The 72089-nt window shown below is 46.8% G+C and overlaps 1 long non-coding RNA gene across 1 annotated transcript; it reads left to right on the forward strand.

Annotated features, from left to right (window-relative positions):
• Positions 1 to 14804: 14804 nt before the first annotated feature.
• LOC147579441 (uncharacterized) lies at positions 14805 to 51912 on the forward strand. The gene is made up of 5 exons (XR_015253948.1): positions 14805 to 15007; positions 16479 to 16663; positions 34123 to 34332; positions 41814 to 49781; positions 51362 to 51912. It is a non-coding gene; the product is annotated as an uncharacterized LOC147579441 (long non-coding RNA).
• The last annotated feature ends 20177 nt before the right edge of the window (positions 51913 to 72089 follow it).

Here is a 72089-nt window from a genome sequence, read left to right on the forward strand (position 1 = left end):
CTGGCGGCCGGGCTCCCACGGAAAACACCCCGCCATGGCTGGTGCCCTCTCAGCCAAACAAAACCCACAGAACCTTCATGTCTCTGGAAAAGTTCTACCTGACCAGAAACTCAGTCTATCCAGTCAGCTAATCCACAAACGCCAACTCTGGGCTCACTGCTCATTTCCTGTTTCTCATTCACTTTCTCTCTCTTCCTTCTTCCTTATTCTTCATCCTCTAAAAGTTTCCTGCCTTCTGCCTCGTTTTGCGGTTCTCTGGACTCTTGGGAATGGAGACTGCTCACGTCAGGAAGTGTTAAATCAGCTTTCCTCATATCACCTGAATTGTCTTCTTTAATCATTTTTTTAACAGGTCAGACTGTCACCAAGTTCTAGGTCTGAATCCTCCCAGTGAATTCTCTCTGTTGTGAACCAAGCTGGAGTTTCAGCCTCGAGCTTGCAAAGACCTCAGTGTCCACACGCTGGGGCTGCTACCCCCTACGTAGCTGTGGGGTCTTGCACAACTCAACTCTAAAACAAGTGTTACACAACCTGTCCTAAGGAGTCCATCACATAAACCGGCAATGTGAAATCCCCAGTCTGGAGAGAGATGTGATTGGGTTCACATTCCTTCGCATGCACTTCTGAGCCACCGCAAAGCTGTATGTGGAGTCCCTTCAAGGTGCAAAATGATGGCTTACGGCACCATCGGCCCCTGTGTTGTGTATGTATATTCTCCCTCCCACTGGAAAAAGCAATCAGTAGTAATAGTGTTCCCTCCTTCCTGTAAAGGAATTCCGAGGTGAATCGGGGCTTGCCCTGTAAGTTCCCTCGTATTGTTTCTTTTCTTCCTCCTTCTCCCCACCTTTGAAAAAATGATGGGTAGTGACTCATTCACTAGTAGCAGGAGGCTTGGCCCACTGCTTCATCCCCTGACAGATCTAGGAAACAACCACCGCCCAAGGGGGATGGGTCACCAGTGGCCCCTTCCAAACCTGGCTGGGAAACGCTCCCGGGCCCCGCTGTCTTCGTGGGAGCCGCACGAGGACCAGGGGAATGAACGGTCTCATGTAGACAAAACCCGAAGCCAAACAAGCGAACTGGGCCATGAACTGGGCTTTGCCCGCCCCGGAGTCACGCCCTCCAGGGTCACTAGGGCAAGTCCTTTCCGAACCCTCATTTCATCAGCAAAGCACGCCGTGTTCATCGTTGAGGCACGGATGCCAAGGCAGCGTTCCAGTTACTAATCGGCGTGAAACAGCCATTTTCTGCCTTTTGCCGATTGGGGGAGGGGAACCCAGACAGGCCCCGGCACGGCTGGCTCTTTGCTGGTCTTGGTTCCCCGGGGCCTCGGCTGGGCTGACTGAAGACACAGTAACTCAACGGGCGGGGGGCTGAGCCAGGGGCGGCCGATGGATGCGCTCCAAGATGGCTTGGTCACGGTCGTGTAAGTCTGGCACCGGGATGGGGACAGCTGGAGAGCCAGACTCAGAGGGATTTCAGCTGCGGGGGCCCAGCAGGAGATCCGGGGATGTGTGCCACACTGCCTGCCTTTTATACCCCAGCTGCTATCTGGCCTCCCTCTCGCCATGACACTGCCTGGCCTAGGTTCAAGGACAGGGGTCAAGAAATTGGGAGCCATGTTCAAAGCCACCAGGGGCCGGAGGAGGACTCCAGGAGAGTTGCTCGTGAAGGCAGGAGGGAGTCGGCAGAAGCCTGGGTTCAGGCAGTTGGTGTTCACACACAGCTGCCTCATCCCTCCCAGTACGACTCTCAAGAGACCCCTCTGCTCTCCTGCAGCCTGCCGGAGCCAAGTGCAGTGGTCTGAGGACCACGGTTCAAGGTTAGCTTCAGCTGGCCTGCATACTAAGCCTCGCAGCGCCCCGATAAGAAGCCTTACTTTCCAAAGTCGGGGAAGCCGGGTGTGGGGGAATGCAGTCAGGGCTGAGCCCAGGCAGAGAGTGACGTGGGAAAGACCAGTCCTGTCTCTCCTTCGTCCCTGACCGGCCCCCTGCTGCCCTTGGCTTTCCCCGCCCCCAAACTCCACCCATGTCTGGCCTTAACATGCATGGGCTCACAGAAGCAGCTCCAAATCTGGGACTCCCGCGGGCTCTGCCTGCCGCGTCGTCAGCCCCTGTAGCCTGCAAGCCCTTAACCGAGTCTGTACTACCCAAACGTGTTCCCTCTGGTCAGCCCCAGAATTAATGAGCTTGTGTGAAGGGCTGGGGGTGCACAGGTGATGCTCCCTGGAAGGGCGAGCCTCGTGCAGGCCTGGACAGCTACCGCCTGCCTGCGTGCAGGGGCCTTAGCGCTGAGCACCCGGTGGGCACGAGGACCGCGCTTCCATTCGCCTGGCCCCTCTGATGGGACCGGCAAGTTCACATGACGCTTTAAAAAAATTTTTTTTCAATGTTTATTTATTTTTGAGACAGAGAGAGATGGATCATGAAGGGGGGAGGGTCAGAGAGGGAGGCACAGAATCCGAAGCAGGCTCCAGGCTCCGAGCTGTCAGCACAGAGCCCGACACGGGGCTCGAACTCACAGGCCGCGAGATCATGACCTGAGCCGAAGTCAGATGCTTAACTGACTGAGTCACCCAGGCGCCCCCACGTGACACTTTAAATAGAAAAAGGAAAGAAGGGATATTGGGAACGGAAAGCAGGGGGAAAAAGAGTTACAATCAGAGCTTTGAAAAATAATAAAATCCTAGCACTGAGCAAGGGATGAAATTCTAGAGGGTTGGTGGAGATAAAAGGTGGGGGGTTATATGCGTTACCCAGAACCCGCAAAGGACACTGAGGGGCATGTGTCAGTGAACCCTGAGCCCCTTGATACCAGGGGGGCCTGGCCATCTCTCAGGGCTCTCTCCCTCCAGAGAGTGCAGTGTGCAGTCAGTCCTACGGACTACGGGTGTGTCTGTCCCCACAACCAGCATCTGGCTCTTTGCAACTCCCCTCATAAAATGAGCCTTAGTGAAAGGCCACGGCCTGGCCCTTTCCACTGACATTTCCCAGAGGCCCAATTGTGCACCAAGAAATAAACACGTGAGTATAGAACTAGGCCCAACAGGAAATTTATGTTACATAAATAAGACCCGGAGGGCTAGGGGTGCTCCCCAGGTCCCAGCCTCAATAACATCGAAGGCTCAACCTTCGAAGGCTCTAGGCTCTTCCTCCTCCACTGGGTCGCTCTGTGCAAACCGGCTGCTGAGGGCCCCAGCACGTGGCCGGGGTCTTCCACGTAGCGAAACAAAGTATATTGTCTGAGTTTTCATCCACTGCAACCTTTGAACCTGGCTTAGCTTTGCGGTCTGGCAGGGCTCAACTTGAAATCCTAGCCCGGTCCACTCAAGCTCTGAGCCCCTGTCAGCCTTCACTGCCCACCCCCACCCCAGTCAAGCGGACTCTCTCTCCAATGTCTTTGATGGGATTGACCTGAATGTTGCTGTCCTTTAAGTCTTGCTCACCCTACAGTTTGCACCCTAGGGCGAATGGGGGTGCCATCCCAATGCTTCATTTCCTTGAATCGAATTTTATCTCTATTCCCTACCATGGGAATGTAATGTGTGCACAACCAGAGTCAGCACAGTATATGTCCCTCCCCCATCAGTGCTGGGTTGGGGCAACTGACTCACTTTGGCTGATGGGATGTGAGAGAACATAATACGAGCAGGCTCTTTAAATGTGCAGGTGTGATCTGTTTTGCTCTTTTGTGCTCTGGTTCCAGAATAAAATACAGGAGGAACAGCCCAACCTTCAGGCTGGAACAGAAATGTCCCAGCCAGCCTGCAGACCCATAAACAAGAGAAGTCAACATTTGTAAGCTGTAAAGTTTAGGGATTATTTGTTACAGAGCATGCTTGAAGGAAAAGCTGATTAATGCAGACCTCATGGGGAGAAATAGACTGCACCGTAGCCAATTTCGTTATCTTTCTGAGTTTATGATTGTAACTGACGGTCTCCCATGAGAGGTCACTTACACCAGCCAGCTCAGCACCTACCTCAGCCTTCCTTCTCCAATGCTCTCCCATCCCGTGGGTTGGCTGTGGAGCCCAGCCTACCCTGTAACCTGCTCACACAGCTTTTGATAGATGAGGCTGGGGGGTTTGCAATGCAGGTCACACAACAGATCCAGAGCTAAATAAACTCTCAAAATCTCTCAAAATCTCTCAAAAATAAATAAACTTAAAAAAATTCACCGTAGAATGTATATAACATAAAGTTCATCGTTGTAGCCATTTTTGGGTGCGCAGTTCCGTGGGCGGCATTAAGAACATTCACATTGCTGAGTGGTCATCGCTGTCATCCATGTCCAGAACTTTTCATCTTCCCCAGTTGAAGCTCTGTACCCATTACACGGTAACTCCCCATTCCCTGCACCCCTGGGCACAGCCAACTGCCATTCTTTTTCTATCCCTATGAATTTGACTATTTTAGCTACCTCATATCAGTAAGATTATATGTGTCCTTCTGTGTCTGGCTCATTTCATTTAGTGTAATGTCTTCTAGGTTCATCCGTATTGTAGCACGTATCAGAATTTCCTTCCTTTTTGAGGCTGAGTGATAATCCGTTGTGTGTATACACGACATCTTGTTTTTCCATTCAATCTGTCAACGCATATTTGGGTTGCCTCTACCTTTCGGCTGTTGTGTATCCATGCTGCTACGAACATGAACGTGATGTACCAAAGGCTGGTGCTCCTTCCCCCTGGTGAGGCAGATGGCGGGCAAACACCAGAAGTTGTATCTGGGGGAAGTGCCGAAGTCAAGGCTGGGAAATGAATCCAACTATGACGTTCCCTCGAAGCCTCTCTCACTGGGCTCCAGGGAAAGAAAAGCGCCTCAACAATCCAGCAAGTTTTTCAGAAGAAACTCTCTGATTTCTGACCTCAAACATGTTAAACCCTTGGGGGGTACAGAGCTAAGGACTGCACAGAATCCATAGTCACCTGCACACAGGTAACTGTCGTGTATCATCTCCAAAGGTGGCCACCATCATTTCCTTCTCTCCCCGGACATGCATCCTGCTCCACTCACCAAGAAAGGGGAATTTATCCCCCACCCCCGTGCCTTCCAACCTGGCCTGGTCCTGATGGGCCTTGAACGTGGCGGAAGGGATTCTGTGCCGGTTTGGGGCGGAGACTTTAAAAGACCTGGCATCTTCTGCTCTATTGTTGGAATTCAGGAACCCTGTCAGAAGGCTAACTACCAGGTCCACCATGAGGAAGCCCAAGGTAGCCATGTGGAGAGAGCACACAAAAGCACTGAGGGTCCACACTAACAGACGAAGCAAGGCCCCAGTCACACGACGCCCACCGAGCCGTCTCAGCCAGCCTGACGCTGCCATTTTGGGCATGCCGGCTGAAGCCCGTCTGTCAGCGGGAGGGCAAGCCGTTCTTCCCATGCCCTGTACAAATATCCGACCCAAAGAACTTGGGGACAATAAAATTGTTGTTTTAGTGCACTGTTCACTGTTTTAGGTATGCAGCAATAGGCACCGGAAGCGGGGGTGGGGGGCCTAGCCCTCCACCTGGGAATGTGGGGACACTGAGCGTTTACTGTTTTATTCGCATTCTTTTGGAACTGCAGACAATGAGACAAGTGGAATCCTGTTTTCACAGCCTGTCCCATACATTTCAAGATATTCTGAGAAGATTTAGATGCGATGCTTTGTCAACCTTTAGCAGCCTTTCTTAAAAGATACTATCATCAGGAAGGAGCCTCTAAAAACAAAAATTCTGACAATCAGCATTGGCTGGCTCTTAACATTTCAGAGCCTGGGGGAAGAGTACAAATGGAGACCCACATACCATATGTCTAGATACCTAAAGACAATAAATCAGGCTAACAACCTATTCAGTTAAATAAAATATGTTCTATCTTGCTGCTTTGAAAAAAAAAAATACCTTGAAGATAATCTCAAAGGCCAAGTTCAAGTTTACAGTTCTTGGCTCCCATCAGACTCGGGTGGTGTTAAGAGAGCTGGCGCTGGGGCCTGGCCTTTGTTCTATAGCCTGTGTCTTCCTGTGGAGTCATGGGTGGCATCACCTCCTCCTGGCTATGACAATACACACGGAGCATTGCCAACCACAGAAGCCCACAGGAGTCTTTGATGAACACTGTTTTGATGGCACTCGGTCACATGCTGCCCGTGTGGCTGACCTTTTGTCTGCAGCCCCTCTTGGAGGCTTGGGCTAATACCTTTGCAGGTTGGAACTGATATGGTATGTCCCATCATAAATCATGTGACATACAGTGGCCAAATCCTCCGTGCAAACAAAAGCCCTCTCATTAGGCAGAACATTCCAGAGGGCTAGAGATCACCTCCCAGTAGCTAACGGCAAAGGCCAGACCTCTCTTCAGGTAAGGCTAATTCTTTGCTACATGGGGGTCCAGAGATGTTCCCCCCCTCCCTAGATCTGCGGCAGTAGTGATCAGAAATACTCCCCATGAGTGACATAATCTCAGTGGGAGTGACGCAGCAACAGAAGTGTTGTGGTTGCGTAGTGAATTATCCGAGAAGCCCGCATTTTATTATCTTATTTTATTTTATTTTATTTTATTTTATTTTATTTTTTTAATGTTTATCTTTGAGAGAGAGACAGAGACAAGAGTGTGAACGGGGGAGAGGCAGAGGGAGAGAGGGAGACACAGAATCTGCAGCAGGCTCTGAGCTGTTAGCACAGAGCCCAACACGGGGCTTGAACCCACGACTCGGGAGATCATGACCTGAGCTGAAGTTGGACGCTCAACTGACTGAACCAGGGAGGCACCCCAGAAGCCCACATTTTAAAAGGTGACAGGATGGAAGGAGGTTCCCAGTGCAAGAAGAGAGACTCAAAATGGCAGAGCATGGTAGCAATAATATCAGGAGAGCTTGGGACGATCTGAGGCTCAGGAAAATCACCAGCCAAAATAGTCTTTTCAGCCACATTCCAGTGAGAAATGCCCAGAATGACCTGCTCTGGGTGATGGTGTGTGGTACTGTCCATCTGCTCCCCAGTTCCGGAAAGCTCCGTGGAGTAGGGAAATCTGTTCACTTGTCCAGTGAGAAAAGTAAGAGAGCTAAGAGCCATTTATTTATTTTTTCTCATGATAAACCACCCAGTTTATTATTTTGTACTAACATTAACTTTAACCAGGCAGACTGATGTACCTCTGTCAGCAGGAACAGTGCATGTGCTTCCCAGAGAGCAGAAGACCGATAAGGCAACACCAAACCTTCGTATCCCATACTCGGATTTGGTGAGGAATCTGAAAAACTTCCCCCATGGCGTCTTTTGTGAGTGAGGTAGAGAAACGTAGACTAGGTGATGGAGTCAGCAGGTAGGCTTATATCTGGCTGTACATCGTGTGCTCAAAAGTGGATGGCTGTCCACTGGGACGTCACCTCTGACGGCTGTGTTTGGGTCCTCATCTTTCTTGACAACCTGGACCAGAAAACCAAAGCTTTTTTTAAATCACTTTATAGATGACAGCTGGGGGGGGGGGGGGCGGTGGGGGGGGGAGCTCACTGACTGATAGCCTGGAGAGAATGATCAGGATTCAAAAGGATCTTGACCATAACAACAAAGGAAGCTTAATTAGGATTGATTTTACATATTATTTATATAGGTTACATATCTGCATGTTCAGGTTGGGGCAGACCTGGCTTAACAGGAATTCACGAGAAGAATCCGGAGGGGTTTTTAGTTCTTGTGAGCTCTGTATGAACCACGATATAATTACCCCCCAAGTATTAACATGACCTTACAATGCACTTCAGTGAACGTAGTGGCATTTTGCCATAGGCTGCTCTGGTCAGACCAATTCTGGAGGACCGCACCTAGTATGGTGCCCTCATATGTCAATGATCAGGTGCATAGAGAGGTGACTCAAGTGAGGATTACCAGAAGTGACATCATTCCGAGTTGGTTGAGTAAGTGCAGCGTTTTGAGCCTGAAGCAAGAAGGCTTAGCAGAGGCTTGCTTGCTGTCCCCTAACATTCGAAGGGTCACCATGGGGAAATGGCAATAGATTTATTCCATGGTACTCAAGGAGGCGGGGGGGGGGGGACAAGATTAGGATGAATGAATGGAAGTTACAGGAAAGGCTTGCACTCAACACAAGAAAGAGCTTTCCAAAATTAATGTCGTATTGTAGTTAGCTTTCTATCCCTGGAAGTATCCACTGAGGGATACTGCACCAAAAGGCTCCTGGAATCCAGGAGGTACAACATCTGAACAAAATGGAGGATTGTCTAATGGTAGAAATTCCAAGCACCGTGGCAGGCTGCAATGCTCATCAAATTAGACCATGAAGGCCGTCGTCTCCTGCCCCTACAGTAATGAAAGAATGGCACTGGTCCCAGAATTAGATTACTTTTCCCCCTTAGTTTTGAAGGTCTGTAATAAATCAATGGCTTTGTTGCACCCAGACTGAGGTCCTGGCTTTTCACATTGGCAACAACAATCTCTCATTTGAGTGTAATGCATTGGAATAAAATTAACTCACTTTCCATATGGTCAGGTGTGCAGAAAATCCACGTTCTTATTCATTTTTCCTGGATGGTGATTCTTTGTATGTTTCAAACATCTGCACTGCTCAAGGTCTCCTATTTATAGCTGATGAGATGTTGAGATGGCCCAGGGGCTGACGTCTTATAGTCATTCCTCTATAAAACTCACAGCAGCTATAAAAACTGGCTATTTTCTAGAAATTGTACCTCGATTATTTTTCATATACACAATGTGGCACCTGCAAAGATATATCTGTGCTGACCTTGTAAACGGGTGACTTGGCTTTCCTTTTCCCTGCAAAGAGCACATCTGATGAAAATCAGATGGAGTTTGAGGTCATAAGTGGTTGTTGGCCAAAGGAGTTGTACTTAAGGGATGGGAAAATAACAACAATAGACGCACATGTCCTCCGGCTAAGACACTAATTATTGTGAAATGGACACTTTCTGAGGCAATAGGAGACTACATACATTTGCATGAACTTGAGAAAGCTCTTGGGTGTTTCTGGGCCTGCAGAGTTGGATCAAAAAATTCTCTAATACTTATGAGGCTGACTTGCCTGAGAGCACAGCTCATTTCCCCCCGTTGTGTGTGTGTGTGTGTGTGTGTGTATGTGTCATTATGGCTCTGGTAACATGTGCTACAGCAAATTCGCGGAGGTTATCAGGAAAATCAGTCGATTATGCTCATGCTGTTGCTTCTGAGGTGAAGACAGAAGCCCACAGTCTTCATTAACTGATAGCAGCACATCAAAGGGAGGTTTGTAATGCTTGGAAACATGACAAATTACAATTGCATTCACTTCCACCTCCAAACTTTTCTTTTTTTTTTTTTTTTTTCATTTAAAATGGATTCTCCGTTGGGGTGCCTGGCTGGCTCAGTCGGTTAAGTGTCCGACTTTGGCTCAGGTCATGATCTGATGGTTTGTGGGTTCGAGCCCCGCGTCAGGCTCTGTGCTGACAGCTCAGAGCCTGGAGCCCGCTTCAGATTCTGTGTCTTCTCTCTCTGCCTCTCCCCTGCTCGCGCTCTGTCTCTCAAAAATAAATAAACGTTAACAAATTTTTTTTAAAAGATTCTCCATGTTTTAAGAACTTCTAAGAATCAGGAAAGAAACAACCTCAGAGATGCCACACACAGAGTTTTACCTAATCAATGAGCTTTGGGTAAGTGCTAATTGGGAAATATAATCTTTTCAAAAGGTCAATCAAGAATTTACCCCCTGGCGTGAGGGACACCCTTGCCCCACTTTCTTTCTTAAACCCTCCGAGGAAGGAGGAGAGGACAATTTACAGCATGCATTGCCATTAGAGGTAGTCTTGTGATGTGGCGTTGTGAAAACATCCAGCCTCTGAGTGCAGACCCTCTGTGCGTGCACCTGTGAAGGCCAGGGGTGTGTGTAGGTGGGCCGGGCAGCTCTGCCGGCAGTGAAAAGTGAGCAAATGCAAGGCTTCTTGCCTCCTATATTTTACAGAATCTGAATTCAGAATTAAAAAGGGACTTTGGAAATGACCTTCCTGAATCTTGGAATCTGTCCGGGAAGCTCTTGGGGGGGTGGGGGGGGGTGGGGGGGTGGGGAAAGGCCAACACAAACAAAGCCAAACGCCAGGGCTGTGAATCAAGCCATCTGGATAAGAATTTCTGGGGATAGGGCCCAGGCATCTGTATTTTCTCAGTTACTGGAAGAACCACCGATCCTGGTCCAATCCTTTCACATATCATGGTCACATAGTTAACTAGGGCCAGAACTAGAGGAAGACTCTTCGGGTATATTCTTTTTAAATATAAATAAGCCAGAAAAGGGAAAACATTCGGTCAGATTTTGGTGTCTTCAGCCTTTCTGTTCTTCCGGATTTACTTCTTTGGTTATGTTCTCACTCCCACCCAATTTTCCTGGGTTTCAGTGCCCTCAAATTCCTCCCCTTCCTGGCACCTTTCAGCGCTTGGGAAAGATCCATTCAGAGTCGTTGTGATTGGGATGCGGTTACCACCAGTATCTCCCGGCTATTTCTCTTGCCCGGCTCTGTGCATTTGAACACATGGCAAAGCCTTTTAAAGTCAATTTACCCTTCGGGGATTTCAGTTTGGTCGCCTGTTAACAGAGGTCGGGGTTCAAGAATGCGGTTCTCACCATGGGATTGCAGGTTATTTGCCAACGGACAGAAGAGAAATCTAATTTGAGGAGGAGACCTTTTGTAATCCTTGCACTCACATGTGACCCACCCTCCACACTTTAACGTGGACCAGCCCTGACAGGTGTCAGTCCACAGCATTGGTTTGGCACGTCTTCCATACCATTGAGGAAGCTACGTACAAGCCCTCATGCTGTTTCACCAACACAAGCTCTTCCATGCTTCTTCAGGAAATCTGGGAGTTAGGAAAAGATTGGCTCTGTTTCTTTTTTCCTAAGGAAGAAAAGTAAGAAAAATGGTAATGGTTGGATTAAAGGAAGAGAAAGAAAATTTCTAAACTGCATAGGGCTAACGATGAATGGTGAGCTGGCAGACGCTTTAAGTGGTTTTTTTTTTTTTTAATGAGGTTTGTTTATTTTGAGAAAGGGAGAGAGCAAGCGAGTGGGGGAGCAGCAGAGAGTGAGGGCGAGAGAGAATCTGGACCAGGTTCCACGATGTCGGTGCAGAGCTCAATGTGGGGCTTGAACTCATGAACTATGAGGTCATGACCTGAGCCGAAACCAAGAGTTGAATGTTTAACCAACTGAGCCGTCCAGGTGCTCCAATGTTGTTTTATTTTTTTTAATTAAAAATTATTTTTTTAATTTGTAAAAAATGTTTTATTTTTTGAGAGAGGGCGAGGGAGCGAGAGAGCGAGCACAGGGGAGGGGCAGAGAGGGAGGGAGACACAAAATCTGAAGCAGGCTCCAGGCTCCAGCTGTCAGCACAGAGCCCGACGTGGGGCTCGAACTCACAAGCCATGAGATCGTGACCTGAGCCAAAGTCAGACACGTAACTGACTGAGCCACCCAGGCGCCCCAGGAGTGGAAGTAATTACACTAAATACACTGAAGTAACTCAAAAATCAAATACTGTTTGTTTTGGGCGCTTATGAGTTCCAGCCCCACATCGGGCTCTGTGCTGACAGCTCGGAGCCTGGAGCCTGCTTCGGATTCTGCGTCTCCCTCGCTCTCTGCCCCTCCCGTGCTCATGCTCTGTCTCTGTCTCTCCCAAAGAAAAAATAAGCATTAAAAAATTAAAAAAAGAAAAAGAAAAGGAAAAGAAAAAAATTCTCTGGATAACAACCTATACCATACAGTCACCCTGTCCCCTATGCAGGAAGCCACAGGAGGGGCTGGCACAGGCCACTGTATCTACAGAAGTAGCTTCTGCTCACAGATGTGGAAAAATACTGAGTTCCCTTTGTTCTTCACTGTAATCTTATACAAAATATTACATTTAAAAAACGAATTTACAGACTTTGCGCAAACAGAAATGGTTACAAATTGCAAGCAGGCGTGGCAAGATAACGGTTCTCCTCCTCCCCCGTGGGGAGGTAGGATTGCTTCACACTTAGAAGCGCATTAAAAAGAAATGTTTTTTAATATAATGTTATAATTTGAAATTTCCTACAGGCATGCATTATTTTTATAATTAGAAACACAAATTAATGTTTTTAAAGAGTAGGCCCGGCACTAGAGGTTTATGGGTTTAAAGAGCAGAGATCCAGCCAGTCTGGTTGGCCGGACCCCAGACCTCGTGCAGACGCTGACATGTTACAAGCATGTCCCCATTCCTTTGACTTGAACTGGCCTGTTGGAAGTACAGCTGCTCTCAGAGAGGAAAGATGTCAAGCCTCATTCAGCATTCAATGTGGCACTTCGTAAGATTCTGCCTCGGGAGCAGTTTTGGTCGCTGGGAGGTGATAGCATGAAGAATGTGGGTGCTGGGGCAAGAGGTCAGAGGTTAGGGCCGGGCCTGAATAGGGCCTCTCGGGGCTGCTGGGTTGCTGATGTTTTCTCATCCTCTGCGAGTCGTAAGAATGCTTTCCCGGCTTTGGAAATGCACCTGCTCATGGCAAGTATGTGAGGGTTGACTCAGATCAACCCACTTTCCCCAAGAAGATAGAGGGAGACTGCTGACTTCCAGATGGTACAGGTCAGGGAAATGACCAGGAGAAACTTCTTGTGCTCTCTCTGCATGTGAACACAAAGTGGCTTTACCTGCAGAAATAGCTGAGGAAAGGAAGCATGGGACACACGGCAAGTGACTGTGTGCTGGGTGTTATCCGTGCACAAGAAATCCATTCAGTAAATATTTATTGAAAGCAGCCAATCCCTTCCCCAGGGAATTACATTTTAGTGCAGGGAGACAGGCGACAGACAACAAACATAACAGATAGGGGCCTGATACGGGATGTTACAAGGTGCTATATGTGTGGGACACGCATGGGGCGAGGACATGGCAGAACTGAAACAAATACCATGGAGTCTCTGGGGGACAAGATGACTCCCAGAGTCTCTGGGGGAGAAGATGGCTCCCGGCACCTTCCTTCCAGGTTTGGATGGGAATGGGGCACAGCCACAGAGGGACTGGTTGGTCTTTGGAGGAGAGCAACTTCCTCATAGGCGGGGACAGGGGAGTTAGTGGCAGAAGGATACAGATGTCCGGGTCAGGAGTTTCATTCTTGTGGGCTGGCCAGTAGAAGAAAGAGGCTCACCCCGTTCCTGAGCTGGATGCCCTAATAAGGCTGCTTCCATCTTGCCTGCTTGAGTCTGGCCTGAGAGAGGACTCCCTGTTCTCACTGGCAGGCACTGCAAAGGCCACAGTGTTTAGGATTTCTGAGCACCACTGAGTGTTCCAGCCAAAGACTCCCCATGTGACTTTCCACAGGGGTGCCAGGGGGAAGGGGAGGGTGCAGGGGTGGGGGAGGGTGTGAGAGGGAGCGGAAGGGTGCAGAGAGGGAGAGGGAGGGTACAGGAAGAGGGGAGGGTGCCAGGAGGGAGGAGGACAGTAGAGGAAGGAGGAGGAGGCTACAGGAAATGGGGGGGGGGTGTACAGGGAGGTGAAGGGAGGGTGCAGGAGGCAGGGGAGGTGCAGGGAGGAAGGAGGAGGGTACAGGGAGGATGAAGAAGGGCATAAGGAGGGAGGAGCAGGGTGCAGGAGGGAAGGGAAGGGTGCAGGAGAGGAGCTTCGCCTTTCAGTCTCTGGCACTAGGCTATCAGCTGAGACAAGGCCAACAGGAGAGAGGCCTAAGGAATAATTAGGGGCTCCAGTTGTCTGTGGACAGCTTTTCTAAAGAAGGTTAAGCTAACGGGGCACCTGGGTGGCTCAGTCGGTTAAGTGTCCGACTTTGGCTCAGGTCATGATCTCATGGCTGATGGGTTCGAGCCCTGCGTCGGGCTCTGTGCAGACAGCTCAGAGCCTGGAGCCTGCTTCGGATTCTGTGTCTCCCTCTCTTTCTCTCTGCCCCTTCCCCGCTCACACTCTGTCTCTCTGTCTCTTAAAACATAAATAAACATTCAAAAAAAATTTTTTTAAGTAGGTTAAGCTAAGGAGAAAGGTAACTGAGAAGCCGAGCAAAAGAAAGACCTATTGAAGCAGGGGTATGGGGGGGGGGGGGGGTTGGAGGCATTCATGTAGTATATTTGTGTGAGTCACAGCATTTCTGCTCACTGGAGGGCACGTGGCCCTGACTGTGGCCCCGGGCTCATCTGGTTACACTTCTTTCCCTGCCTGGGTAGGAGACAGTATGAGAAGAGACTCCTCCACCTGGGGGAGAAGCTATTTGTTTTCTGTATCTGTTAGGCTCTTAGCATCTCTGAGCTAGAGGAAGTTTCGAGAGTCTACGGAGTCACGTGCTGCCTTTCACAGGGAGGACACTGTGTCTTGATGGTTGCACAAGGGTGAGCGCGGGCTGGGTTCCCTAACATGACTCCCAGCGCCTCATTTTTGATAAATAGAAGACTGTTTTGTTTGTGCATTCTCTGCCATTGAAGAGCCCATTTTGAGGACTAAGGTTTCCTCGGGACACGAGAAGTTAAGGCCAGTGAGTGCCCTGTCACCTTTCGGATGTCCAAAGTAGGAGCTGGGGCACTCTGCCATAGAGTTGAGATTTTATATTAAAGTAGCCCTTACTGTCTTTCATAAGCAACACCCTCAACCAACGCAGGCGGAGCATCCTCTTGGCACACTTGCCCGGCGCCGGCAGGTGTTTCTTCCAGTGCAAGGGTTAGAAAGTGGGTTTGCGCAGGCGCCGGGCTGTAGAAAGTGGGTGTGCGCAGGCGCCCGGCTGTAGAAAGTGGGTTTGCGCGGGCGCGGGGCTGTAGGAAAGTGGGTGTGCTGCGCAGGCGCCGGGCCATAGAAACTGGGTTTGCGCCAGCGCTGGGCTGCAGAAAGTGGGTGTGCGCGGGCGCCGCGCTACAGCGAGTGCTAACCCCAAGCCCCAGCATGGTCGTTACCTAGCGGTGTGACCTTGGACGAGTCCCTTCACCTCCCTGATCCTTTGTTTCCCATTGCATTAGAGGGGGTGAAGTTAGACTGGTGTTTCTGGAACCCATACTGGCTGCCAGAAGGAAGAAAGGTAAGAGAGGGCTGGGGGGAGGGGACTCGGCTGCCCCCTGACTTTATCCACAGCACTGCCAGCTTCTCTCCTGTAATATAATCTCATGTGTGTTCTGTAGGGTATGATACGATATGATCGATAGTATACAATGATAAATTTCAGGGTAAGGTTATGTTTGAAAGAAGGATTCCGTTGACTAAAAGGTTTGAAAACCCCCGCATCAGGTGACTTCTGAGGCCCTTTTACCACCACGATCTGTGATTCTCTTATTCATTAAACAGCCCTCAGCGGTGCCAGAGAACACTGGCAGTGTTAACTTTGCTTATTTAGAAGCGCGAAAAAAATGCCAAGAATTCACAGTCAGAAAGACACCCTTTGGCTCCTCATTTATCTGGAGAGCCAAACACACTCACTTGGCAGATTGTGTAGACCTAGCGAAACGCCAGTGTGGGAGGAACCCTCTTACTGCTCAGGGGCACATATTATTTCAAGCCAATTCTACACTCCCTGTGGCTGGGGTATATCTGAGCAGGTGAATCCAGACCCTGGGGGCGGTGGACAGAGCGGTAGGGATCCAGCCAGACCAAGTGCACCTTAGGCAAATAAGCCTGGGGGCAAATAAGTATGTCCCCTTCCCTCTGTAACCTTCTCCCTGTGAACGAGGGCTGGGGCTGAGCATGTGGCTCATTCACCAATCATGTTGTGTATAGAATTACAGCATCGAGGGACTTTACTCTTAGGCTTTAGTAAGGAAAAATCTGAATTTCAACCCTCAGGACCAACGTGTGGGAGCAAATTGCTTGGCCAACTCAGCATGTGCATCTTAGGGTGGTTGTATGGTTCTTTGCTTCACTCGACAAATATGTATTGAAAATCTGCCACGTGCCTGGCAATGTCCTAGAAGCTTGGGTGGCATCGGTGAGCACAACAGACACAAACTTTGGTTTCCCGGCACTTACATTCTATTGTGTCATTCACTTGTCACTTGCTAGGCTCTCCTGAGGGGAGGTGTTACTGGAGTGTCTGAAGGGGAAGTTCCAGGGTGGAGATTATAGCTGGTGCGTGGGGTAGTAACGGTACTCCCGCCCAGGGCTGTGGAAAGGTTAAATGGGTAACCCACTGCAAGCGCTTGGTGTGACGCCTGGCGCATAGTAAGTGCTCAGTTAGGTGGGCGGTCCCACTGCGGGCATGTCTCCACCTGCATTCTGTGGGGTTCTTCAGGGCGGTCGGGATGGTGCTGTTGGCCCTCTGTTTGGTTGCCGTGGGTGCTACGTCTGGGGAGAGCTTCAGAAGGATGTGGGGCTGTCAGAGGTTTGTTTTTCCTCTGCCTGGTGATCAGGCGAGCAGGTGCTGTTGTCTGGGACAGGAGAGGCCGCTGTCCCCAGGTCACAGGTGACTGTGCCAGCCTCCCTTGGGCAGATGGCCAGGGAGCTGCCTTCACCTGCGGGCTGTCTTCCACTCAAGGCACTTTGCTTTTTGGACTTGGCAGGATGCCTGTTCTGGGGGAGAAGACCGACATTCCTCCTCCCTGTCTCCCCTGTGTCGGGATCTCTGCGGCCTGAGTGCCGTGACTGAGGCACAGTCCTGCCTTGAACTGGCTGTGTGACCTGAAGGCAGCCGCTTCACCTCTCTGGTCTCAGCGTCCTCCTCGGCAGAAGAGGCAGTGATGCTCAGGTGAGACAAGAAGGTGAAAGGTCAGGTGAGGGTCAGGTGAGACAAGAAGGTGAAAGACTATAGAACGTAGGCAAGGTGCCAGTCCCCCTCACCCAGCCACGCTGCGTGGCTCTGTTCTGCCCACGGCTTTGCCCGCTAAGATCTTGCTGACTCTCACTTCTTTCAGAACTAACCTTCTTGTCGTCAGAATGATCTCCCGGCACATTTGGCCCCCTCTGTGATCCCAAAGCCGGGCAGGACCCGGGCTGCAGAGGTCGGACCCACGTCTGTTGGACCAAAGTCTTCTTAAAGCAGGGTCGGCTTTATTGCTCTTTGTGACGTCCCCTTCCTCTTCCACGGAGCCTCATCTGTAAGAAGTGCTTGACACGTGTCCCCTCCCGTGTGGTAGATACATCCGTGGGTGAGGAGCTGGCCCCTCTCTCCTGAAAACCTGTTCATTTCCTGTCGTGTAAGACATTGTGTCTGAAACCGTCTGGTCAGAAATCTAAATTTAGACTTTCTTTCTGCCAGGAGCCATGGAATGGGTTTGAAATGTGTTCCTCAAGGCTTCACTTTCTTTCTTGGCTCCCAGAGGCTCAGCCAAGTAGCCACGTCCTGGGCATCGTCAGTCAGAGTCTTGGAGAAGGTTCTGGTTGAGCACGGATTTCTTGTGCCTAAAAGGTCCAGAACCCCCAGTGATCCCACACGCTGGCCTGGAACCCACCCCCTCCCACCAGTGTGTGCTCCCCAGACCCTCCCGTCCTGGCCGTCAGGGCTTTCTAGATGCTCTTCTCACGGACGACTCGTGACATTCACGGTGGCTCAGATGGGCTTTGTGTATCTGCGAATTGGATGCTACATGGGGTTCCGCTGACAAGGCCTGCCGGGCGAGCCAGGGTCCAGAAGCCAAGGGCAAAATCAGGTCCTCTAAGGACAGTGTTTCCAAAGCTCCAGCTTTCACCTGATTATTTGAATGATAAAATGAAGGCATTAAGACCTAATATAGGAAATAGCCTGCCTGAAGGAGCCGGTTAATTACTTTAATCTTCCATTCCCCATTTTTAGAGAGAATCTGGTCATAATCAGTCATGTAATACGAGTCACCAGATTAGTGTGGGCGGGGAAAGTGAAACGATACATGTAGGGACAGTAGGTACTGAAGAAGGCTAATGGGAAAAGAGGGCACTCACAGGTGCCACTAGGCTTTAGGGAGACTGAGTATTTGGGCCGGAGAGGAAACCTATAGGCCATCACACGGGTTTCTCACTGGCTGCCGTATGTTGTTTGAGGCCAGGAGATCTCAACCTCTCTTCTGTGGTGATAGAGCTGAAGGATGCATTTGCAGAATGGGACGCTTAGCCTGTGGTGTCAATCAGATAAGATCATGGGGCTCCATAAACCATACTTGCAGTATGGAGGCCCTTGGGAGGTGCCCTCCCCTTGAATCGGGGCTTGTCCTTGTAATTGGCTTTAGCCAATAAACTGCGATGGAATTTAACCTTGCACTAGTTCCGGGCTTTAGCCTCAAGAAGACCTCGCAGCTCCTGCTTTACCCTTTTCGATGTCCCCGGCTTCTGTGTAAGAGGTCAGGCTGCCTTGACATAGACCACCGCAGGGACACGTGGAAAAGGCACAGGGAGAGAGGGGCCCTGACACTAGGTATGTAGAGAGAAGTCCGACCGTCTCCACGTGCCGCCTGAGCCCAGCCACTGGCAAACCAGCTGAGTGTGCCCATACGAGTGACCCCTGGTGACACCGACAGAAGAACCACTCAGCTGTCAAGAATTCTGAGAAAAAGTAAGGTAGTTGTTTTAAGTCACCAAGTTTTGGTATAGTTTGTCACGCAGCAATAATTAACCGGAACCGCCCACTTCTCAGGACAAATATTGTAACCTCCCCTCCCATGGGGACGCTCGTGTCTATCACCATCTGTACCAGTCAGGGCTCTCCAGAGAAGCAGAACCGATAGGATGGGGCTGCCTATAGGAAGAGGTTTAGTTTAAGGGATTGGCTCACATGATTGTGGAGACTTGGTGAGTCTCAATCTGATGGATGAGGCCAGCAAGCTGGAGAGTCAGCAGGTGGTAGTTGAGTCCGAAGGCATCTGCTGAAAGCCAGGAAGAGTGAAAGCTGTTCTGGAAAGTTTCCTCTCGCTTGGGGGATGTTAAGTTAGCCTTTTGCTCTATTTGGGCCTTCAACTGATTGGATGTGGCTCACCCACACTTAGAGGGCAGTCTGGTTTACTCAGAGTCCACCAATTTAAGTGTAAATCTCATCCAAAAACACCCTCACAGAAACATCCAGAATAATGTTTGGTATATCTATATCTATATGCAGTACATGAGCACTGTGGCCCAGCTATATTGACACATCAAAATAGCCATTACATCATCCATTGGCGAAAAACTAGGTTTCTTTCTTTCTTTCCTGGGTTAATTTTGTTATCTATTTTTCTTCCTTCATCTTATGACCTCTTAGAGGCAAGTTTAAAAGATGTTTGTTATTACGGGCAAACCTCACAGTAATCAAAAACATATTCTTGGGGCATGTGGGAGGCTCAGCCAGTTGAGTGTCTGACTCGATTTCAGCTCAGGTCATGATCCCAGAGTCATGGGCTCGAGCTCAGCATCGGCTCTCTGGTGACAGCACAGAGCCTCTTTGGGATTCTCTCTTTCCCTCGTTCTCTGCCCCTCCCTGGCTTGCACTTGTGTGTGTGCACGCTCTCTCTAAATAAATAAATTAATTAAACAAACAAACACCTTCTTAAACACACCGGGGAGCTGGGGCTTCATCGCATCATGCCTCGGATCAGAGAAAATTAATTCTGAAAGGACCACAGGTCATTAGATGATTTTTTTTATCTCCACGCCAAATATTTGTGTGATTTGCTACGTCACAGTGATTTTCAAATGAACATCCTTTGCAAAGTGTAAAGCACATTTGTGAACCCCTGGAGAAAGGAATGCTTCTAGAAAGAACGTCAGCTGCTTGGCTGCCAGGGGGGGTAGAGGAACACTGGGTGCTGCCTCTTTGACAGCCAGTTCGTCTCTCCCTGCTGGTGGAGCCACATTTGGTTTGGGGGCTTGTCCCCATTCCTGCTCGGGGTGGGCCTTCATTAATCTAATCAATCCTACCTGTCAGAATAATCCTACCTGTTTGGTTCAGGGGAAGGCATGTGGCTTGAATTATTCCAGTCAGAGGAAAGCTCAGAACCCTGAGCTCAGAACACTTTACGAGGGCTGGGAGGAAGAAAAGGTTTCTCTTCCGTGTGCTGTGGTAGGAATATTGGTACAAAGCCTAGAATAACTGTAGCCATTTGCTACCAAGAAGAAAGCCCGCCAAAACGTGTAGAAAAGAAGAGAACTGCAGAAAAATGGGGCCAGAGCCCCGATCAATCCAAGTCTAAAACCCATCGTACATCTGGACTTCTATTTGTGAGCCCTACTAAATTCTTTTTAATGTCTTGGCCATTTTAAGTTCGAATTTCTGTTCCTTCCAAACTAAAGCATCCTGATCTGTACATAATATGCCCCATATGCCTTTCAAGAAGAGTTAAATTGTCACTTGACAATTAAATTGACTGGCAAAGGCACTCTTAGAATAAGGCCGCTGTCCTCTCTAAATATTTTGAGGTCTGAGACGTCACCAGGGGGCTCAAATGGAGCCAGAGCTGAGGGCTACCCCTTTGAGAAGTTTCCTAGGAAGCAGGAATGAGAGATCACAGTTACAAAACAGATTTGGGGCAGGGCAGGGCAGGGGAAGCCTATTTAAACAAGTATCTGGGAACCTATAGGGCTATAATGTCCCGTCTGCTTCCTGAGCTTCATGGAAGGAATGGCTGTCTGGCCATGGTCAAGTTTCTAGCCCTTTCTGTGTGGGTGGAAAGACTCAGACCACAGTAATTATGACATGTGGTTAAATATTTAGAAATGATATAAGTTGGGCACCAGGAGAGATTTAGGAAAGCTCTAAAGTTATGTTTTTCTTCCGAGTACCTGGCCCTTCTTTTCTCCTTTAATTTCGTTCCCCGGCTTTCAACCAGGTAGTAGATGTCCACTGCCTTTCAAAATCTGCCGTTTGGAAAGTACTGAACATCAGCCACATACTCTTGAGTATCATGTAGGTTCCCAGAAGCTCAGTCAGAAAACCCTTACATTTTAACTACTCTGCAGCAGCTTGAATGATGGCTCCACAAAATATATGTCCACCTGGAATTTTGAATGGGACCTTATTTGGAAAAAGGATCTTTGCAGATGCAATTAAAGATCTTAAAATTAGATCATCCTGGAGTATCTTCATGGGCCCTAAATCCAATGACAGGTGTCCTTAGAGGAAGAGGAGAAGACACGGAGAAGGAAAAAAATCCAATGACAGGTGTCCTTAGAGGAAGAGGAGAAGACACGGAGAAGGGAAAAAAAACAGGGGAGGCCACATGGTGATGTAGGCAGAGATTGGAGCGGCTGCCAGGATGTAGGAGAGAGGCCCAGGATGGATGCTCCCTCAGAGCCTCCAGGAGGAATCGAACCCGCTGACACCTGGCCTCCAGAACCGTACGGGAATAAATTTCTGTTGTGTTAAGCCATCCAGTTGGTGGCAATTTGTTATGACAATCCTGGGAAACTCATATAGCGAATGGCTACGGTTATGCTAGGCTTTGTACCAATATTCCTACCACAGCGCACAGAAGAGAAACCTTTTCTTCCTCCCAGCCCTCGTAAAATGTTCTGAGCTCAGGGTTCTGAGCTTTCCTCTGACCGGAATAACTCAAGCCACATCTCTTCCTCTGAACCCTGATCAGGGTTCCTACTGGCTTCCTTCATCGGGGTATTGCGTAGAAGAGATATTGTATTGTGTAGAAGGAAATGCAGAATTTCACTTATTGTAAGATGCACCTTTTCCTGCATTTTAATGAAAATAGAATGCGTTTGATGTCGTGTTGCATTTGACGACATCAATACAAATGAACTTTTTTCTGTCCGTATTTCCCGCTTTTCCCTATGCTCTTTCAAGCAGTTATTCTTTCCTTATTGCTTCAAGGGAGAGGCCTGCATAGAGGGGAAAGCAGGAAAAAATAAAGGAAAGCCTTTGGACTAAGTGTTTTCTCAAACCGGGACCATTAAAGAGATTATACCAGGTGCCCAAGAGGCAAAACCCTCTCTCTGCGAGGGAGTGGCTCAAGGAGAGAGAGAAGCAGCCATAAAGGTAAAAACCGTGATGGCAGGGCGTGCAGAGGTGTGGAAAATCCGTAAGCAAGAGCCTCGTGCCACACATTCTTCTATGAGCTTCGGGTGTTACCTCATCAGACCCCCCACCGCGTCTTGTGGACCAAGAACTATGACTTCCCCCAGATGGCAGAGACTCAGACAAAAGAAATGAATGCTTCCTCCAGTGATATGGCCAGCAGCTGGCAGAGCACGGATACGAGGGGTCTGGGTCTAGAGTTGTTGCTCTTAACCCCTAGGCTAAGGCCGCGTCTCCGCGATTCCAGGATGTTTCGGGGGACCCAAGACTGGAGAACCTGGGGTCCGCTTTGCAAGGTGGCGTCCTGGGAAGCAGCAACAACACACACATATTGTGTCTTTGTCACAGTTCTAGGCACATGGGGTGAGAGACAGACTCGCAGAGAGCTGGGTGTGGGATACCCCATATCCACTATGGCACAAAAGCAGCAGAGGGACCACGACGCCCTCCCTTAACATGGCTCAGCGATGGCACAGAAGGTCAAGGTTACGTGGACTGCAGCCAGCGCCAGCTCTTCAACCACGTGGCTCATGGCCAAGGCTGAGAATGGGAAGATCCCTGCATGGATGTATGGAGTAGGCCCTGAGGGCTAGACATCCCCTCAATGCCTTGGCACTAAGAGAACCTGCTAGAAGTCAGACACGACCTCCAGGAAGATGGGAAAACCTCAAATCAAAGGATATTCCATTCTTTGAAAGATTGGCTTTTTAAATGGAAAATGGGTAATAGAGAAGCCAAATTATTTATTATTATTATTATTATTATATATATTTTTTTACATCTGAGAGTTAAAGACCTTTACAGATAGGGCTTTCAATGAACCTTTGTTAAATGACTGACATAAATACATTGAATAGAAATCTGCTTCCTATAGCATGCACACATTTATTCTGGTTCCATTTCTCAGACCACACACAACTAGTTGAATCCCTTTTCTACCAGATAACTCTTGTTTTTGCCAAACCAGTCTTTGATGCCCCACCAGAGGGCTCCTCATGAGTCATACTTTTTTAAGATCCATACTATTAAGATATAATTTACGTACAATAAAATGTACCCATTCTGAGCGTACAGTTCAATCAAGTGTGGCAGATGTGTGCACCCAGGTAACCACGAGCACAGCAAAAATATGGAACGTTTCCATCACACCCCAAATTCCCACTCCTCCCTCAATACTGGCCTGGGGCAACCGCTTTTCTGCTTTCTGTCACTCTAGATTAGTTTTGCCTTTCCAAAAATTTCACAGAAATGGAATCATATGTCATATTTTAAGTTTCTATAAAATAAATGGAAAAGCCAGAGACACCCCATTAAAGAGAACGGGTATCGCTGAAATGCACCAGCTTGGCCAGCTTGCCTGACGCTGCCTGAATCAGAGACAGCCATCCTGCCAAACTGCCACCCTTCCCCGCCTCCCAGCCCCCCTCCGCTCCCTTCTGTGTGGCGCTCTGTATCCACGACCATTCCCTTCCCTCCCTCTTGGAGCCATATTTCCCCTCTTGGACCACGTTTGCCGATTGAGACAGTAAACAACAAATGAAACCTCTGGAAGAGCATCTTTGCCGAAGAGGCTGCTGATCCCTGGGGAGAACCAGACAGGAAGTGTGTCCACTCAGTTCTTACTGACATCCCAGATAATGTAAACTCCCCATTTCCTCTACAGCTGGCTCAGGAACTGGCCTCTCCGACACAATGGGAGAAGCTTCGGTTTCCCATTATTTAACAGTTGGACACCCCTTTGCTCTCCTGGCTCCTAGTACTATCCGTCCCTCTCTTGTCAAGAGTTTTGTTTTCTTTCTTCATCGTCACCTCCGGGCTGAACAGAGGGTGAGAGAGAGTGATGGTCTAGTCTTTCAATCATTTCCTCTTCTCCTTAAACCTGCCTGGTTCTTCACCCATGTGTAGGACATTTTTGATGCCTGAGTAGACAGAAATGGGCTTCTGGAGTGGAGCTATCAGTTGCCATACTGTTGTTATTCTTCCCAGTAAAAGCTCTTCAGCAAGAGAGTGGCTGCTGGTAACAGAATACATCTGCAGAAAACAGAAAATGAATATGCAGTACATATAAACCAAAGAACATTACCCTCCTCTGGTTCTCTGAAGCATATCCAGGCAGGCAGGGGAAATGTCGGTGCCTTCCACAGTATGTGGGTTGGACCAGTGGTTCTCAAAATGTGGTCCCCAAACCAGTGGTATCAGCACCACGTATTAGTTATCTGTTGCTGTGTGATAAGTTACCCCAAAGTTTAGTGGCTTTAAGTATCAACAAACTTGTCTTATTTCACACAGTTTCTGTGGGTCAGGAATTTAGAAGTGACTTCTCTGGGTGAATTTGACCCAGGGCTTCTTAGGAGGTTGCAGTCAAGTTGTTACTGCAAGCTGCAGTAATCTGAAGGCTCAACTGTGGCTGTAAGTTGATGCTTAGAGAATGAGAGAGCCTTGTCTTTAAATCACATGCCCTCACATCCATCAAATATAGTTAGAATTGGGTCACGAAATCTAGCCCATACTCCAAAGGATGAAAGTAAGACTCCATCTTTTGAAAGGAGGGATGCCAAAGAATTTATGGACATATGTTAAAATGATTGCACTTGGCTGAGAAATGCAAATTTCTTGGGCCCACTCTAGACCTGCTGGATCAGAAACTCCGGGGTTTGAGTCCAGCAATCTGTTTCACAAGCCCACGGGTGATCTGATGCTGGCTAAATTTGGGGAACCACCAGGTTAAAGTAAAGAGTGAGAAAACCTCACCTCACTTGTGGGTAACTGCGATGAAGCCTTACCAACCAAGGCTACCTTTTTGAAGCTGGCCATTAATGAATTTAATGAAAGGCACTAGCCTTACTTCAAGTTAATCCACAACAAAAGGTGTGGTAGGCAGAATAATGCCCACCCCCCACCAAAGATGCCTACAGCCTCGAAAGCTGTGCATATGTTGCCCAATAACATGGCAACTGGGGCTCTGTGGCTATGATTAAAGTAAGGTTCTTGAGTTTATCTTGAGCTTCAGGAGGTTATCTCTGCTTATCCAGATGGGCCCAAGGTAGTTACAGCGTCCTTATAAGGGTGAGGCAGGAGGTTCCGAGTCAGAATCCGAGGAGAAAATGTGATGATGGAAGCAGAGGGAGACTGGAAGATGCCATACTGCTGGCTGCGAAGATAGAGAAAGGGGTTTCCACCAAGGAGTGCTTGCAACCTCGAGAGTTAGGGAATTGAAGAAGACAAATTCTCTCCCAGAGCCTCCAGGAGGAATGCCGTTTCGCCACCACTTTGATGTTAGCCCACAGAGGCTCAGGGTGGACTTCTGACCTCAGGAACTGAAAAAGAATTAGCTCGTAGCAAGTTGTTATAGCAGCAACAAGAAGCTCATACAGAAGGGCTCTTATCTGAGCTTTCCTTTTGGTGGAACAGAGAGGAGATTAAGAAGGATGAGGTGGTGGGGGGCAGGGAATGATTGGCTTCGTCAGATGCTTCCACAAGGAGAGTAGACATGTATTTCATTGCAAAGTCTCTCCTTGTATTTCTACCTACATAAGAGAAATGGTCTAGAACTGCACCATTCAGTAGCCGGTAACCATGTGAGGCCGTCTACATTAACATTTACATTAATTGAAATTACATAAAATTAAAAGTTCAGTTCCCAATCCCATTAGCCCCATTTCAAGGCCTCCATGTCCAAACATGGCTCGTGACTAATGTATTGGGTAGCACAGACACAGAACATTTCCATCATTGCAGATAGTTCTGTTAGACCACACTATTCTAGAGTTTTGATCTTTTTCAATTTCAAGTAAGTTGTTTTTTTTTTAAATCTTAATTCCACATCATATCCATCAGCATGATTGCAAGTGGGTACTATCAGACTCCTTTAGCTCCTTAAACTTGTATTTGTCGGTAGTGCTCATTAACTAGACTTTAAAGAACTTGCACCTCAAGGGGCTTCTAGGGATTCACAGGCGCCTTAGGAAATAGAACTGGGGGAAGTGTGTCTGTGTGTCCATGTATGTAAGGGAAGATGGGGGAGCAAGACCTTCACCCCTGCCTTCACTGGAACAACTTCCTCCATTGTGTTTCACTGCTGAGCTCATGCCAGTCCATATGAAGAAAGATTCCACAGTTTTAAAAAGAAGAAAGATTTTAAAACCTTAAGGCTGGAGGGAGGGTCCCCACCCCACTTCTTCTTTGTCCCCTCCCATAATCTCCTGCAAGTCGTTTGGCCAAGATTTTCCTTCTCACTTAAGACCATGACCAGAAGCAACAATTCATTTGCTCTTGAATATTGACATGGATTGATTATGTGGAGTTTCTGTATTTGTGAAGATTTCTTTAAAAATGGATCCACAAAATTATTTTAGAGGATGCAGTTAATTTGGAAAATAGTTTATTGGGTTGGTCATTTTCCTCCTGGGATTAGCTCAACTATTTCCCATTTCCGCAAAACCTCTTCTATTCTCAGAAACATTATATTCTGTCTTATTTAAACACACACACACACACACACACACACACACACACACACACACACCTGTACTTTATAAAACACACTGGACCTGTCCGTTGCAGTAACGTTTTATAGTGCTTCTGGCAAAAAACAATAAAGTTTGGGTAAAAAGGGAGAGCCTTTGGAAGTTTCTTCAAATCGTATAATCTTCAACCCCCAAGGGACTTCTCTGCAGCACTGATAGCCCAGTTGGTTCAGGAGAAGCTGGATGAATCAGTGGTAGGAGGCTCACATTTGATAGGTAAAGCTAATAAGCTTTCTATATTTTGAATGTTAAAAGTATTGAATGGGGTAGAGGTCACACTTCTTGCCTCTGGCAATAATTTCACTTTTATCAACTACTGTCTTGCTTGAAATATATCCAGATTCCCCAAGCAGAGGAAAATCCCTAGGGCGGTGAGCACGTCTGTGCTTCTCCCTCTCCTGGGCAGAATAAGCGCTCAGCAGTGCCCTGCTATGGACAAGAGCCTGTCTCTGGAGCTTGCCTGGGTCACACAGGCTCTCTAGGCTTCAATTTTCTCATCCCTGGAAATCCAAACGGTTTGTGGATTAGTAGTGCCTCTGTTTATTTCTAGCCCTGAAGTTCTTTGATCATGTGATGGCTGCAAACAATTAAAATCAAATAATTCTGAATTTTAAGAAAGGAAATCCATCAGTTATGAGAGCAGTAACAGAGGAATTAGACCATATTTGATAGCAGTCATTATTTCCACTTGACTATGAATGTGTCTGTAGCCATGTGTGAATGAGAGCAAGTCTCATTGCAAAATGCCATTGAGCAAGGAAATGCTGGAGGTGGGTCTCCTGCCACTGAGGGAGCAAATACCTAGGGGCCCCTCATTTCAGTGAACCATCTCCGAGGCCCTGGAAGGGGCCTGAGCAATATGATTACATGTTCGTATATTTTATAAACCTAGAAAAGCACAGTTATTTTAGCTGGAATCTGTTCAGACTGCCATTGGTTTCCATTCCTACTTCCTCAGCTCTTGGGTCAGGGTTGGGGTAGTCTGGGACATTTGGGGGATCCAGCTAAGAAAAGATGAGCTGGGGATATACTTGCTTTGAATTTAGTAGGATATGTATTTTTAAATTTTTTAAAGCTTATTTATTTTGAGAGAGAGAGAGAGAGAGAGAGAGAGAGAGCACATGCGAGCAGGGGTAGGAGAGAGAGGAGATAGAGAATTCCAAGCAGGCTTCGCCTGCTGTCAGCACAAAGCCTGACGTGGGGCTAGAACCCATGAACCGTGAGATCATGACCTGAGCTGAAATCAAGAATCAGACGCTTAACCGACTGAGCCACCCAGGTGCCCCAGAATTTGGCAGGCAATATTGATATGGGTCACTCCAAGAAATCTAGAAGATCACTAGGAATTTAGAGTTTTTCCCATTTCCGCAAAACCTCTTGTGGAGGGGTTAATATAACAATTGGTAAGAAGTCAGAGAATAGGGAAGAGGAAAATGAAAAACCCTGAAGGAAGAGTTTATCCCTGAATAATCAGTCTTGTTGTAATAACCAGCAGTATTTAGGAATTCAGCATGCTGGGGACAAGGGCACTGTGATAAAGTTGTGTTCAAGTCTCATTTGTGCCAAATGCTGACTTCGTAATTATGGAAAAAATATTTTTCATTGGATCTGTTCCCTCCCCCATTGATGGGGATGCAAATATCTACCTCCCATGTTTGTGGTGACCTTTAAATGCCATAACATGTATATGTGCATAACAGGCACTCCATAAGTTACAGATTTTTTTTTAACTAGTACCATGGAATGTTCTCTTACAGTACGGTTAATGTGAATATCAAAAATTCCAAGCAGGGGAAAAGATCTCTTCTAGAGACTGTTGAGGTTGGGAGGGGCCTTGAGATGTTTAAACAAGGAAATTGTGACTTGCACTCTAGGGAGTGGCAAAGCTGGTCTTAGAACCCATGTGACCTAACTGGGAGTATAGTCGGAACAAGTGGGTCCCCTTATATTGAAAATAAATCAAGAAATAAGTGCACTGCACAGAAAGCTAAGCATGAAGCACTCCTGGCTGGTAAAGGTGGTTGTCTTTGATCAGTGCCTGGGAACCATATGTTATTATCCCAGCGTAAACCTCGCCCCTGCCCTGTGAGGTGGTTGGAATAGAGCCTCATTTTACAGATGGAAAAACGGTGACCCAGAACAGTGAAGCGTTTGCTCAGGGTCACCCAGTAACAAATGACAAGGCTAGAATTCAATAGTATGTTGAATTCCAAAGGCGCGCCTATCCCCCTAGTTCACACTGTCCTCTAAGACTCGGTGGGTGTCCACAGTGGGCTCTCTCCATCTCTGACCAGATTGCAATGCCAAACCCCTCACTGGAACTACTTTCTCCCCTCAGACTGAAGTCTTGGTGATGGCACCAGGGCCGCCATTTCTAGTTCACCTGGACATCACTAAAAGAATATGTGATTCCCTTAAAGAGGTTTATAAAGTATCCCAGTGTTCTCAAAAATAGTCTTGTAAAGTCAAAGAATTAAAGGAAAAAGCCAAGAATTTGTTTGACCTACATCTGAACCCAAACGTCTGCAAAGTTCTTTCATTCAAAAGACCCTTGAGTTCAGTGGCTCTCAGCCTTGCCTGACATTAGAGCCACTTGACGAGCTTTAAGATGATTCCATGCCCAGGCTCCACCCAAGACTAATAAAATGAGAGTCTCCAAGAGTCGGGCCTGAGACTGGCAGTTTTTAGAATCTCACCAGATGAGGCTAGTGTATTATATACCACTAAGGTTAAAGACTGGATGACCTTCCTCAATAATCCTTTCCAATGCTAAATTTCTGACACTCTCAGGAAAAAAACCAAACAAACAAACAAACAAAAAACCTCATCCTTAACCAGGGTGACAGGTAAGTTTCCCTGGCAATTTTACACAGTGCAGAGGTGTTGATCAGCATAGCTTTGTTTTTTTTTAAGGCCATTTGTTGCTATATTATCAAAAACTTTAAAAACTGTACATTCCTTCATACAGCATTTCAATTTCTAGGACTTTACCCAGAGAAATTAAGAGATGTCTGCAAAGAATTTCATGTGGAAGTTCATTAAAGCGTTATGTGTGACAATGAATTTTGGAGACAGACTAGGTATCCAATACCGAAGGTGACCTTTGGAGAAAGCTATAGTGTATTCATATGAAAGGACGCAACCATTCCATTTCTGTTTCGGTGCCTGTTAACCAGCACAGGAAATACTGTAGAAGGGCGAATATACATCAGTTTTGGGTTATAATACATGTATTTTTCATATGCATAGGGAAAAATATTGAGAGTTTAGTTTCAAACATATGTTGTCAGTTGTTACCTTATGGTTGCCTTATGACTGCCCCCCACCCCCCAGCTTTATTGAGATATAACTGACGTATAACATGGCTGGCTTTTTTTTTTAAATTTTTTTGAATGTTTTTATTTATTTTTGAGACAGAGAGAGACAGAGCACGAGCAGGGGAGGGGTAGAGAGAGAGGGAGACAAAGAATCCGAAGCAGGCTCCAGGCTCCGAGCTGTCAGCACAGAGCCTGATGCAGGGCTTGAACTCACGGACCGTGAGATCATGACCTGAGCTGAAGTCGGATGCTCAACCGACTGAGCCACCCACGCGCCCCAACATGACTGGCTTTTTTAAATGTTCTTTTGGGTTTTCCAAATTTCCTGGTTTGAATATTATTACTGTTTGGTTAGAAACCATAATAAATTAAATAAATAAATAAATAAATAAATAAATAAATAAATAAATAAAACAATAATAAAATAGTCTGTAGGAAATGGTAGGTTAAGATGCAGTCTAGAAACGTGTGTGCCTCCATGGCTCACTTACCCTTCATGCATTATTTTTCATGGCAAGAATACCTAATATTTGCTGGAACAGCTGTTTGGCTGTCTTCAGAAGAGAACATCCTCCTATTTTGTTGTTCAACTCAGCTGTCTTTAGGACAGACTAGAACATTCTTTTTCTGTCTTTTTTTTTTAACTACCCAGATACCCCTTGAAAAGTCAATATTTAAGGTCATAAGAGTGGGAGAATATCAGCTAGACTCTCAGAGATAGGAAGCTGCTGTAAGGAAAATCCACAAAATAGCATTGAACCTAGGCCTTGGTAAACAGCAAGTATTTGTTGAACGAATAAGTGAAGATTATATTTGGTAACACTCTTCGCAGCAGAAAACAGGGAAAATCATATTTGTGGCTTTGTTTTGTTTTGTTTTGCTTTGTTTTGTTGCTTTTTTAATAGCTGCACTGTCCCTTTAACAACTAAGGTGTCCAGGGGGCGCCTGGACGGCTCAGTTGGTAAGCTTCCCACACTTGGTGCCAGCTCAGGTCATGATCTCACAGTTCATGAGATGGGGAGCCCCGTGTCAGGCTCTGTGCTGACAGCTGTGGAGCCTGCTTGGGGTTCTCTCTCCCCCTCTCTGCCCCTCCCCTCCTCCCTACCTCTCTCCAAATAAATAAACTTTAAAAAAATGAAAATAAACAAATTGTCTCTCTGAAAATTTTGGAAAACTTTCAGCTAAGAAGTTAATTGTGGACTATTCAAACTTGGGTTTGCTCTATGTTTAAGGCATTTTGCAGTGAAAACTTCTTTCCTGTTTCCTAGGGTAAAAGCAACAGGCTAAAATTCAATTCTGAAAGGAATGATGAGGAGGGAGAAGATGGGTGAAATTTGGATTTCAAACTTCTTTACTATCTGGAGTCTAGAAATAGCTTATGATAGGTAGAATAATGCCCCACCCCAAAGATGACCACATCCTGATCCCCGGAGCCCAGAATATGTTACCTTCTATGGCAAAAGGGATTTTGCATAAGTGATTGAGTTGAGGATCTTGATTTGGGGAGATTTTTCTAGATTATTTGGCTAGGCCCATATTAATCAAGGAGATGTACCTGTGGAGCAGTCAGAAAGGTGTGACCTTGCTGACTTCTAAGATAAAAGAAGGGGCCACAAGCCAAGCAGTGTGAGCAGCCTCTAGAAACTGGGAAAGACAAAGACGTAGATTTTTCTCCCAGAATCTTCACAAAGGAAGGAAGCCCTGCACACACCTTGATTTTAGCCTGGTGAGACCTGTGTTGGGCATCTAACTTTCAGACTGCAAGATGATGAACTTGTGTTGTTTTAAAGCCACTAAATCTGTGGAGATTTGTTACGAGAACAATAGAACACTAATACATAGCTGAAATTATATAACGTCCATTAGTCATTTTTCTTGCTTCTTATAGATTTATTATATATTTGGGAGCAAATCCTAGCATAGTGTCTTTTACATTTTAATATTGATTTGTGGGGTCTTGAATCCTAGTTTTCTTCTCCTCCTTTATCTCAGGATGCTGTGCTCCTCAGACTCTTGACTGGCCTCTAGATACAAAAAAAAAAAAGGAATCTGGAATTATTCCCCAGGAAGCTCCTCTTTCCAAGCCCGAGAGAGGAGGAACGTTGCTATGCACAAGGATATGTCCAGTGAGATTAGAGGCTGTAATTGTGGGAACTGGGCCATGTAGAGCAAGATGTAAATCCTTGAAATCATTTTTAATGAAACATAAACATTGAGTTTGCATGAGGGCCACGGTTTCTGGGTGGTTGGTTCTAACTTTGGCAATCAGGACTTAGAGGGAAAATCTTCCAGTTTTAATGGACTCCAGATGTTCTGGTCCCAGCTGAAAATTTTCATCATTCATGGTTAATATTTTTGTCAGCAGCAGAGTTTTGTTGTAATATCTCCAAATTGGTGATAGTGGTTGTTAGTCATCAAACAAGGTCCAAATGAGAGTTTAATCTTGGGGTCACTTTAAGCATCCCATCACACTCCATTTAATTAATAATTGCTTAATAGTATAGCCACCAGAATTTTTTTTTTGTGGGATAATGGACTACATGACTATCTGATGACAACCAGCCACTGAAATTAGGTATGAATACGCTGTGCTGTTTTAACAATGGCTGGGGTCCTGGCCAAGGTCTAGAAGAAGGAAACCAGGATGTCAGATGGCCATCATGTTGGGCAAATAAAGAGGCAAAGGTTTATTGCAAATGACAATGAACCTCTTCATCATAGAATTTAGATTAAATTCACATCAGTTGGGGAACATTGAAGCAGTTATTTTTGAGAAGCACTTGGGAAGATCAGCTAAAAAAAAAAAAAGACAACTTCTGTTTTTAGGACAATAATGTCATGACCACCTACACTTAATAAAAGATAAATCTACAAGTTCTTTTCTGGGATGTGGTTTTAATCACGTAAGTAGTCTAAAACTAAGTACATTACTTGTATTCACGGTTCAGTTTCTTTTGATGAATGAGAAGAGCACAGCTGACCTTCCGAGAACCCTTTTTTGAGAATTGCTATCTACACGCCATCTTGAATCCGTAAAGAAGGGAGTGCGGACTGCATTTGTGCTTGTGGTTATGCGATAGCAGGACCCGGTAGAATAAGTTATGTTGAAAAGGTGTTTGAAAGGCCTGTTGTTACCCGCCTGTTTTAGAAAGGGCTTGGTTTATAATTTGCTAATAAGTCACATCCAGGCTGTCCTGGAGCTTTTATCAAGTACTTGTATAGTGCTTACAGCCATTGGTGTAACTAGATAATTTTTGAAGTTTTATTGCCAGGGCATATGGTTTCATGGTTAATTAGGCGCCTGGATTATAGGCCTCTCACGCCACTTAGCAAATGAATAATTTGTGGCTACTGACAAATAATAGAATCTCTTTGGGCCTTTGTAATTTTTAAAAAAAATGATAATAAATCATTTGCCTCTATACTAAGTCTTTAATCAGCAGAACACTTCAGGAGTTTCACGGCTTATAAAGAAAAGGTCATCTGCTGGAATGTTAGCACAAAGGAAAGATGTTACTGCCGATTCTAAGTGTGTGTGCAGACTGCTCACTGGGGAAGATGTCGTGCCTTCCTCATTTTTCCATTTTCCTCCTCATTCGGGTCCAACAGGCATATCACGCATAAAATGGAGACACAGTGGTCCCGCCCCATCCAGAGGGACTGGCAGAGCCCATAGCTAGAATTGGCAAGATTTTAAAAATACATGTTTTGGTTTTCCCAGATTGTCTCAACTGTCGATAAGTACTTTTGGAAATTTAAGTCACAGACCCCTTCTTTTATGATGCTTTCCAGCAAGTACTCACCATATACAGTCTTCTTAGACGTCCCCTGGCCCCCTTTGAAGCCCAAGGCTCATTTCCATGTGTAAATCCACATGGACGATGTCACAGCCGGCTCTAGAATTACCAGTGAGCATTGGTCCCAGGTGCTCTGAGGAATCTGACTCTGAAGCAAGGAAAGGCTTCCTTTTGCTAGCTGAAGTCCTGGCTTTTCCTCCTCAAAGTCATGAAATAGTTTGCTAGCTCCAGATGGCGTGATATGATGTGATATAAGAGGTAACGGGAAAGAAATTCTGTTCTAATGTTAAATATCTGTCTTCTCTACCCCGTCCCAGATGGTTATTATTGAAAATAAAAGTAATAATAACAGAATAACAGTGCTGAGGGGAGCCAGCATTGCTTAAACCTTGATTATGTGTCAGACACCCTGCTAAGCACATTACCTTCATTGCATACCCTCTAATCCTAAAGGCAACCCAAAAGCAAGGCACCATTAGTATATCTGTCCCTATCTTACAGGTGGGCCGGGAATGGCTAAGATAGTTAATTGTTGGGTCAAGCATGGTACGCTGTTTTCTCCTGCTTTTAAAATGTGTTTATCCATTCTTTGAACAAAGGTTTATGGAGTACCTACTGCGGCCCAGGCCCTGTTTTAGTCTCTGTATACTCCTGAGAAAGATGTGATGAACTCGACAAATTCCTTCGTTCTACAGGAAGAAAGGTTATACAAGAGCAGTGGGCTTCTGAGAAAATGAGGAAATGCTAACCACATTGACCGGCCTCCTGCATCTGCCCCGAGGGACAGTAATAAGAACCCCATCTCGCAGGTGGGTGTCTGTCATAGTCACCTTTTCAGCTGGGTGGGGAGAATGACATCCAGAGAATGTGAACTGTTCTTATTTCAGGCTTTCTGCAAAGATCGAAAGGGGAGGTCTGGCCTAAGAAACGATGGGGGAATTTCCAGGTCCGAGAAAACTCACTAATGAACTTGGAATCCTGGTATCTGCATTGGAAAGGGCCTCATACTCTTGGAGTCCAGCTTTTAGACCAAATTTCTCTTCAGTACAAGATACTCCTCTTAATAGATGGTCAGAGTACCTCTGCGTGCACACGTTTAGTGCTAAGGAACTCTACCTCATGAGGCAGTCCATTCTGATGCTAAAGGTTGTTTTTCTTAATACTGAGCCAACAATGTGCCTCCGCAGGACTTCTACTCATTGGTCCCCATTCTGTTCGCTGATGTCATGCCAAATAAAGATAATTCCTTTTTTATAAAAAGGCCCTTAAGTGTCTAAAATCAGCACATTAAGACTTTATTTCTTGCTCCTTCAGCCTTCCCTCACGTGTTATGATTCCTAAATCCTTCGCTGTCTTAGCTGGAGCAAGGGACGCTGGAAATTCATGCGCTGGGCCCATTCAAAGCTCACTGGGAAGAGCTATTAATAGATACTACTTAAGTGACAAGAGGCTGTGAAGGAGGGGTGGGGTGTCTCCTTTGGTCATTTGGACCCAGGACAAAGCATCTTTAGAGTCCCAGAGGTTTCTGAGGTCAGGGCTCATCTGGCTGGTATTTGAGGCCCTAAATAGCGCTTAGGACACTGGGAATAGCCTTTAGAGGACCAGGCTGCAGACTCTGACACAGTACCAGGGAAGAAACTCTGATGGCTCTAGAACATACTTGTTCCTGGCAGTTTATGCGGCCATCTCTGGGGAGAATGTTATTTGCAGGGAGGAAGGGGATGGGTGGAATTAAAGCTTATGGATTCTTTGATACTCTAAACTCTCTTGGAAACCACAAGTACCATAAATTCCAGCTAGTTCACCCTCATAAATACCCCCCCCCCATCTTTTGTAAAGAACTAAAATTGAGAAAAGGCCACTGATGGCCCCCTGACTATCTATGCCCCCTCTACGTGATAAGACCAGGATACCCGACCTGCTCCCTCCTACCCACTCTAAGAGTAAAGGAAAGGTTTTTTGGCATGATGTTGTACCTAAATGTAGGTTATGTAGGCCATTACCAGTAATAGCAACTCATTTTTAGTATTACTTGCATATGATGGTAAATTATTTTGTTGTTTGCCTCACTGATATTTTCAGAGGGATTTGTCTCTGGTATATGAAGCTTGGTTATTACCTACTCTGTAGATTCAAAGCCATGTTAATATAATGATGAAATGTTACTTTATCATGATTTCTTCTGCTTAACAGAATGCCTCTTATTTGTTACTTCACTGTTATTAATTGCTACACTTTGCCACCAGCTTTGACGATGATACATCCTTTATAATACCTACATGGTGGAGTGAACAACATTGTCTCCATGTTGCCAGTCAGACAGCTAGAGCTGAGAAATGTCCAGTGACTTGTATAGCATTTTGTGGCTCTAAGTAACTGAGCCCACATCATGTACCAGCCTTCCGCCCACTGCTGTTCACCTTGCAGAATTCTGTAGAACATGACCTAACCGAAATGGAGAATTAAATTCACTGAGGCACAGTCAAATTCCAGACCAATGGAAAACGCTAATGACATTAATGAGACCTATCCATCGAACAGTTAAAAAAGGAAATAAAACTCAATTATTATCTCTGAAACACAAATCAGAAAAGGGCAAACGTATACACCTTTGAAAGTCTACCGAGGTTAAGTTTTTCAAAGCTCATGGTTTCTTGGGGCATGTGAGCTATTCTGGGGCAGAGTAAGCACTCAGTCCCACTCAGTTCCCTAGAGCCACAGTGTTTTCCTTCTTTTCTGATCTAATCAGGCTCTAGGAGTCTGCTAAGAGTAAGGCACACAAACCGCTTTTATTAGAGAAAAATTTTGGTAGTGAGAAGATTATTATCATGAGGATGGAAAGCAGGCCTGTCACTGAGGTTTGGTGACTGCTATGCCAAAGCCACAGAGCTGGCGAACCTCAAACTGGTCTCTTCATTAGAGAGTAAAATTTAAGGAGAGCTCATCTAATTCTTTGAAGGTTTAAGATAAGCGCTTGTTGACTGGAGACAGAAATCTATGGTTTGGGGGGTAACTGGAAATATTCTTTTCACTTTTATGTAAGATATGTGTTAGTCTTGGCTCTAAAGGAACATTTCGTATCCAAGATTCTGAAGGAACTCTTCTGGGATTAATTCCTCTTGGAAAAGTGTAACTTCTTTGCTTCCATTCCACGGAGGCTTACACGAGAAGTGGCGGGGATATTTCTTTTCCAAGGAAGGTGTAATACACTAGAGGCTGAGTTCTTACACAGCTCAGAGCCTGTAATCCTCCTAATGGACCCTCCTCCACTTCATTTTGAAACAGAAGAATGTTAAAAACCACAATTTGTGTTCAGAGCATGAATTTTAAATATTGATGTCACATGTACCTAAGAGAGGTATCTGAGCCGTTGTTGGCCTAGTGCCTTCATCCGGCTACCACCCATTCGTCCATCTGTCATCTATCCTTGCCTCCCTCCCTCCCTCCACCTACCACCCACTATCTCTCCATCCTTTATCATCTGTCCATCCATCCACCGTCATTCATCTACTGTCCACTGTCTATCCATCCACCGTCCTCCATCCATCCATCTCCTATCCATTCATCAGTGTTGTGTAATGGTTAGTGCATGCATTCTGAAGTCAGTCTGGTTCGAATCCCAACCCTCTCACTTACCAGCTGGGTGATCTTGGGCAAGTTATTTATTCTCTATGCCCTGGTTTTCTCATCTGCACAATGAAGATCATGAGAGCGTGTATCTCATGATATTACTCTGAAGTTAAGTGAGTGAATATGGACAAAATGTTTAGAGCAGTGCCTGGCACATCACTAGCACTGTTCAAATAGTTGTTATTGTGTTATTATTCATATTACTTTTTGATATATAATTTTTAGTGTTTACTTTTAAAAAAAAATTTAATATTTATTTATTTTTGAGAGAGAGGGACAGAACACGAGTGGGGGGCGGGGGTAGAGGGAGAGAGACACAGAATTCGAAGCCGGCTCCAGGCTCTGATCTGTCAGCACAGAGCCCAATGCAGGGCTTGAACTCACAAATCATGATATGACCAGAGCCGGAATCTGACACTCAACTGATGGAGCCACCCAGGCACCCGTGTTTATTTATTTATTTTTGAGAGAGAGAGAGAGAGAGAGAAAGAGAGCGCGCGCACACAAGTGGGGGAGGGGCAGAGAGAGAGGGAGACACAGAATCTGAAGCAGGCTCCAGGCTCTGAGCTGTCAGCACGGAGCCCAATGCAGGGCTCAAACTCATGAACCATGAGATCGTGACCTGAGCCAAAGTTGGACGCTCAATGGACTGAGCCACACAGGCACCCCATGTTTATTTATTTATACTGAGAGAGAGAGAGAGAGAGAGAGAGAGGGAAAGAACACACACGCGTGTGCGCGCGCACACACACACACACACACACACACACACGAGGGGGAGAGGCAGAGAGAGAGGGAGACACAGGATCAGAAGCAGGCTCCAGGCTCTGAGCTGTCAGCACAGAGCCTGACGTGGGGTTTGAACTCACAGACTGTGAGATCATGACCTGAGCTGAAGTCAGATGCTCAACCGACTGAGCCACCCAGGCGCCCCAACATGACTGGCTTTTTTAAATGTTCTCTTGGATTTTCCAAATTTTCTGGTTTGAGTATTATTACTGTTTGGTTAGAAACCATAATAAATAAATAAAAGAAAACAATAAAATAGTCTGTAGAAAATTGTAGGTTAAAATGCAGTCTAGAAACGTGTGTGCCTCCATGGCTCACTCTCTGTCTCTCATAAATAAATAATAACATTAAAAAAAATTAAAAAAAAAAAGAAAGATATCTTCAGACTACAGTGGGATAATGCCGCGAGCTAACCAAAGCTTCAGTCCATCACTTATCCTTATAATTCACAGGGAAGAGTGATTCAGAGCACAAGTAAGCTGTGTATGTAGAGTTTGGGGTCTCAAACCAAGTAGGTCCCAGCCCCTGCCCTCTCTGGTCAAGACCTAAGGAAGGGAATAAAAGGTCCTGGAGAAATCAGTTGGCAGAGGGATCATGGGTTTCACCGCTCCTACACCCAGCTCTGGGGAAGTGACTAGATCTCCAAATAGGAGATCCAGACTCAGGTCTGGAGTCCTATGAGGAGCTTTCCAGATCCCATGGCCATCTGTTCCCAAGCAGACCATGGAAATAGCTGAAAGAGAGTTGGGCCTAAGGAGGCCTCAAGGATGCTAGGTGCCTGTGTGGATCTGTGAGGATGCTGGTGTGGACTAACGACAACCCCAGGACAAGACTTGCACCAGTCCCCCCACCCCCAACACCTTGACCACACAGAAGTCATCCCTCCCCGTGCACAAGGAAAGGAGGTGGCCCCGAATTGCCAGAGATGTTTCCTCCAAATGGGGGCTTAAAATAGACACTGAGTTAGTTTTAGAAAAATTGTAATACATTTCCTTCGTATCTGATATTGTGGGCCGAGGCGATGCTTGCTTGGGTATAGCAGATGATGACAATGGTGACTCACAAAGTATTGGTGATGTCATGTGTGCTCCTCTGCTAAGCGCTGTATGTGGATCAACTCGTGAAATCCTTCCTACGCAGTTACTACTGAATTCCCACTTTGGAGGAAATCCAGGCACGGAGAGGTTAAATAACTTGCTCAAGATCACGTAGGAAGATATGGGATTTGAACCTGAGTAATGTCAATGATCCTTAGCAATACAATGTTTACAAACCAGATGGTCAGAAAGTCTTTCCTAATCTCAAGCTAAAGACTTCTTGTGGGAGTTTAAAACCATTTCTTCTTGTTTGGTTCTTAGCAGAAAGAGCTAACAGCTACTCATGTGATCCATATCTTTTTCTCCATTTCCTCTTTTTCCAGCCCAGATGACCTCGGTTGCCCCAGCCTCTCCTCAAGGCTGTTGCTATTTCATTATTTCTGATTTGCCCACTGCTTTACTGTCTGGGCCTGAGTTGGAACAGAGGTCAGCGTGTAATGAGTAGTCTAGAAAGATTGTATCTTCCTGGTTCCCAAGTCAGCGCACTCTGGTGTTGAATTTAGCAATTTCTTTCAACAAGAGAGAGTTCTCTCTCAGGATCTCCCATGGTCCCACGTCTAAGTCTGTCACGTTTTTATAAAGAAGCCCCAGTGGTCTTTTTCTAAATCTTCTGGGAAATGCGCTATTTGGCCTTATGTGTGCGGCCAATTGCCAGGCCTGTTTTCTGTCTATCTAAATTATGGTGGCAGACGAGATAAAAATACAAAGACAAAAAAGTCATTTTTCTCCCCCCAAAACACCAAAATTCTTTGAGCCTTTCATTCCCTTCTGCTTTTTTTGCCGATAACAATGAATAATGGTTTCTGCTCCTGCTTTTATTGGCTTAGCATTTGGGGTCATAAGAATGTAAATGTTTCCCTCAGGAAAAATACATTTGGGGGATTAACCAGATTGTTTCTTTTATTTTAAAAATTTTAGTTATAAAAGGAAGAAAGCGACCAAGCTAAGTTATGATCCCAAACAGAAAACAGAGAGCAGAGACCACCATTCATTGAAGTAGGAACTCCTGGGATTTGTGTAGGTCAACTCTGGGGGTTCCATTTTAGTTGGCATGGCTTTAAAGAGTTCTATTTTAAATCTGGTGACTGTCCTATTTAAACGTATTTATATATGGGTCAGGTCACATCATTAGTAAAACTGATCTTGTCCGCTATTTTCTTCCTGTAACTGGCCATTACTACTCTCTTTTCATGCCAGTGTCTCAATGTGATGTGACTTTAGAAAACGGCTATTGCCTTTCTCTCATCATGCATCCCCCCCCCCCCCACACACACACACGAGTCCCCTATAACCTATCATTAACCCTCACACCTCTGTTAAAACGGTGCTCTTAGAGTTTAGCAAAAATTTCTTCAAGGTGAAATGGAAAGAACTCGTGTTCTTTTTGGTTACTTGACCTGAGATCTTTGACACTGCTGACCACCTTGTCCTCTCCTTCACACCTCAGTTCTTGGCCTCTTTGATACCTTGTGATCATTTCTTCTCTCAGGAGATGTCCATCCTCTCTGGAACTTTCTCCAAGGCTTGGCTTCTGGCTCTCGACTTAAATTTTTTTTGAAATTAATCTTGGTATAGGCTCCTATCTTTAGGCGTCAGCATTATTTATGTCATTCCCAGGTCCACATCTCCCACCACTGTCTCTCTCTGAGCTCCCAGCCAGTATCTCCATCACCTGCTGAACAATTTCATTTGTTAATTTGTTTTACCTTGGTACCTAAAGCTCAGCAGACCGCCTGCCAAAATCATCTTCTTGCCTCTAAGTTCACTCCTCCTCCTGAATTCTCTCCCAGTGGCACTGTCATTTCATTTCTGAATCACTCACACTGGAAAACCCATGGTCACCTGTGACTCCTTTCCCCAGACTTTGAGTTCCAAGGGGAGCAGAGATAGCGTCCACCTTCTCCACCATCTGCCTGGAGTCTGGCACAGTGCTTGGCACACGGTAGGAATAATGCATATTTGCTGAATGTTTTAATGAATGTTTTCTTTTGTTACTTGTATTCTCTCACTCATCAACCTGATTCATCCGGCCTACATATATGTGTTTGTGGAGGCTCTGTAGGGCGCTTATTGGGATTGAGAGCTCTTGTGTTGGATTGCCTGGGTCTGATTTTTGGCTCAGCTGCTCCCTAGCTGGATAATCTTGAGAATGTGACTTAACCACTCTATACTTTAGTTCCTGTCTGTCTGTAAAGTGAGGGAAATAATAATTCCTAGCTGGATGTGCCTGAACGTGAAATGAGAAAAATCTGCATTAAGTGGGTATTGTAAGTGTTCAATAAAGCTTTTGTTCGATGATGATGGTGGTGATGATGGTGGTGATGCTCATGGTGGTAATGACGATGGTGATGATGACAATGATGGCAGAAGATAGGCACGAGTGGGACATGGTGAGGTTTGGAAGCATGCGAGATGCTGTGGGGGTCATCATTTCAGGGTAAGGGCAAGCAGCAGCAGTGGAATACCAAGGTCCAATGTGTGTTTAGGGCAGAAGATGGAGCTCCCTGATGGGCACGAAGGGCAGTGGGAGAAAAGGCAGATTGACACTGACCTGCTAGGAAAACGGGTTCCTCCTGGGTTCAAAGCCCTGGGGTTTTTTTGGGGAGGGGTCTCAGAGGCTCCATGGTTGGGGGAATAGGGACAGGGTGGTGGCTGAAGGACTGGAGACTAGAACATATGGGGGTCGACTGCCTGGAGAGGGCGAATGTGCTAGGCCTGTGGGCAGGTTTGGGCAGAGATGCTCTGCTTTTGACATTTACCTCTTGGTTTTTAAGGTCACCTTTGAAGAAAAGTCATGCTGCTTTTAAAAAGTATGAAAGTCACTGGTAAATGCCTTGAAGGCAAGCTAAGGAGTTTGAGCTCCATGTGGTGAACAGTAGGGAAGCTATGAGGATGTGGACGGAAGAACAATAAGACTAAAGCAATGCTTTTTCCAAACTCTTCTCAAATTCTTCAGTGTGTGTGGAGTCGGCTGGAAAGGGAAACAAGCACATTCTCCAGGAAGGGCCAGTAGGAGACTGAATCTTCCTCCCAGATGCCTGCTGTCTCTGTCCTCTGCTGAGCAGTCTCGGGGACAGCATTGCTGGCTAGCATCCTGCCCGAACCATGACGGCGGCCCTCTGCACTCTGCCTTCAGATTCTCTCCAAAACCCTTATCCTGCTGTTCCGTTCCATGTGCCCCAGCCCCCCACAGTTCTTCCTTGGTCATGGGAGAAAAACCAAACTACCTCGCTTGTCATTCAAGGCCCCGCAACATAACAAACTCTGCATATCTGCTACTAGTCACCCTTTGTCTCTGGCTGGCTGTACCTTCTTACAGTGTAAGACCCCCAAACATGGTGCATATTTCCTCTTGCGTATCTCAGGCCATGCCCTGGTCCTAGGATGCACCCCCAGATACACACCACAGACACACACACACACACACACACCTGTACTTAGTACGCAATCCTTGTAGACGTCACACAAATTCCACCAGCCTTTTTGACCATGTTCGGTCATATCTGTCTCTCCCCTAAGCATGCCCGGAGGAACCCTGCCTCTTAAATACTTATTCTGGCAGTGATCGGTATTTTTTTTTGGTTTCAAGTGTCACCTAACATCATGCTGGGCTCATTGCACACCAACAAGCTAACATAGTTTAATCTAGCTGTTAAGGGGAACATTCCAGATTCCTTTACTCCCAAACAGGATCCCCATCGTAAACACGCTTCAGTGTCAGAGGCCACCTTGTGAACTGTCCCCCGTGGTTCTCCCAGCACCTCATGTCCCCAGCCCAGCCTGTGACATCCTTTTAGTTCACAGGACAGAAGCGCCCAGGGGTTTTGTGCAGCTGCCTGTTTTCAGAAGTGGCTTGAGCCCAGCCAGCGTTCCTTCTCAACTGGGACTTTTCGTGAAATGTCTTCTCAACAAATGTCAGCAGGGGTGAGATTTACCACACAGTTTATTAAAGAAGCCAAAGCCCCACCGGACAAGCCTGAGCAACAGGCTGGACTTGCCCTGGGGGCAGTCGGCCGAGGAAGGCTGAGTCCTTTGCTGCGGGACCCCCTTAGCCTGCATTTCCTATCAGAGGCCATTGGAGAAGCTTCTGTCCGGGCAGTCAATGCCCTCCCCCTCCCCATGGGCAAGAGTGGCCAGAACAACTTCATGACACAGAGGTGAAGCAGAGAAAAAGCATTTCCTTCCCCTCACTGGGCCCAGCCCCCCATTCGCAAGTCCCAAGCAGCACCACTTAATCTATAAAAAGCTTTCTTTGCCCCACAAGTGCCAATGTTCTAGTGAGAGACAGACTCTTTATAAACCTGTGCCACTGGCTCCCTCTTTCAGGAAACAGGAACCACGGCACAGATGGCAATGTTGTCATGGATGGATCATCCCCAAGGACCTTTCTCAGCTGCACTAGATATAAGGCATACTGGGTATTAGGTGAACCAGGCTTTGGTCCTCAAGGGCCTCCAAATTCAGGTGTGGTGATGGGAGCTACTGAAAAGAAAGGAAAAGAAAAGAAAAGGGAAGGCAAGAAAAGAAAAGAAAAAAGAAAAGAAAGAAAAGGGAAGGGAAGGCAAGAAAAGAAAAGAAAGAAGAGAAAAGAAAAGGAAGGGAAGGGAAGGAAAAAGAAAAAAGACAAAACAAAAATATAAACAAAAAACTTTCCAGTTAGCTCAGGCTCAATACCAGAGCAGTTCAGAGAGATTTGGAGGTGGGGGGCACATCGCTGTGGACTGGGTTATCAGCAAAGTGTCCAGGAGCAAAGATAGTTAGGACTTGAGCTTGAGGAATTAGTCTGAGATCAGCTGAAGGGGGTGAAGAGGTTGGATTCAATCTTGGGTCCAAGATTGGGAAGGGGACTCAACTTACTTTTGAACGTGATATGTTTCCCCTCTAAACATGGAGAGAACTTCATTCACTGCAAGCAGCTTCTGCTGTAGGGTGCCAACATTATGGAAGAGGGGACCCAGGTGCCCCCATCAGGGGATGACAGAGAGGAGACACAGAAAAGTTCTGGCTTATTCTGGTCACACCACATACCTTTGATTTCCAGCCATGCTTTTCCTGTGCTGTGGGGTAACCCAGACGTCAGCAGTGAGGCCAGGTGTTGTGAAGTGTCTGTATCTCAAGTTAAGATGAGATTATTGTTGGGGCACCAGGGAGCCTCAGTCGGTTGAGCACCCGACTCTTGATTTCAACTCAGGTCTTGATGCCCAGGTTGTGGCATCAAGCCCCACGTTGGGCTCCATGCTGATCATGGAGCCTGCTTAACATTCTCTCTCTCTCTCTCTCTCTCTCTCTCTCTCTCCCTCCCTCACTCACACTCGCTCTCTCTAAAAATAAAAAAAAAATTTAAATAAAAATATGAGACTACTGAGGAAGCAGGCAAAAACCTCTTTGATCTTGGTCACAGCAACTTCTTACTCAACACGTCTCTGGAAGCAAACAGGAAACAAAAGCAAAAATGAACTACTGGGACCTCATAAAAATGAAAAGCTTCTGCACAGTAAAGGAAACAATCAGCAAAACTAAAAGGCAACTGATAGAATGGGAGAAGATATTTGCAAATGACATATCAGATAAAGGGTTAGTATCGAAAATCTAGAAAGAACTTCTCAAACTCAACACCCAAAAAACAAATAATCCAGTGAAGAAATGGGCAAAAGACATGAATAGACACTTCTCCAAGGAAGACATCCAGATGGCCAACCGACACATGAGAAAATGCTCCACATCACTCATCATCAGGGAAACACAAATCAAAACCACAATGAGATACAACCTGACACCTGTCGTAATGGCCAAAGGGCAACAAGATGTTGGCAAGGATGCCAAAAGAGGATCTCTTTTGCATTGTTGGTGGCAATGCAAGCTGGTGCAGCCACTCTGGAAAACAGTATAGAGGTTCCTCAAAAAACTAAAAATAGAACTACCCTACGACCCAGCAACTGCACTACTAGGCATTTATCCAAGGGATACATGTGTGCTGTTTTGAAGGGACACATGTACCCCCATGTTTATAGTAGCACTATCAACAATAGCCAAAGTATGGAAAGAGCCCAAATGTCCATCGATGGATCAATGGATAAAGAAGATGTGGTATATATACACACACACACACACACACACACACACACACACACACACACACATATACATACAATGGAGTATTACTCGGCAATCAAAAAGAATGAAATCTTGCCATTTGCAGCTACGTGGATGGAACTGGAGGGTATTATGCTAAGTGAAATTAGTCAGAGAAAGACAAAAATCCTATGACTTCACTCATATGAGGACTGTAAGAGACAAAACAGATGAACATAAGGGAAAGGAAACAAAAATAATATAAAAACAGGGAGGGGGACAAACCATAAGAGACTCATAAATATGGAGAACAAACAGGGTTGCTGGAAGGGTTGTGGGAGGGGGGATGGGCTAAATGGGTAAGGGGCATTAAGGAATCTACTCCTGAAATCATTGTTGCACCATATGCTAACTAATTTGGATGTAAATTTTTAAAAATTAAAATTAACATAAAGATTAAAAAAAAGATGAGGCTACTGTCACCTCAGTTGTCACAGGTGGGGCAGGTAAAGGACAGTTACAGGAGACATTATGTGAAAAGCCACAAGGCTGTTAGAGAGGAGCTTCCAATGTTACTTACCTTCCATGCAGAAATCCTGTATTTTTATGGGGTGCTTGTACAGCTGTCAGTGTTTCCACCATGTGGGAAGAGGAGAAGCATGGAAAAACCAATCCGTATACAAACCTCAGTCCCAAATTTCAGTCATGGTTTCCAGCATCTTCCCCATAAAGTTTCTCCCAGAGGCATCACGAGCTGGCAACATTGTTAGATCTCCACCTTATCTCTCCATCTTCAGTTAATAAGTTGGCTGGCCCTGAGCAAGCCGGTTTGGCACTCACTCCTTCCGGTTGTATAATGAAGATGGCACTAGTCTGGGGGCACAGGGGTCCCTTAGAGTGTGGACCTTTCATGATCCTCTCCCGATAACTCTGTTCCTTCTGCTGTGCTCGTAAGTGGGGCAGCAGGAGAATAAAGCTGTTCCGGTCATTGGCTGGAGCTCTGCCTCCGGAGCTGGATGGACCAGGCTTAGCTGTAGGCCCTGTCTGGGCTCAGACCGCCTCCCTCTCTGATGGAGGTTGGTTGAGACCGAGCATTAGACCAAGTGAGTGTGTAATGCTCGGTTAGCGTGGTGCCTGCCTCAGAGCAGGTGCTCACTGTATGATAGGTAGCACGGAGAAAAAGAAGGTCAAAGTCAAAAGGGGGACGAAGAAGACGGTACCTCTATCAACCGAACCTCCATACGGAGACAGGCTTGAATACAATCAGAGTAAACATTGTGTCACAGACTTGGGACGGGATGGGGACCCGGGTTCCGTCTCAGCAGTGTAAACCGAGGAGAAAACCGGGAGACTGTCAACATTCGTGTAAAAATATAATGTATCATAAAGACAGCATGAACCGGAAGTAGGTCTTCTGAATGTGGATACAGCTGCTGGCATGAGCAGTGACCTCCGGCCCACGATGTAGAGGACAAGGACAGTGCCCGGGCCCCGGACCCGACGACCAACTTGGGAAGAAGCCCACATGTCTCAGCAGCCGGACGGTGGCCGAGTGCAGAATGTGACCCTTGTTTAGTTAAGGAGCAGACAGGAGGCAGACTGATGTGGGAAGAATTTGTCCGTGAAGCCTTCTTACTTTTCTGTAGAGAGAGGACTTCAACAGTGAAGACAGAAAGCTATCAATTCTTTTTCCCTCAAAGCAGAGGAGGATGCACTTTTAAGACATGTTTTCCTAACTGTCCCTTCCAAGTACTGGATCTGAAGTCCCTTCCCTTCTCCCTGTTAATTGGGAACACTTTTATTAGGGTCATAGCTCAGGGAATGTCCAGTCACCCAGCCAGTAACTGACGGCTGCAAGGGACAATTCTCTCAGGCCCTGGCTCCACGCGGGGCCTGCCAGCGAGGCATGAGGCGCAGCTGTACTGTTAGGGAAGTGAGAGACGGGGCCCACAGACCCCCTTCCGTCACAAGCACATCTGTTTCCCACCAAGTGGGCCTGGCCCTGGGGGTTCTTTTTCAAAGCCCGCCTTTTTATTGGGGCTCTCTCCTATTTTATAGGGCGGCGGCTCTGCTTAGCTGCGAGCCGCCTGTCTCCCCGGCACTGGCTCTCCACCCGCAGAACCATCTCATGCTTCCAGAGAGGCTGCTCTGTTGGGCAGTAGAATGGATTTTGTTTTCTATTTTAATCCCCAAAGGGATGGGGAAGAGCGCAAATAAATGACTGCCCTGAAACCGTTGGTTGGATTTTCTTGTCCAACGTGCTTTACAGCAAAAGGTTAGAGAACCTTGTTTTATCTTAGAAGCGACAAGTGGGGGAAATGGATTATAGAGAACTTTAAAGAGAATCCAGTGAGTTCTGACATGCCTGAGACAACGAAGCATTTTGCTTTGAAGTTTCAGGACACAAAGGGGGGCTGAGCCCCAGGAAGCTGACCCTGGTCAGAATGCTTGAGGCAAAGGGCACGAGTCCCAAGCTGGTCACACACAACCGTTACTCGACTAGGAAGTCCTGTCATGGGGAACACTGGTCATTATTTATGTCTCTGCTGGCTACTTGCTCTCTGTGGAAGCTCCATGATGAGTTGCACGATGTCAAGAAAAAAAAAATAAGGTCTGGGGGGAAATATACACATACAGTAACAGGGTGAGAAGGGCTGGACGACTCCTAATATTCACTAGAGCTTTCCTGAAAGTGAGGTTGGGTAGGAAAAGAGTCATTCATTCTATGGCTCGGCCCATGGCCAGCTGGATTCTGAGCACCCTGGCTTGCTCAAGGTCAGCGGCTGGCTTTCGGTTGTCCCACGGCGCACATGGCTGTGCTGGGGCCATCCCAGTGACTCAGTCCCAGCAACTGCAGTGCCTGGTCAGGAAACAGTCTTCTCCGCAAATGTACCCAACCGAGAGCTGATCACCGGAACCTCTGTCATGTTCCATCAACTCCAGAACCATCTTCTGGTCCAGTAACTTTCCATGAAATGGGACCAAATTAGAAAGGTGTGGGCCTCTCACCCACCAAAGGTGGAGATGGGATTTGTGAAGTCAGTCTTATTCTGTCGAGGAATAAGGGAAAGAAACTAAATTATAAATTCAATGTCAGGGGAATGGTCTCGGAAGGGGCTTGTGCAGGGCAGAGGCTCTTGCAACTTCACGGTAAGTTATCTCTGCCCCCGGCCATCGTTGTCAGCAGAGAGCAATTAGGCTATTTGTTGCAGACTTATCCCTCAGGCATAGCATCACAGCAGAAAGGGACGATGGCCCCCGGTGGCCTGACAAGACACTGGTTCCCCCAACAACTAAGGCTGCTCCGAGAATCTCTGTCAGACAGAAGCCGAGACAAAGAAGACATGTGTCGCAGGCCCTTCAAGGGCAAATCGTGCTCCCCTGGTGACAATTTTCTTGCAGCCTTGGCTCCCTCAGGGGCTAGCAGAGCACCTGGCACACAGCCAACACATGGTTGCATGCAAGCTGAAGTGAAAACTTAAATTGAAGGAGAAACCCAGATCCCCAAGTAGGATTGAAATTCCCAAACCGGTTTCAGAGAAAAGGTGGAATTTCCCCTCTCTACCCAGGAGATCAGTGTTTTCTTGCTTGCTTGGGATGGGATGATAAATCTCTCCTCATCTGTCAAGGATGGGAGTTTCTCTGGGTGGTCTCCAGGGCCAAGGAGCCAATAGGTCTAGACCCGCTGGCAGATTGGGATTTTTCTCTCTAGAGAGGCTGGTGCCAGAGGGACCTGTGCACTCAATCCTGCTTGCATTCCTCCACCCCCCACAACAGTATATCCTTGGCTTTTTTTGCTAAGGTTGGCGGGGGATGACAGGACTGCGAGCCGGGCAGCGCTGGGTGCTCAGTGTGGAAGGAAACCTCTCTGCAGGGTGAGATTTTGTCTGGCAGAGGATCAGAAGAGTGATCCCCATTGATGTGGGAAGACGAGTGTCCACACTGGGACACAGACCCCGTGAGATACTGTGCCGGAAAAAAAAGGGTTCCAAGGGCCAGATAGATAGGTTTGGGAAGTAGCATTCTACATCCTTCGCTTGGAAATTTGTGATGTATGTCAGGGCATTCAAGTCTGAAAAGTCTCTCCAAGCGAAGCAAAAGAACTTTAATTTCCGAGAATGTGCCTGGTCACAAAACCTTTGCTCCGTGTGACGCCTGTGTGCTTTGGGAGGTGCCATGGTGACACTGGAGCTGAGGAAGGAACTGCCACACTGGACGGAGGGACAGAGTGGGTTGAAGCATGTGTCAATGGTATGGAACTCTGCCCCCCTGTCCAAGGTGTGGGTCTTTGGAGAGAATTTAGGGAGGAAGTGGGAAAGAAGGTGTGAAAAACAAAAATCCTCAGGAAATAATGCATGTCTTGCCTGGGCAAGAGAAATGGGGAAATAGAGGCTCACTGTGTGAGGTTAAGAAAAGGGAGTCTATGGGGGACTGAGAACCTGTTAAGATCTGTTACCACGATAGGCGTTCAGAGAATAGAGGTTATTACAATTAGCGTATCAAGGATATACCTAAAATGTTACTATGATTCTTGATTGTGTTGTTACCATGAATGGTAATACTAAGATGTCTCTAATGCTTATTGTCTGCCAAGTGATTGAAACCTCCTTTGGTTCTCAGAACACCTCTGCTGTATGACGGGCCTTGATAATATTCCCTCTGTGGATGAGGTAAGTTACGAGTCAGTCGTTCAAATTCACATGACCGTTAGATGCTACAGCTGGGACTCAAACCTGAGCTGTAAGTTTTTGGCCAGCAGCTCCGAGCCCTACAACTACCCTTCCTGGGGGAAGACCAGCAGGACGGACAGGGCCTCTGGATTCCTTTGGAAGCGTCAGAGGAAAGCCTCCCCAAATACTTGTCACGGCCTGTGTGTAGCCGAGAGCTGATGCTGAAGGGATCGTGGGAGCTTGTGCCCCGTGAGGGTTCCCCTGGTAGCCTGAAGAGTTGGGGCTGGCTGGGGGCGAGGGAGGGAAGCCAGAAAGGCATCTCCTTTTCCCTCCGTTTACCTCTTTGGTCCCTGACGGGCTAGGAGAAGTGGTGAACAGAGCTCTTGCCTGTGTGGGTTTTTCTAAAAGCTTTGGATGACAGGCACAGATACTTCCCCTAATTATATCTCTGCCTTTTCCAAAAATTGGAAAGGCTGATTGAGAAGAAAGAAGCCTGGATCCCTCTTAGAGCTGTCCTGAGAGTCACAGAGGGTTGTTCTGGGATTCTGGGAACCTAAGGTGATGAGGTGATTCCAAGGATCCAGCCCCAGGGCCCTGAGGTGCAGGTAGACACCTGGGCAGAGGGAGGGGTTCCACATTTAATCCCACCCCAGCCTTGGGTCATGTGTGGAACTTGCAGCCAGCCTGGGAAAGCTACAGCTGCAAAGACAATCTGGAAATGGCCCAAAGTCCTGAATAACCCCAGGGAACCATAGGTCTAATCCACAGGCCACCTGGTGTGTGTTTGAAACCCTGGGGAGAACGGGATGTGTTCCTGAAGCAGAGTGGAGGGGGAAGCCTCAGGCCTTAGCCAAGAAAGATGTAGAACACAGAGAAGCCGAAAGTCGAGTACTTTGGGAAGGTGGGATGTAGCCGCTGGAGGTGTGGGATTACGCCGAGCAGGGAGCTAGTCAGAGGGGGGAGGTACCTAGAGCCAAGAGATGCCTGGTGGTGGAGAAAAGCAGCTGAGCATGCACGGAAGAGGACACATTGAGCAGTGTCAGGGAGGGACTGACAAGGACAAGGACCTGTGGGCTGGCAGAGGAGACAGAAAGCATTAGACAGGCAGGCAGAGAGCCTGAGGGGTGTGGGCTGCGATGCGGTGGGGGCCACCGGGGGTTGTCTTTGGCACGGGGCTGATGAATTTGAGCTGCAGAGTATTGTTTGGCACGAGGTATTGCGGTGAGGGTAGAGGTGTGGACAGAATCGGGAAGCAAGCTCCGTGTGCAGTGGGAGAGCCTCGGGGACAGCCCTCCTCAAGCAAAGGAAGGCTCACGGGGGTCCCTTCCAAGGGGGCAGTGGTTTGGCATCCCTTCACCCTGCGCACCGGAGCAAAGTGGTGGGAATGCCTTTTCTAGACCACACGTTAGAAGTCCATTTGACACAGACCTGCACTGACTGTTCAGGTCAGAGAGGGATCGGAGTAAGAAAGCTCTCAAAGCGGTTCCAAGGGTCCTGCCTGAGGAGCTCTGGGCCAGTCAGCTCCCAGGTCGTGCCACAACTTTCCCCTTGTCGGTGCAGACAGCGCAGCTCTCTTCCAGGAAACCGTGCCGCCCTGGGCCTTGCAGATCCAAGGGCCATCTTACGAGGACACTCCTGTTACACCCGTGCCTCCTCAGCCATCTGCCTTCTCGTGCTGGGCTCACCTGCTCACCCTTCCTTCTTCGAACTGCACCAGCCGCCTGCCTTGCTAAGAACAGTTACCCACGGTGTGAAAATAAGGCAAGGGAGGAATGCGTGTCCTCTCACTGCTGTGCTGGAGTTTGATACGAAGGCTCTTCCAAGGATTCTTCAATGATGCGTACCCTCGCTTGGCTCACCGTTTGCTATTGATCAGGACCTGGATCCACTGGTTACTTGGAGATTCATGCCGCCAGATGGAGACACGAATGATTTCTGCCTGGTAGAAAAGATGACCCCAAAGGGTATGGTTATGGAGGGACATACACCAATTTTGAAAATCTAACCCAGTAGCTGTCTTATCCCACATTCTTCTTCAGTGGCTTTAACACCATACTTCAGATGCTCCCTCAGTCAGCTTGTCTCCCTACCTGTTCCTTCATGAATGAGTAAAAGAATCTTTGACGCGTTTACGCTGTTATTATGCATTCGTGTTTTGAACATTTTGAACATTTGGCAGCTTTAGAGATTGTTCCACATAAAGACCCAAAAGGGCTCACTTGCCCAAGAAGGGCCTCGCGTGCTGCGTAGTCTCAGGAACTGCCTCTCCTGAGGCTCCAGTGGATTACTGATCCCATGAACCAACATCAGTTCTGTGTCACGGTTAAAATTAAGAGAAGCGTAAAATTTAGCGTTCACTAATCTGAATGAGAGTTCTGACAAGTTTTACATCAACTATTACCGTATCCTTTCTATAGTGCATCAGCTTAAATATAATTCTCAACGTCCTTAGTTAAAAGTAAAACCTTAGCTTAATATTAAATCAAAGTCATGAACGGACGGTGTTTGGATACCTGAAGAGTTTTTAAATAAGCTAGCCCATTGAAACGTGGAGCCAACTTCATTTTGGAAATGTGACCTTCTTTTTACCGGGATATAATTAGACCAAATAATTCGGCAACCAAGGTCATGCCTGGCATGTCATCTTTAAAAATGCCTTTTATTGGGGCGCCTGGGTGGCTCAGTCGGTTGAGCAGCAGACTTCGGCTCAGGTCATGATCTCGCGGTCCGTGAGTTCGAGCCCTGCGTCAGGCTCTGTGCTGACAGCACAGAGCCTGGAGCCTGCTTCAGATTCTGTGTCTCCCTCTCTCTCTGACCCTCCCCTGTTCATGCTCTGTCTCTCTCTGTCTCAAAAATAAATAAACGTTAAAAAAAAAAATTAAAAATAAATAAATAAATAAATAAATAAATAAATAAATAAAAATGCCTTTTACTGAATCAGATATATATGTATGTGTGTATACGCATATACATATTTTTTTTAAACAATTTTTTTTCAACGTTTATTTATTTTTGGGAGAGAGAGAGACAGAGCATGAACGGGGGAGGGGCAGAGAGAGAGGGAGACACAGAATCAGAAACAGGCTCCAGGCTCTGAGCCATCAGCCCAGAGCCCGACGCGGGGCTCGAACTCACGGACCGCAAGATCGTGACCTGGCTGAAGTCGGACGCTTAACCGACTGCGTCACCCAGGCGCCCCTACATTATTACATATTTTTAATAAGAGGCCCTCATTTTCATTTTGCCCTAAGCCCTGCAAGCTGTGTAATCAGTTCTGTATGTATGTGTGTAGATATTTGTGCCTATTATTTTTATGCACTACAGAGAAGCTGTTCCTTTGGGTTTTATTATCAGATAATTCAGCGGCCATATGCGCATTCACATTAAATACGCCACGGGTCCTGGATGCCCACACATGCCTGCATTTTGTGTCAATTTGTGCTTTCCCTTTAGGGAAAATACAATGGCATTTTATTGTGGTAAAATATGCTAGCATTTTACCCACGTTTAAGTGTACGATCCAGTGGCGTTAAGTCCATTCTCATTTGCTTGCAACCATTACCACTGTGCCTCTTTGGAACGTTCTCATCACCCCAAACGAAAACTCTCTCTCCATTTTATACACTACCCTCTCCTTCCTCATTCCCCCCAGCCCCTGGCATCCGCCATTCTACTTTCTGTCTCCGGGAGCTTCACTACTCTAGGGGCCTCATGGAAGTGGGATCGCGCAGTATTTGTCCTTTGTGACTGGCTTATTTTACTTAGCATGATGTCCTCAAGGGTTAGCCACATTGTAGCCTGCGTCACGGTGTACTCCCTTTGTAGGGCCAGATAATCATTCGTTGTATGTCTGTATCACATTCCGTGTGCCCGTTCAACTGTCGACGGGACACTCGGGTTTCCACCTTTTGGCTATTACTGTGAATAATGCTGCTGTGAACCTGGGCGTGCACGTATGTGTTTGAGTCCCCAGAAGTAGAATTGCTGGATGATATGGTAATTCTGTGTTTAATTTTTTTGAGGAATGCCCGGCTGTGTCCACAGCAGCGGCGCCCTGTTACGTTTCCACCAGTAATGCGCGCGCTCCAGTTCGCTTACCAGCACACCTTAGTTTCTGTTTTTTAAATCCATCATGGGGGGCGAAGCGGTATCTGATTGCGGTTTTGCTCTGCGTTTCCCAAATGACTGGTGAACTTGAGCATCTTCTCAGGTGCGTACTGGCCACTTGTTTCTCTTCTTTGGAGGAAAGTCTATTGAAATCCTTTGCCCCCTTTGTAATCAGGCTGTTTTGTTGTTGTTTCTTTCTCTTCCCTTATAGCTTTCTTTAACACTTAGTAGGGTAGGCTGTGCTTTTACAATTAAAACGAAACATGTCGGTTGTTTTCCTTGACCCCTCAGAATTCAGGAAAAATTCTTTTATTGAGTTTCTTTCATTTTCATGATAATACAGTTATGTGTAGAGTCTCGTTAAGAATTTTTTTTTAACCTGGATCTAATTAGAAAAAATAATTATATAGTAAAGGTTATACCTGGAAGGTCATCTTTACAAATAAATTTTGTTTAATCAGGGGTGCCTGGGTGGCTCAGACGATTGAGCATCTGACCCTTGATTTCAGCCCAGGTCATGATCACAAGGTCATGGGATCAAGCCCTGTGTCAGGCTCTGCACTGAGCATGGAGCCTCAAGATTCTCCCTCTCTCTCTCTCTCTCTCTTTTGCTGCCACTCTCCCCTGCACGTGCACACGCTCTCTTAAAAAAAAATTAGCAGGTATGCTAAACTCACCACCAAGGGATAATAGCTGTGCTTTCTATGTGGGACTAACACTCATAAAACCTTTCTAGGAAACTCATCTGATACCTGTTCTATAACTTGCAGAGTCTTCCTACCAGTAAAGAAGGTCACTTCCTGGCAGCCAGGGACCTTTGCAGATTTGGGGGACCTAGAGAAAAAGAGAGAAGAATTCACTCAAATGTGTAGCTCCTCCAGGTGAAACCAGAGGAGACGAATTTCTTAGGTATGGTTTCCTAGCTTGCAGAAGAAGAGTCAATGAAAAAAGAAAATCCTAAAACGAAAGAGAGAAAACACTGCGGAATAAGAGAGGTGATAGAGACCATTGAAAATGCAACCCAGATCGCTTACGAAGTCGCAAACATCTTGTGAGTGTCATTCTATGATTCTGTGTTTGCTGACCATCCTCACTGAAGCTTACATATTTTATTGACACTTCTTTCTATACTTAGGTAAATTAATTAAGACAAAAATGCAGGGGGAGCAGCCTCTTTTGTGTGTGTGTGTGTGTGTGTGTGTGTGTGTGTGTGTAACCAAAAGTTATTCTTGGAGATCATTTGTGACCCCCAGTTCTATCCAAAATTTGGGAGCGAGGAAAAGGAAGTCTTTCCACTGGAGCGCACCCAACAGGCCCACCCAGGGAATATTTAATTATTGATGAGTTTCCCTGTTGTTTGGCCCCTTGACTGGGGCCCAGACTCTCTAAAGCAATGTGTTAGCTCTTAAAATTTTGCCTGATAAAAATATAAATTATTTCAGTGTAGTAGAAAATATAACTCCACATGGTGATTTTTTTTTGACCTCTGGACATGAACCACTTTTGAACCTACCTTAGAAATCTTAGTCCAAAATTCTTTCTTCGGTGCTATAAAAACTCGGTTTCTCAAATATTCTTCGAACCAGCTTTGACTGGCCTCCTGGTTCTCACTAACGAGTTAACACTTTGATACAAGTTCATTCTAAACTTTTGAAAATTATATTTCCCTGTCTCTTACTTCGGGGCCCAGAGCCATCTCTTCTGTCATTCTGACAGTTTAGGCAGGCTTGTCTCGTCTACAGTCTATGCAGCTTGTGGATTCCCTTTATCTGCCTGGACAGAGAATTACTTGAGTGTGGGTGACTTGCTTCAGTTTCGAGGTTTACGCATCCTAAGCTCATACAGTGTTAGTGCCCGATGGAATCCCTACCTCCCTCAGTTATAAGGAAGAAACTTAGGGGCGCCTGGGAGGCTCAGTAGGTCAAGCATCTGACCCGATTTCGGCTCAGGTCATGATCCTAGGGTTGTGTGGGATTGAGCCCCGAGTAGGGCTCCATGCTGAGCAGAGACTCTGCTTGAGATTCTCTCTCTCTCTCCCTCTGCATCCTCCTTCACTCATTCTCATTCTCTCTCTCTCTCTCTCAGTTAAAAGAAAAGGAGGAAACTGAGGCGGAAGGAGAATAAGTGGATTAGGTAGATAGAAGGTAAGTTCTGTAATTTACTGTCTGGCCATGTATTGGCATAATACCTCTTCTTGTCTGTGTACCCTTTTTACACGTGTCTGCATCTCAGATTATAAATTCCAAGGCTACGGGGACCATATGTATGATTTTTTTCCCCTGCATCTTTGATGCTTCCCCAGAGGTGAATGAGTGTTGTGTAAGTGTTTTTTGATGGGGGTGAAACAAAGGAAGAAATGTTTCTGGAAGCAGACATTCTGGAAATTGCCAGAGAAAGCTGTTCAGAGGTCAGAAGGTGACTATTCTTCTGTCTGAAACTGCTTTAAAGAAATCCCCTCCCTGGGGGAATGATTCAGCACATCCCTGTCTTTGAGCTCCATCCAGATGCTTCCCTGAGGCTCTGCATGGGGAGGTATTATCAGTGTCACTACCTATGAAGATTTTTGCTTGAAGCAGTGATTTTTGTTAGTTTTGGCAGAGATGTCTAGAGAATGGCCAAGAAAGGATGTGACACGAATTCAACAATTTAATTCTGAAAACCCCGTGGTTTCAGTGCTGGTCATTTCTTGTTAGAGCTTTGTTTTTCCTCTTTGGTCATAACAACTGGACTTCCAGGGGAATATTTCTTCTTACAAATTAAGGAAATTTTCAGAGCCAAATTTCAGGTCTTTCCTGATTTAAAGAAAAAACAATGAAAGGATAGTGGGCTTGGCTTTGAATAGCAGCCAGGGACACTACACAAAACGATGACTATTATTACACTTCCTAACAAAGCAATGCTATTTTCGAATAATAAGTTTTTCTTTTGTTATAGAGGAAAACCTAGTACTTTTAATGGAAAGTCTACCTGGAAGTTCTCATAAATAATTTTAACTTTTAGGGGAGATGGAAATGGTGTAATACAGGGATTAGATTCTCTTTTAAAGCAAATTTGGAACCAAAGCTAGACACACACATATAATGGCCCTTGACCCAGCCCTCCTCCGGGATGAACTTGACCCAGTTATCCTTGACTACGGGCCACTGATGACTTCTGGGACGTTACCATTTGAGCCTCAGCTTCCTCTTTGGTACGATATGGTAATCACACCAAAGTCAGTGCAATATTGTGAGGATAAATGAAATAGGATGATAATCATACCTAATATTTTTTGAGTGCTTACTATAGGCTGGGCACTGTGTTAAGGACTGAACACATACTCTCTATTTAATCCTCATAACAACCTCTGGTGAAGCAATTATTTTTCTTCTCCATCCTACAGATGGGGAAACTGAGGTTAAGATATAGAGAGGTTAAGTTTCTCCAGGCCTCATAGCTAGTGAGTGGTGGAGCCCGTGGTCACATCTGGGCAGTCTGGCTTCAGAGCTGGTGCCCCCAGGCAGTACGCTATATCCCCCCTGCCCAGAGAAAAGTAGGTATGTAGTTAATTTTAATTGGATCTGAACAATTCAAGTACACACCTAGCATTTCTATGTAGCCCAGAGATCTCAGCAGCTCAATGCTGATAGAACCTGTGCTACCAACACGGTCAACGAAAAGGATCCCTATAAAAGTGTGAGTCATTAACACAATGTCTTGCTGTCATACCTGGACTAAATTAAAATTATAATAAGCTTCCAAATGATAAAACTGCTTCTTTGGCATCAGATGGTGCTTCTTTCCTTCTTCTACTACTGCACCTTTAATTAACAGAATTTTCTCAGGAAAGATCTGTCTTCAATCATACATGCATTTTTGAACATCCCTTTGGCTGTTTATAAATGGCATTGACCTTCTTTTATTTAATCTTCCCTTTAGCTTTGTCCCCTATGTACAGGATATGGTGCTAAGTCAGTCTTGAAAAGATAAAGAAGATAAACCACGTCCAATGGGAAGCTTACATTTTTGTGATGTAGTTATAAGCCTATGCATAGCATTTAATGTGCTAGAATATGCCTTCTTTGTAACCTATACAAGCTTACCTGCTCTGCTGTGCTCCCATACTGTGTGGCTCACCCTCACAGAAAGAAGCCCTTTGACTACAGTCAAGTATCTTTTAGCTTAGTTTCCTCTCTCCAAGGATACTGGCTGTTTTCTCTTGGGTCCTAATGGAAAGATAACAAAAGGATTCATTGTATTTAACCAGATCTGCATTATAGGTAACGGAGAAGCTGCTGCTATCTACAATGTGCATTTCAGATACAATAATAACCAAACAAAGCTCCTCCCCTCCTGAAACCTACAGTGTAGGGAGGGCAGGGATCCGGAAAGTATGGGCCATGAGCTCGATCTTCCTGCTTTTGTAAATGAAGTTTCACTAGAAGTCAGCCACACCCATTCATTGAAAGATCATCTCTGGCTATTTTCACACTACAACAGCGTAATTCAGTAGCTACATCAGAGACTGGATGCCCCCCCCCCCCAAAGCCTAACATGTTTATTGTCTGGCCTTCCACAGAAAATCTCCTGACTGTTTTTTTCCGTCTTCTCCCCCACCTTTTATCGCTCAGGCTGGTGCTGGTTCAGGGGTGGAGGACAGGTCACGGGAATAAGAAAGTTTTTTCTTCACGGACGCCGTCCTAAGATGGCTCTGTGCTTTCCGAATGTTGACAGTTGTTGAAAGCTCCCTATCGGAAGGGACACTTTTTCACGTTCTTTGGAGATCCCATTTCTCTCAACCCTACTCCCCCTCCTGACTCCAGAGACCTCTTACCTGGGTAGATGTTTCTCTAGTTTAGCTGGTCATTTACTCTCTGTAGCACCTAAAATAAAGCCTCCCCTCCCACCCCGGGAGGCTTTAATAACTGATCCTAAGCTGTCATCATTGGCTTCCTCTTGCTCATGGCCCGCATCAGGGCCATGGAAGCATCCTACTTGGTCTGTCCCAACGAAGTCTAGCTATGCAGGCTGAGGCCGGGTGCCCACCTCTGTTTTGATCTGCTCATCAGCAGCTAGCCAGCCTGTCTCTCCCATTTTAAACTTTCCAGTAGAAAGACACCAATCGAGTCTACTCTGTCACTTATTCCCCCAAACCAGGGATACATATTAAAGTCTCTGAATAGTTGCCTGGAGCCACCTGCGTGCAACTAGAGGTGACAGGGGCACATCCCGCCCTTTCCTGCTTTGAGGGAAGGGCCTGCTAGTGCAGCTCTCCAAGGAACTTGTTCTCACAAATCCTTCCTCTTCAGGTCCAGTGTTGACTTATTTCATAGCCTCAAAGAGAAAGAGGGACTTGAGAGTTTAACAGGGTTTGGCTTATTCTTCTTGCAAGCCCTACAGAGTGGCTTATTTCACTTGAAAACACATTTATTGTCTCTCGGTGACTCAGTCAATGCTTCCAATTTGATATACCTCACATTTATACTGAAGGCATCTGGGACCAAGTCAGAAACAAGTAAACGAAGGTTGGATCCAGGGCTGGTTCAGGTTTCTGAGATGAAGAAGATAAATGAGAGCTCCATGTTTCCATCACTGTGAGCTGGGGGCCTGGAGGTGTTTTTATTTACACACCAAAGTTTGGGTGACTTCGTTTGGGATTTGGGAATATACATCCAAGGGAACTGACGGTGGACTACATCTCGAGAGCAGAATTTTAAGCCCAAGTGTAGCCATTTGCATTTTTAAAAGTTCACTGTGGCCGGAGTATGAAGGATGGATTAAGGAGATGGAGAAGGAACACCAGCAGAAGCCATTATGGCCACCCAAGCAAGAATTCATGAAGAGGTAAATCACTGCATTGGCCTTGGGAATAGAGGTGAGAAGGCAATGCTCAAGACGGTTAAAAGGCATCATTTCTACTAATTGATAATGGGTTGCATGTCGAGGGAAGAGTTAAAGGTGATTTCAAGTTTCTGCCTTGGGCAACTGAGAAAGTTTTAATTCTACTCACTGAGCTGCACAGACTAGATCTGTGGGGAAGCAGTGCCGATTTCTTTGATGGCCAAGGAGGGGAGCTATGAGAAGAAAGGCAGAAGAAAGATCTTGGGGTGGGTTACACTAGGCCAGCTGAGCCAAATTATCCCGAAGGCAAGAAGTTCTGCGTAAGGCTTAAGTCCTAACCTGGAGTCTATATTAATTCCTCATACCAATCATTGCCTTTTAGAATACAGTTGACTAGTCTTCATTGTAGAACATAAAACTACTGTAAAACTACTAGATTAATATCATTACTATTAATCCTCCAGGAAAGACTCTGATGGTTGGGGGGAAGTGACATGAAAATCACAGGTAACCAAAAGGGCATCATACGAATCCTTCTTCTGGAATTCTCTTCCTTTGCATTTTTTTTTTCCTATATTCTATTTCACCTGCAAACTCATTTCTCCTTTTACATCCAGCTTGCATTCTCCATTCCCTTGGAAGACTGTAAATCACCACCGCCCCCCCATGAGTACCCGCCCACAGGGGTAGTCACATGACGTAGGACAACCAATTAGAATATCCTAGCCATCTTACTGCCAGTGATTGGTTCAGAAATAGCTCTGCATTCCAAGCAGCACCAGTCAGATTCTTCCCTTTGATTGCTCTAGGGATTTTGGAGGAGAACAGCTTTCTTTCTGCTGGACTTGCTAGGTACTGAGGGGAACAGTCTGTGGTTGCTGGGTGCCTCTGGTGAGGCCTTGAAGCAAGCTGCGCCTCTCGATTTCCCAGCTATGCTAGGCGACAAATTCCTTTCTCACTTCCTTTTAAAAGTTTCTTAATATAGTTTGAGTTTTATCACTTGCAAGCAAGAGAGCTCCGACAGACTTCCCTGGTGCCCTTTGACAAAACTTGTGGACCTCTCATCTCTGCCCCTACTGTTTTATTGAGATATCATCACATACCATATGCTTTACCATTTTAAGTACCATTCAGTGGTTTTCAGTATGGGTACAGAGTTGTGCAGTTTTCATCACGGTCTAATTTTAGAATATTTCCGTTAACGCCAAAAGGCAATACCATATGTATCAGCGGTCACTCCCCATTACCTCCCCTGACAATTAATCTGCTGTAGGTGTCTCTCTAGATGTGCCCATTCTGGACACTTCCTACCAATGGAATCGCACAGTATTTGACCTCTGGGTCTGGCTTCTTTCATTTAGCGAGATATTTCCCAAGTTCATCCGTCTGGTAACATGCATCACTACATCATTCCTTTTAAGAGCCAAGTGATATTCCACATGTGGGTCATCTATCAGTTCACGGACATTTGGGTTGCTTCCACTTTTTGGCTATTATTAACAATGCTGCCATGAATATTTGTATACAAATTTTTGCGTGGGCATAGGTCTCCACTCTTAGGTATATATCCAGGAGTGGAACCGCCGAGTCACGCGCTAACTCTATTTTTGGCATTTTCAGGGGCTGCCAAAGTGTTTTCCAGAGCAGCTGCATCATTTTGCATCCCCACCAGCAATGCAGGAGGGCTCCGATCGGTCCGCATCCTCAGCAACACTTGTTATTGTTTTTTTGACTGTGTCATCTGAATGGGTGGGAACTGGCGTCTCAATGGTAGTTTGGGTTTGCATTTCCCTAATGTGACATGGAGCATCTTTTCATGTGCTGATTGGCCATTCATACCTCTGTATGGGGGCAAATGTCTATTTTAATTCTTTGCCACTTTTTAAATTTTTTTTTTTCAACGTTTATTTATTTTTGGGACAGAGAGAGACAGAGCATGAACGGGGGAGGGGCAGAGAGAGAGGGAGACACAGAATCGGAAACAGGCTCCAGGCTCTGAGCCATCAGCCCAGAGCCTGACGCGGGGCTCGAACTCACAGACCGCGAGATCGTGACCTGGCTGAAGTCGGACGCTTAACCGACTGCGCCACCCAGGCGCCCCTCTTTGCCACTTTTTAAACCAGGTTATTTGTCTTTTTCTTGGTGGGCTGTAATACCTCTTCTTACATGCTGGGTGCAAATCTCTTATCAGAGATAGGATTTGCAGGTATGTTCTCCTATTCTTTAGGTTGCTTCTTTACTTGAAGCAGTCCATGAAGGACAGAAGCTTTACATTTTGGTGAAGGCCAGTGTCTTTCTTTTTCTTGTGTCACTTATGCTTTTGATGTTCTAGCTGAGAAACCATTGCTTAATGCAAGATCAGAGAGATTTACAGTTATGCTTTTTTTCTAAGAGTCTCATGGTTTTAGGGTCTGTGATCCATTTGGAGTCCATTTTTGTACCCTAGTGCATTTTGTATCTCCTTTATTTCCCACTTGTCCAGCGGCACTGTGATTGCTGGTGCACGTGTACCCTAAGTATCCTAACATCAAAGAATGTTACTTAATACGGACCCCCAGGAGTACTCTGAGCTCACGTAAATTTGGGAAGGTCTGTACAGTAAATTCCCCTCTTGAAGTTCATAGCACATATTTGTCCACAAAAGATTCTAAGCAGACAACCGTAAAGACTCGTGCTTCATTTAATCTCATGTTTGCAGTTACCACAAGCTGGGGGACACTGTGATGGACCTTTACAGGAATGAGAGATTCCTTACCCCACCTGCTGGCCATGCCCCTTCCACCTCAGCTGTTGGTCCCCTTTGGAGATTTGCTCAGGTGAATAAAGCTACCTTGTTCAAGGTCATGCTCCCTTCTGGGAACAGACCATGTCCACAAATTGATTGGCATGGAGATATAAAGGCCTGGTTTGTCTTGCCCCCAACTCAGGACAGCTTTGCAGAGCTGTCTCATCATCAGAATCTTTACATTGTCGGTTGAGGCTGCCCTAAGACTTCATTGCAGCTCATCTTCTCCCTGTGTGATCCTACCTCTGCCCCTCCCCTTCCCAGTATTGAGCTTTTTTCTTTTTTTTTTAATTTTGAAAGAGAGAGAGAGAGAGAGAGAGAGAATCTCAAGCAGGCTCCACACTGCCAACACAGAGCCCAGTGTGGGGCTTGATCCCATGAACCATGAGATCATAACCTGAGCTGAAATCAAGAGTCCGATGTTCAACGGGCTGAGCCACCCAGGTGCCCCGATAAGTGTTTGAGTTAACTAAGTAAATAACACACAAAAATTCCCTGAAACTTTTATTGAGGTATACTTCCAGTCCGTATTTTTGGATAGGTCCTAGTCATTTGTAAGAAGGAATAAGTGAAGACTACTTTCAGTGCAGACTATGAAAGATTTACTAGCTGACCTTTCCTACACTGATTGGGCAGCCATAAAAAATATTGGCTGAAGATATCTTGGGCAGTGTACCACAAACCTTTAAGTACAGCCGCCAGTTTATTTTTGCTGACCTTTCTGGTAATTTTTGGCATAGGTCATAGTCTCAAGCAAATACACTAAAAAGTCACTTACATTGAATATTGTATTAGATTGAAACAAGCTTCATAAAGTCCCAGTAAGATGATTTTTGAAGGTTTATTAATTTAAATTATAAGACATCTTGACCCTTGTTGAGAAGAATCAAAGCGTCATACATTTGTGCCCATTGTAGCATGAACGGGACAAAGACATGCGACTTAATTTAGCACATGCCAAGGCCGATGTTGCCGGAAGCAATTTCCTACCGAGATTGATGTTGGAGAGCAAGAGTCATTGAAGTTCTCCAGTGCTGCATTATTTGTGTTGGAGATTATGTACCTGTGATCATGCTGAAAGACATAGTGTCTTCCCATATGAAGATTTCAGCCAACACACAGAAACAGGAGCACAGCACCCTTCTGGACTCGGGAGAGGGGTTGAGACATCGTTTTTGCCTCTTGGGCATAATCTAGTGGGAGAGAAACACACCATCATAAACTCCAGAGAAGACGAACAGGAGAGATTTGGTCAAGCAGAAAAGCAACACGGAACATGCTGCTAATTGAAGCTGAAGCTTGGAAGGCACCCCGAAGGTGTGCCCTGAACTGTGTCTTCAAGACTACATGTAATTTCTGATGGAGGGGACATGAGGGAAGGAGGGCAGGAAAGAAACAGTACAAACCTGGAAACCCATCAAGACTGGATATAGGGCGCCAAAGTCTACGGTGGTGGGCGAGAAGAATGAAAACAGGTCGTGGTGGGGATTAAAGACTTACAAATTTCATTACGTGCAGTGGGTCGTTGAGCCAGACACGCTGTCTGCACTTCTGCCGTATTCCATGCCCAGAGTCTCCAGCCACGTTTTAAACTACTCGAGGGCAAATACAAAATCACACAGAAAAGGCTTATCTGAAGGTTGGACCCTAGCAGACTTGTGTCTTGGGAATAAAACTTTGAATGTCAAAACAAATGAAAATGAAAAAGAGGGGAAGGAAGAGAAGAGGGAGGAGGAGGAAAAGTAAGAAGGAGGAGGAGGAAGAGAGAAAAAAGGAAGAGCCCAAAGGCCTCCAGGGATGCGTAAAACCCTATTATAAAGCATGGGCTTAGGAGTCTGATGATGTAAGTTTGAATCCTGATTCTGTGACTTATTAATGATGGGACCTCATCAGCCTGATTCCCTTCTATTCAAACTGGGCATCACAGCAGTGCCTGCCCTAGAGGGACACTGGATGAAGATACTCTCCAAGCACTCTTTGTGGTGGCCTCGCACGGTGACCGGCCAGTGTGTGCTACCTGCTTAGCAAAGCTGCTGGGTGCTGGTGCTGTCACCTGGCATGGAAGTTCACGGCTTCTCTCAAAAGACGTGTTCTTATTTTGTCACTCAGAGCCTCCTGGCTCTATTAAGATGAGATTTCTACTCCCCTTGCTTGTTTGGTTTTGGCATACTAAGGCAGGGGTGCAGAGATCGTCACAGGAAGAGTCTGCAGAAATCATAAATGATTTGCCGAGAGACCCATCAAGGGAGGAGGATAGAACCAGCAACGCAGACACGAGTCTCCGGGATGTATTGTGTACACACACACTTGGTTATGTGTTAAAGCATCACAAGGACATAGTTGACGTACGTCACACTGTCTCTGAGTTGGTGTGAAAAGCCAAACGCCCTCGTTCGATCTGAGCACCTCCCGTATTCAAAGGATTATGAGTGATGCAGGGATGGTACAGATAAATGAGAGAATACGATGCTTGTGTTAACGGAGCTCACAAGTTAGGAAGTCTGTAGCAACAGCTTGGAAATTTTCCCTCCAAAATAGTTAAGGGGAGCAAAAAATTTTAGACGTCTGAGAAAAGCGTCGCTTGTGGAGGGGAAGTGTGGACGGCTTATTTGCCAGCAGTGGGTGATAATGAGGTTATAGAATATGCTGTGCTAAACACACTGCAGGTGCCCACAAGTCGCCCGCCAGTTGAATTGGGTTTGCTGGGCTTTGCTTTTGTGCAACGAAATGTGTAAAACCACTGCTCTTCCTCTGTTGGTAACTTAGCTTCATCTCAGAGAACCGCTCCTCCTCCCCCATTCCCTGCCCCAACTCTGGATGCTGCCATCCTGAGTCTTCAGGCTGGACATCTGGAGCCGCCTTCCAATCTCCCCTTCACCTCACCCTCCCGCATCCAGGGCCTCCGCGGCCTGTAAACTCCTTCCCTGGAACATTTTGGACATTTTTCCCCTTCTCTTCTTGCCTGCTTTCGCTGCATCGGGGAATTCTTTTTCACCCCAGTGACTGCAGTAGCCTTCTAGACAGCCGCTGTGCCCCCATTTCCTCCAAACCCGGCCCATCCTACACCCTGTGTTGGGAAGCCTGCCCGAGACAGTCATACCTGCACCGAAGAAGACGCTGCATTGGAAGCATCTTTCTTGGGTTCTGTGCGATATTCAAACTTGAGTTTTACTGAGGTCCCGAAAAGAAGACTGAGAGATATCCCCAGGTGTCCTCACAATGGAGGGGTCCGGGAGGGCCACTCACGTTGTCCCGCCCAAAGGGCAGACATTGGAAGCACAGTGTAACGGGACCGTAGACCGTACAGGAACGTGTTTCTCTTCCGTTTCGCAGTCTCCCACAAGTCCTGGAGGACAGGGTCCGTATCTGCTTATTTATCACTGGCTCGACAACGTCTGGCACTATTCCCAGCATATAGTAGGCACTTAATAAATACTTTGTAATTGGATGAAGGAGTGTTTAACAAAGAGCCATTTGGCCAACTATATATTACTGCAACTTAGTCCTTTATTGTTGGATGTGTAAGTATTCTTTTTTTCTCCTTTGAATAGCGCCTCCATGACAAGCCTTTATCAGTTAAGGACTGTACTCAGCTAAAAACCCGGTCACAGTAGCTTCACCATCCAGGCTTTATTCTTGTTTGTAAAGGAACCCAGCGCTGAGAAGTCATTAGGGACAGTCTTCTTCCACCTTTCTGCTCTACCACCGTCCAGGTAAAGCTTTCATCCCCAAGGCTGTAAGAGCTGCTGGAGCGCGAGACATTATAGCAGAATTTCCAAGCAGGAAGCAGAAGCCCCAAGTCGACTGCGTTTCCAAGGTTAGTAAAAAAGATCGGGTGTTATGCACCAATAGCCAAACACAAGGGTGAGCCAAACTTTTCAAATGACTCGTTAGTTCTGTCTTTCCGATGAGTTCCCAAAAAAAGAATCCTTGGGAAAGACGAAAGTTGACCACTCCGTCGTAACTAGTTTGCTTCTGAGGGTCACCAAGTTGTAAACTCCACGGATAGCCAATCCCTTGCTCACAGCAGCACTCGAGGGAGTGTGTTCACAGAGTGTCCGTTGAGTTGAGCTGACATCGCTGTATGGGAAGGACCATCTGGCTTATGTCCTGAAGGATGAAGCAGGTCCATGTTGCTGTCAGTGTGTCGGATGCCCTTTGGTCCCCACTGGGGAATGGGTACTGTCCTACTGACCCCCTGCAAGTTTCCATCTATTCAGTGGACTAGTGGTTTCCAGTCTTCTGAGGTGTTCCACGGGGGCTCCAGGCCAGGCCGGAGCGGGCCACACTCAGGAACCACATCATTCACTGCTCCCAGAGGCGATTCCGCCTGTTCCAGGCTATGCAGATGTAAAGACTTCAGCCAGTGAAAGGCAGGCTTCCGCTGGGAAAACAAAACAAAACAAAAACAAACAAACAAACAAAAAAACAACCACGTGTATTTAATTCCTGGACAATAGAGGATACTTTTTTTTTCCTCTGTGATTTTTGATTTTTTGTTTCCTCAATAACGAAGCTCTGGCCACAGTGAGTAAACCTTTCAGGGGATGCTGTATCTGTCCTCTTTCTCCCATCACCCAACAAGAAGGAAAAAGAACTGCAGGGTGAACGGAAGGTTTAGGAAGACATTTACTTTTTCAAAAGTATCTAAAGCAGACTCTGCACGGGCCTAACTGATCCCAGTTGTGGGGTGTTGTGAGTTGAGGCTTGGATGTTCTCCACCAGGCAGACTGGGCAGACTTTTAGCCAAGTCTCTACATGGCTGGTGTTCAATACATAGTTTTTTGATGGATTGACTGAGTTCTGTTGTGCCAGATCAAGCAGTTTCCAAAGTGAAGAAAATAGTTGTGACTTTCTTTTCCTGTGTTAAAGAGTACAATGTGTGCGATATTCCATAGGTCCCTGGGACTTGGCTGAATATCTTCCAATGTAATCAAACCGTTGATTGGTTCGTGCTCAGAGAAGGTAGTAGGAAAGCAAAACAATGTAACTTCTTGGATTGGATTCTCAAGCACTAATTACTCTTCCTGAATCCCCTGGCTTCTCCTGCCTCCTGAGAACCTGGAGCCCTCCTTATCCAGAAGGGAGGTCCTTACCCTCACAAGTGAACATCTATCTCCTATAAGTCAGTGCTCTTAAAAGAAACCATCTAAGCGGAAGTGAAATGCATTGAAAGTATACCGAGTAGCTGAAGAACTGGAAAGTCTGAGAACCAGGCTCAGAAACTTGATTGCCACAAAATCACTTTGTTGTAGACTAGCCTGGGGAGAGAACCACAATCTCTCCTGCTGGTCTGGAGCCTCCGCCTTGCTCTGCCCTCCCAGCCTCACTCCTTGTCTGCCCCGGGAATCTTGCACAACTACCCCCACCCCCATTGAGAGTAGTTGCCTGGGCTCCGAGTCTTTGCAAAACCAGTTCTGTCTGCAAGGACCAGCGTGGAGAGTGTCTGAAGGGAGAAGCCAAGGTCACATGCCAACACTCCTAGTGAACACTTGAGGACATTCTGTTGTCCAGTTGTCCATACTCAAAGTATGGTCCACAAAGGAAGACATAAACCAGGCTTTGTCTGACTTCCCCTAAGACTCAAGGCTGGGGGATTCTCCTCACACAGGAGGGGCTCAGACGCAAACTGCCAAGACGAATCACAAACGTCCAGACTCCCTAACCAAGATGCCACCACACTGTCTTTTTGTGCCTATGTTCTTTTTTGGTCTGTTAACTCCCGCAGGAAGCAATAAGGTGTGCCCAGGGAGAGGAGGCTAGAGGCAGCTGGAAACAGGAAGAGAGCATGGTGTCGGAGGCTGAGGAAGCAAAGAGAGCACGATGTGATTTCCACGCAGCACATGGCCAGTTTACTTTCCAGCACTCTTGCGCAATCCAAGTATTGAAGGTACTCGAGTGTCCGCTGCGTGCCTAGCACGGCAGGAGATAGAGCCTCATTTTGTGCGGACATTTACACCCTGGTTGGAAGACACAAGTCCGTCTCTCAAATCAGTTGGAGAAAGGGAGAGGACTGTGCCTCAAATTTGGATGCCATCCTCGGGGGGATCTTGTTAGAAGTGCAGATTGGGGTTGGGGGCTGGGATGCTGCATTTCGAACAAGCTCCCAGGTGCTGCTGCTGCTGGGGTATCAGGAGCACAGCATGTCATTTGTGCCAAGGAGGAGAGCATTTAGGTGGGTCGTAGCACCGTGGAGATTTTCGGAGGGGAAACCCTGAGGTTCAGGCACTGAGCGTGCAGACCTAACTGAGCCCTGACAAGAGGGCAGGAGTTAATTCGGCAGAAAGTAGAGGAATCCCCGTGTTGGGCCCACTTGCGTGTTACACCAAGGGTGACGAACCATCCCGGTTTGCCTGGGACTGTCCTGGTTGTAGCACCGCAGGTCTTGAGTCCCAGAAACAAGTGTCACACTTTTGTGACACTTGCCCAGTGACACCCAGCCGGAGGCAGACAATAACTACGTGCTATTTGCTTGACAGATTGGCCAAGTTTACACTTTATGAAGGTTAAAGTCACATGGAGTTCGTTTCATTTCTGGTCTTAGTAATGGCTTGGAAAGGAAGCGGCACAGCTTTAGATAAGGCGATCCTGTTTTTTCTTAATACTACTGTGATATCAATCTTCACGTCACAGCGTTACGGTGACATTTCTTAAGCAGGGACTCCCTTTTATTACTCAGAAAATTTTAAATTTCTATGTGTGTATTCCCAGTAGGGAATGTGAAATGTCAGAAGCACGGTGGGAGGCCCTCGAAACAAAAGTCTTCGTACTTGAACCACATCACTACACTTCAGCAAATCGGGCGGACCGTGTCATGGCAGAACTTACGAATCACCCACAGCCGTGGACATGCTGTCCGGTCCCCTGGGTCACAGCTTAGCACACAGATTCTGGAAGCGGGCTTGCCCTTCACCCAGACAGCGGACCATCCTTACAGAGAGTGGATGCTTTTCCTAAAGCAAGTGTTGATGTGCTTTGATCCGCTTCCTCCTTACCCACAAGCATGCTGGCAGTGCCTAGGTAAGAAGTGTTCCATTTTCTGACGCACCTGGGGAGCCAGTGAGATGCTCATGAAATTGGACATCTCGCTTCTCTGCCCAGGGAGCTCGAGCAAAGTCCAACCGGGAGCAGCTGCCACTTTCACGGAGCAAATCCTCCAGCCTGCTGCTGATCGAGTGTGACCTGGGCCTAGCTTGGGGGAGGTGGCCGGCCAGCTGAGCAAATACAGCCAGGTGCTGGTCCTGCCTTGTCAAGCTTTAACCCTTCCTGCTTCCTGCCCCTTTTCTCTTCCTCTCACTCCATACACACGTCTGTCTTTCCGGTTTTCTCCTCCAGGGCTTCACGCTGTCATTATCTTCTGCGGACTTTCCCCCCAGGAACCAAGTAGCCTTTCCCCTTCTGTGCGTTTCTTCTGCTCTGAACCGAGGCTGCACCAAGCGCTAACCTGCAACCTGAGAGGGAGTTTGCAACCCGAGCAAGCGTGGAAAATCCCTGTGTTGTTTCCGACAGGATCTGATTGTAACACCGATCCCATAGTTAATTGCAGTTCCCTCACTAGGCTTATTAACTCCTCTCTACTTGGGGAAGGCACCCAAACCTTTTTTGCTTATTTTAAGAAGATGGTGGGCAAGATTAGGGAATGAGCTGAGGGTAAAGGAAATGTACAAATCGACATTTGTTTGCAGGGGGGCACTGTGCTTTGGGGGACCCCGACGGTAAGGAGTTCAGGTGCGTGTGAAACTCAGCACTACAGAGGTTAGTTAACACATCAGCTCTGTTCAGGGCGCAGCCTTGACCTGGATTCCTCCTCGTATTGGACCCTGGGCTCTGGTCCATTCTCACCGGAGCCCTGCTGGGGCCGCTTGCTCGTGCAGAGACCTCCCTAGCCAGGGCCAGCCGTGTTGTCTGCAGCTGGAGGGACAGGTGCCAATGAAGGGGCTCAGTGTGGCCGAGAGCAGCATGTCCAAGACTTAGCCTGGCCCCAGGTGGTTTTCTTCCCACGTGGAAGCTCAAAGTCTGCTGAGATTTTTAAACAGTGCACTTAAAGAGCCTGCTCTCTGTCTGATCTTGTTAGAAGATGCCATCCCCTTCCCTCTGTGGTCACTTACACCTTTGTGACTAAGTGGGCTTGGGTCCCTAATATCCCCATAAGAGGGGTTACTTACACTTCCACAAACACCTTGCTGTTTGTGGAGGCATGGACTGGGAAGTGCCCCAGGAAAGCGGGTCCCTGGGCCTACGGGGGAGCCCCAGCCCTGGGGCAGGGAGCAGCTGGCCGTGGCTTGGAAATCCACAAGGTGAGGGGTTACAGTCTGGCAGCAATCTTGAAATCTTGCACGGTCCTGATGCCACAGGCAGGCCTAAAAGGTTGTGGGGAGAGGTGCAGGCTTGGAGAAGTGCGGGGCTCCTCTCTCGATGCTAATTACCTGCACAGCCTTGGTCCAAATAGGCACCTCTCCTTGCCCACGTTGCTTCCTCTGTAAATTGAGGACAATCTCCTCTTTCCTGAGGGTGGTTGTGATGACCGAGAGTCCACACAGCTCCCAACCCAGTGGCTAGTGTGCAGTTGCCGTAAGCGCTCAATAATCGACACTTTGTGTAGAAAACGAAGGGGGAAAGCAGCAGGAAGCAGGAAGGGGAAGAAAACTGGCCGGAACATCAGCAGAACGGATACGGGAGTTGACCACTGGCCTCTGGTGGAATGTCTGTGGTGTGAGGGATCCGCAGCAGAAGACAGCTGTCGTTCGGAGCAGCCGAGGCGGGGGGCAGGGCTGCTTCTGAAAGCTGCCACGGGGACGCTGGTGGCTGTAGGAATCAGGTGGCCTGATTTGTAAGAAGGTCTGGAAGCCCTGGTAGGAGTGATGCCAACCAGCTTCGGGGCTGAGTTCTTTGCCTTCTCCAAGGCAGGCAGCATTTTGCTCTGTTTGGCGCTCGGAGCTGATGGGGGGGCATGACAGGGTTGCTTAAACGTCTTTCTTTCCCCAGATGGAAGGTTCGTTCCCACCTCCACCCACAGACTCCCCTAGAAGTGTCTGGCCCTCTTGGAATCTCCCCTAACAATTCCGATCATCCCAGCTGTCACTTCCAAGCACCGCTGTTCTCGCTCACCGGGGTCCGAACGCCTGGGGTCCTGTCTCTCGGAGTCCCACCCCGTGCGGGTTACAGAGCGGTGCCCAGCTGAGTCCAGGACCGTGAGTCAGGACTGGAGCCTGCTCCCGCACCCCAAGGTGGCTTCGAGACCGGAGAGATCTTGCCTTTGTGAAGTCTGGCCCATGCGTAAAATCGCTCCACTCTCTTCCTCTTTCACACAGCCTAGCTCTTTTCATCTGATTTCAACCAGTAAGACAGAGTTTCAAGTCTCCCCCTTTATTTTCGCACAGTTGCCACTACGGGCCCACCCCAGTGGCTTGGAGAAGGCAAGTTCTTAGCAGAGCCCTGTCTGTAGGCCTTGTGCCTGATGAGGACCTCGCCAGGAAGGGGGGTGGCAGAGGGGTGTGGGGGTGTGGCTGTGTGTTAATGGTCTTGCCTTCCCTTCCCCTTCGGAAATGTTCTAATTTTGTACCTCCTTAGAATGAACACAGTGGAGGGCGCGGCAG

Source organism: Puma concolor, chromosome B4 (assembly GCF_028749965.1).
Source record: "Puma concolor isolate L17-30 chromosome B4, mPumCon1.1.hap2, whole genome shotgun sequence".
In the NCBI taxonomy this organism is placed as follows: Eukaryota; Metazoa; Chordata; class Mammalia; order Carnivora; family Felidae; genus Puma; species Puma concolor.